Source organism: Opisthorchis viverrini (assembly GCF_000715545.1).
Source record: "Opisthorchis viverrini unplaced genomic scaffold opera_v5_22, whole genome shotgun sequence".
Classification (NCBI taxonomy): Eukaryota; Metazoa; Platyhelminthes; class Trematoda; order Opisthorchiida; family Opisthorchiidae; genus Opisthorchis; species Opisthorchis viverrini.
Genome location: NW_008751678.1, coordinates 1,571,150 through 1,623,035, shown reverse-complemented (window position 1 = coordinate 1,623,035; position 51,886 = coordinate 1,571,150). Strand labels below are relative to the sequence as shown.

Sequence of the window (51,886 nt, the reverse complement as noted above, 5' to 3'; positions counted from 1 at the left end):
CCCCCCCGGACTGACCTTGACCGGCCCCCCTTTGATTGTACTTTTGACTCCTTCCGGTTTCGGTTCCGGTTAATACACGTGCGTTGTTGCTACACTCCGGTCTTCTTCCTTGTTCCACCCGACCTGTGCGCATGTGTACTGTGTGGATTCATTAATACCAGCCCGTATATCTGCACATTTCAGAACTGACGTGTCCTCTCCTCTCGAACGTCGAATACCGCTGACTTCCTGACATCCCATGCTACAGCGTTACCCCACGTTGTGCACAGGGTAATCACGTGCGGCATTTTTGACTTCCTGACATCCCACGCTACAGCGTTACCCCACGTTGTGCACAGGGTAATCACGTGACTTGCGGCATTATCCCCATTCTGATTGGTTGAAACCTAGGTGGCGGGAACATTCAACAATGGCAAGATAGTGGAATCGTGGTTTATGATTGACCCTCTCAAACGAAGCGGAGAATTATGGCGCGGTTGTACCTCTTAAAAATTTACATCGTTAACAAATTTTCAAATATAATGAACGCAAAGAGTATGCTATTCATGGTAGTTTAAGATAGCCCGGTTGTAAAGAGTGTAATCTTATATTTTGATAATTTCCTTATCTATATCTCCAAAGGAAGATGATATTAGGAATTACTGGCGGTAACAAAAAGTAATTGGTCAGAACAGCCCAGATTTACCACATGACGCTGGCGCTATTGGCTGTTTGCACTCAGCATCGCTCACATAGTATGAAACCGTTATTCGTTTGAATGAAAAGAATAGCATATGTGTAATTGTATGTGCTCCTCTCAATGAATACCTTGAAAGCCATGTATCATTGTAATTGTGCCATCTTTGGGCACCGATGCCCACCGATGGTGCTATCGGTGGCGTGTTTACTGGGTGGTCACCTATTTTCTATTTCTGGTGGTCCTCCCCTTAACGTAAAGCATCGTTGTGGCATGAAGAAAGGTTTACCAATCATCTGACCACACAGAACAATGTGAGTGTATGGTGCGCCCCCGTTATAGAGTCTTCGGATTGAATAATATTTGCAATATTACTATTAATAATAATAATATTATTAATAATAATATTTGTAACTAGTAACACCGTAACATGAAACACCCATGAAGCGTAGTAAGTGTTTCAGGCACATTTTTGCTACCGGGCTATTGTACATGGTGCTAAAGGTATGCTGTTAGAGGCGACCCCATGTTGTCCTAGAAGGTGTCGGCACCACTCCGAGGCTATAGACGAAACCGGAAAATTTAGCCCCCATTTTCTCACCTACGTAAGCTGATCTTCAACTCAAGGCCTGGATGCCTTAGTTGCCGTGACGCTTGCGTTGTCGGGAAATATGAAAACAAGTTTGGGAAAACATAATTTTATTATGATTGATTGCCAGCGAATAACAGAATCAATAAAGTGTGTTCCACAGTTGTGCCTGGAAAGTAAATGGGAAAAGAATTAGTGCAAGGCAACGGAAAGGAAACGACCAGAGAGGAACGATGGGGCAAAAACACAGAACCAAAAACATATATCATAAGGAGTGGCTGTTATACAAAAGCCGCGCTGGACATCCGGTGCCTCGCTAGACACTCTGAACTTGCAGGCTTTTTTAAAGCCCTCGATTTTTGTTTGTCTTTCAGGCCGCCCGCTGCATTTGTAGTACACCCATTTGTTACGCAAAGCAGTGATAGTGCTTAGAATACTAGACGAACGCAAAAACACCACGTAGCTATCCATCATGCACTCGTATAGCGCACCCTAAAAGGCCGTCAAGGACAAAAAGAACAGCCAGTCCTAATAATGATGTTTATTCCCAACTGGTATGTGGCATACCCTCAGGCATGATCACAATGTTGTAGTCAGAATATAAGCATGGATATCAAGTTTTGCGGGTGCAGGAGATCACGCAAAAAAGCGGACAGTGCCGTTATCCGATGAAGATATTAGAATTTGGAGATGGTGTCAAAAAACGGGGGAGGGCAAAATAAGAAGCATACTGCTTGACGAATGACAATAAAAATGCAGACTGCGGGAGGTGAGGAACCAGAACAACGAATCTGGTGCAGCAGAAGAGTGAAGGTAATCCAGCCAGTCAGTTTAAGCTGGAGTATTAAACCATCACTGTGGCCTCGTGACCTTGGACTGCTGTGTTAATGGCCAAGTTCACGAAAGGCGGGAGGATGATGAAGTTGATGGATTACCAATGCGAATAATTGCGGTTCTTTGGATGAGTGAGTTAGTGGCAATGTAGCCACCCCGTCACACACATACTTGAATTTTTAGCTCACATTAGCTCACTGGATCACGAAACTTGTCTTTTTCTACTTTCGCAATCAACGTCACATTAAGGTGACTCATCGGACATCGATCGTCGGTACCGTTTAGTCGGCGTAGCAACTACTCATGAGCTGACGCGCCCACGTACACGCAAACGGACCTACATATAAAAAACCGAAGACAGACAGCACACAGACTCGTGCGCTCGCAGTTAGTATGGAGTCAGCTAAACACTTCAAGTCCCCGGACAGATAATGAAAATGTGTAGCAGCTATACCGCGGAGAAAACACATTCCCGCCGTCCGGACTTAGATCAAGGAACTCTCACAAACGATAAGGTCCTTTTTTGACTTGCTCCCATTTTGCATTGTGTTTATTTTCATACGTGTTGCAATCCTTCACTGTCGACCCTACTGAAAACTTTTATTAGTGCGCATGCATTCTGGTTTGTATTATGGCTAACACCATAAACAGCGGTGCACCAATAGCAGCACACAAGACGAACTGTAAAGAAAGTTACATATTTCGTGCGGAGCTGGACGGACTGAAAGTTCACCGAAATGGTTAAATCCAAATGAAAGATTCAGCAGATCTGGGGCCAGGTGAAGAGCTTGTTCGTTTTCGCGGGTGAGCGAGAGGGAACTGTCAAGTGCAAGAAAAGAATACTTGCGTGTGTGTTGTCGAAATGGGTAGGGTACTGCGGTGCCCTATCGGCTTGACGTACTTTGATTTTTGGATAGCTCCGTAGCGGACCTCATGTTTCAGGAGTTTCTTCAGGTTGGCCAAAGAAAATCTTCAGAGTTGGAACGATGTAGAATCGCAGACTAGATAACTCCGTAGATACGGATCACTGACCAGTTGGAGTGCATGACAGCCAAACACGGCATCCAAACCAAGTATTGTCGAAGATGAAAGCTTGGGACGACAAAAGAATGCTGTGGGTTCAGTGAAACTATCAGACAGAATAATGTGTAATAATGGAGACAAAGCACATTTCGTTTACCAAACTTAGGGTGTCGACAACTAGTGAATAAACAAATCGGGATGATGATAGAATTGTTCCAGCGGTCGGGCAGGAATTGCGTTCGCTATTACATGAAAACAAAGTACATGAACTCAAGATAAACCCATTTAAACACGCACGGAGGTGGTGTGGTTGGTGTAATCAAACGTATAGAGGCTAACTGGCGTAGACTTCCGAGATGGGCTCGTTCATATGCAAGTTATTACGTGGGTTGTACGGCACCAGGACCTACGGAAGGACCTGAATGCAGAGGAAATTGTCACCATTCCCCGGAGCACTGCTGCCAGCTTCAAATAACAAGTGATGCTTCTGGAGGGGGTTTAGAAACTCGTACATATATACATGATAGGTTTATTTTTCAACTTGCAGGAAACAGGCCGATTATGGCATAATTAGTTCTTTTCAGCCTGATCGCGGCAGGCAAACACAACGAGGAAAAAGGTAAAATCAGCGAGACATGTCTATTACGTGAAAAGTCACCAGTGTTGTGGGAACTGAAAAAACAGGACAACAGGTACGAGGTACGACTTGTCCAAATGTGAATCCGGCCGGTATTCTGGAAGTAGTAAGCAATTTATAACCGAATGTATATGAGCACTCAGAAAACAAGGAGTGAGAACGTGTGTCTTTTGCCCGGATGATGAATTGGACTTGGGGTGGCGCAACCCAACGAAGACCAAACGTGGCAACTTCTTGCATATTGGTGGTAGCCGTGAACCTCGTGAAGTACCTCCAAGCTACCCCATGCATATTTTTTAATCAAAAGAAAAGACAGCTGTTATTCGCTTGCGTTCTTTGATGTTGCCAGAGAAGTAACGAGCGATGAATTGGACAAGAAGCAAGTGCAGAGTGGAGAAGATATGGGAGAGGATCAGTGCTGTAGTATCGAGAAAGTTGGTTGTAGATCCGACCGGCTTAGAACTGGCTGCGTTGTTGTCCCAAATGGTTGGGAGCACAATTGAATACGATGTGACTGCATTATAGACCGGGTCACTTGGCACACTAAGCAAGCTTTTGCTTGAAATGGAGGTTCCTCGTCCGCTGTGCGCTCATGTACCTACGGCGATAAGTCTTTTGTAGCAGCGCCTTAGGGAAAGGTGATTGTCTCCCCGATTAAGTTACACGGTGTATTGTCAGATGCGTGTTGATGGGGCGAAGAGTGATACGTTTGATAGTCTCTACTGGCCGGCTTCAGATACTTGGGGAGTGAAACTTAGGAAAGCTTCTTTCGCAGCCGAGTTCGAGCAGCTTTGGACCTCATGGCTTAGGAGGTCCGGGTAGAGGGATGAATGGCTTGGAATAACAGCATATTCACTGTATCGTTTTCATCTCCTAATCTTCTTAGTAATGAGCAACGCAAAGATGGTTTCGACTTACGGAGCTTTTGAGCCATTCAGGCGGCGACGAACAGTTTACATGGTGTCAGGATCATTATCATCGACAGCATGACATCAGCGTTCAACACCGATCCTTCAATGCCGTACAACGATGATTTGTTCGAAAGATTTATTGCAAAGAAAAGAGTAAAGGTGGACGGGGAAGGGACTTAGCGGCAGCTTACTACAATCATTACAAAATTCCTATACCTTCAGACACTCAATCAGGCGATCTGTATAGAAAACGACAACAACAACGCCACAGGCATCGGTTGGCAGCCACGTCTCGCAGTTTCTCCAACCAGGCACAGTGAGGATTACGCGGTCCCATCCTGGAAGGACAGTGGCACTGAAAGCATCCAAGCGTTTCGTGATATCCTACATAGTCCTCTGCCAGGTCAAGGGTTGGCCACCTCTCTGTTTACGCAACTCAGAGTTGGGCACGGAAAGCAGCACACCCCTCGGCAACGATGGTTTGGCATACGCGCTGCATAATAATAATAATAATAATAATAATAATAATAATAATAATAATAATAATGCTTATTCCCAACTTGTGGGTGGCACACCGTTGGTATGATCATGCGGTTACAGTCAAAATAATGCATGACTGGGGAACTTGCGGGTAGTGGTGATTCCGCGAAACCGGGACAATGTCATGAATAGTGAGAAGTATTCGATGAAATAATAATAAAAGGTTTCTTTCGCGACTTGTAGGGAACAATGGGCATGAGGTCCGACTAACTCAAATACTCAGTCGGCTGACATGAACTAAAACAGAAAACCATTGCTGGTCACGAGTGGCCTTGGGGGTTGGGTAAATGGCCGGAGTCACAACGAGCAAAAGTGGAGGTGCGGGCGGGATAATTCGAATTGGGAAAACATAGCAGGCTTAGTCTCAAACGTATGGTGCAGTCTGAGAACAAGCAGACTCACTGGCTGCACTGACGTAGGGAGGTCAAGTGCAGGTGTTAGGATGGATGGGGACACAGAGGTGGTCGAATTCGAACGAGTAGTACATCAGGTTGGAGTGAATGTCATGGTGATAGTTGGAGTCAGTGAAACGAGCAGGCAAGAGGGCTCGGTCGGGAGGAGGGATGGAACAGTTGCGCTATCAAACTGAGTATGGCAGTGTCGTGCCATCATTGGCCCGACATGCTTCAGTTTTTGGACAGCCCCGTGATGGACTTCGCATTTGAGATAATTCGGCTGGGGTGTGTAGTTCATTGGGCAGCGGTATTCATTTCAGCCTGGTCAGGGGGACAAGGTGGAACGAGGCCGATATGTGATTGTAGGGCTTTTGTGGTCCGCTTGGCGATCCCGGAGTTGTAGATCACAGGCCAGGTGGAGTGGATATCAGCTAACTAGGTCGTCCAAAATGGGTACTTCCGAAGTTCAAAGCTTGGGGAAATGATGGGGTGGGAGGAGATTTGCAAAATATGGTGTCTTTGTGAGGATATAAAATGGGATATTACGCATTATTAAAAACAGGGGGAAAATTGACGCCTGCTGCAATTAGGGTGATGGCAAGTGATCATATGGAGCAGGAAATAGATGAATTTGTACTTGGGAGGCTAGCAACCCAGGGTTGAGTTTGCTAACATACGATATTACATTGCAAGGGGTCTAGTAAAAGCCGATAAATGCGCGTAGAGGTGTGGTATGGGAATCAGACGCATATAGGGAGTGGACTCCTAAAGTAGCTGGCTGACCTGGTGTCTAATACATGAGTTGGGTTATACCAGGAGAGAAAGTGTGTAAGAGAAATAGCCACTAGTCCCCGAAGCACTGCTATCAGCTCTAATCTGTAGGTGGTGCATAGCAGGTATCTACCACTAGTCAGTGTCTATCACTGGGAGCGGTGAGTAGATGTATTCTCTGTTTGGATGACGAAATGGGCTTTGGTGCGGTGTAGCATCTGTTGTGACGAAGGCAGATACAGCTATGCTCGTCGATGTAGGCCATGGGCACTTGCAGAGTATCTTTAGGCCACCCCAAGGGAACCTTTTTTATTGTTTTTTTCACAAATGAGAGGCCATTTTATTCGGCTGTGGCTTATGGCATTGCCGGATGCATAACTCAACCGAGGCGAGCTTAACACCAGCAACAAACAGAAGTCAACAGTACTTTTTGATTTCCTGAATTTAAAGGCCAGACTCAGAACCACCGGCGATGGGCGATGCACCCGTGCTACTGGAGGGGTGGCGGGTATGCGAACGCACCATGGTGCAACATAACAGGGCGACCCTCCCTGCAGGGCATACCCGTCCACCACGAGGTTTTCTTCCCTCGTGCATGCTACCAGATCTGCTAGGTGGAAGACCATCCAAGCAGTCATAAGTGCGGTTTGTGCAATAATAAATACTCCAGCTACCATTTTTGGTCGGGGAAAAGTAAGGCCAGTAAAGACAGCTCAGTCAATTCGAACAGGCGAACAGCATACAGACGCTGGTAGAGGCAAGTCGCGGAGGGATGTGAAATGGCAGTTGTCAATGAGGCGGTGGGACTGGAATTTTTATATTCGTGGCGATTGCACCATAGCTAAACGGCTTCGGAGCGTTGGTGTGGGCTGCCATGTCAAACAGAAGCGTTCCGCGATGTTGTGTTAGGGAGTGTCTCGTGGGGCTAATCGTCAAACGGATATATATATAAGCGCAGAATGCGCTGTGATTATGAGATGAAGAAAAAAAGCGACTTTGGTTTAGTCTTTATCAGTTAGAGTCAGGCTGTGAACACCAGTTACTAGACAAAGCTGATAGAGTAATCCGGGGTGGAGACTGGACCAGGCCGAGGCATAAGTTCACTGGGGAAATAGAAAACAACCAGACCATTAACACTGTCTAATTAGAGTTCGTGGATGAGTAAGTCACTCAGTGATTTGAGGAAGAAAAGAGCTAATTTTGGTTTGGTTTCTGCCAGTAGGGTTTTTCCGCAAACAATAGACGCTAAACAGACGAGAGAGTAATCCGGTGTAAAGACTACACTTGTACGAAATGTAAGTTGGCACGGGGAAATAGGAAAAAAGAAAAGAATACAGCCAGGCCAGTAACGCTGCATGTTTTGATCAAGTTGGCATTTATTTTCTTTATTAGCTTAAAGCGGGTCAAGAGGATAGGACGAGATGATAGCAGAATCCTCTACTTGACCATTAACTGTAACGTCGCTCAACTCAAATGCACACTGGGCCTGATTCGCAGAGGAGGTCAGAGGGCATTCGAGTATTGAGTAGGGCCGCAGCAGTTTCACAGGTAAGGAATTTGTCTACAGACTGAGAAAAAGTAGAGTGATGCGTGGTGCTTCGCAATTGCTCAGGGAGGCTGTTCCAGATGCGAGCGTAATAAACCAGAAAGAAGTGGTGGCGTGGCTTTTTACGAGCTCGGGGACACACTTAGAGGTTGCAGGAGTTACGGAGTCTATAGCGAGGTTGTGAGTTTATACTTGGTCTAGCCTCTGCTATAAAAAGCGTTCTTATGCAGCAGACGGTGTAAGAGAGCTAGATTCAATTTTAACCGTATAAGCCACAGTTGTTCGAGGCCTAGGATTTGACGGCGGGAGGGGTAAGAGAGGAGGTTTGACCGAGGAAAGAGCTTTTTCGTAAATGAGCGTTGGACACTTTCAGTTGCGAGTCTGGAACTTTGGGTGTAAAGGGAGGAGAATGCGTGACAGAATTCGACGATTGGTCGTACGCATAGCTTAAAGATTGCTACCATTGTTTCTGGAAGGTGGCAGGAGCGCAGTATTAAAGAGCTGAGCCTGCGTGCTCTTGCAACCTGGAACTGTACCTGGTGGGAAAAGCTAAAAGTACAGGAGTATCGGAGTCCGAGATCTTTCATCTCCATGGAATAGGCGATAGGATTTCCGTTAATTGTGAAAGCGTCAGCCGGGAGAGAGCAGCGGCAGGAAGTTATACAGGATTTTGCAGAGGAGAAGCTTAGGCCTGATTCGTATGACCAGCGAGTCAGTGCATCCAAGTCTTGCTTAATCTGGTGAAAAGCAGGGGCCTTTTCAGAGGAGGGGAATGTGTACGCGATTTTTATATCGTCCGCGAAGAGGAAAGCCCTACCATGGAATATGGCGCCGAAGATGTCATTGATGTACAGTAAGAAAAGGATGGGGCCTAGCACGCTTGGATAACTCCGCTAGTGATCATTAGTGGAAATGATTGTATGTCCCCAATTTGCGTTACTTGCCTCCTGTCTGATGAGTAGGAGGCGAGGCACTGAAATAAGGTTCCATTGATGCCCACGGTACTAAGTTTGTATAGCAGCGAGGCGTGGGGGACCTGGTTGACGGCTATTTGGATTTCCAGATAGAATGTTACAATGGAGTATCCAGCGTCGTAGGCTGCTTTGACGGTCTCAGAGAAGTGAAGCTTGCAGCCATTTACGGATCTTTGAGATAAGAATCCGTACTGTCGGTCATCTATGGCGTTTGTAGCTAGGAGAAACCCGATTACCGGGCCTTTGACCAGACGTTCAAGGGTTCTCAGTAGGACGGAGGTATGGTGGATTCCCTGTAGTTGGAAGGAGTTTGTCTACATCCGGATTTAAAGTGCGTGTGGATTATGGATTTCTTCCACCGGCAGGGGACGCTTCCATAGTTTAAAGAGTGGATGAAAAGATTTAATACAAGGATTCCGATATCTTGGCCGCCCTGTTTCAGGATACGGTATGGAAGGCCGTCGGCCCCTGGCACAACAAAGTCCTTAATCTTCAGAAGAAGGGAAGAAACATCAGCTAGGGAGATGGTTACGTTACTGATAGTGGGATGGTTGTCCTGGCCGTTCACACTTTGGAGGTGAACAGCTCTGGGTATGGATTTGGTGTTGGGAGTAAAGGGTGAGTAGCAGCTGGCGAAGTAAGCATTTAAATGGTCTGCTATGTTGACAGGATCAGTGATGGGACCACTGTCTGCATGCGCAGTGGAGATAATACGGAAAAGATCAGCAATAGAGGCGGGGGAGGGGGCAGGTGGTAAATAGATACAACCTACTAGTACAGGTCTGTTCTATGGATAACCAAATGGTCTCTGGAATCCCTTCCAGAGAAGATTCGCTAAATGGGGTTGCACAAAATTCTGACTTGGAATAGATGGCACAGCCACCGCCCTCTGAGTTTTTCCTATCGGAGCGGTAAGTATCATAGCCAGGGATTCAGATGGCCTAGGCAGGAGTTTCATCTGTGAGCCATGTTTCAGTCACACAGATAATACTCGGTCGTGCAATGGCTCCAATCGCTCGATGATTATGGATTTTGAGCAGTAATGAGCGGGCATTGAATAACATTATTGACAAGCTCATTGGCGAGCAGAGGTAGAAACTTTGTAACCTCACTTACGGTGGGGTTCTTCATTGGGAGGACTAGGTACCTGGTGGTTAGGTTATATGAAACGGGGTCCGGAGTCTGGGAGGGAGTAATCAGTACTGTTTGTAAATGGGTAAATCGTAGTTGGAATAGGTTTGAACCCACGGCAGGAGGTACTGGGTCATGCTCAGTATAGGGTACGGACTGATTTTGGGAGGAGGAGCTCCATGGACAAAGAGTAACAGGCTGGGTCGGGCGATCGTTTGTAATGACGTAATCGACGTAGTCAGGAAGTGGTACCGTGTGTGGTAGCTCGACAGAAACAGGGGGATTTAGGTCGTGCGGGAGGAAGGGCAGGAGAGGTGTATAAGAGACAGGAAATAAGAGGGTAAGACAGGGGCATCGAGAGGTCGGGTGGATCTATTTTGTAGAGCCTCCAGCATCGAATCGTAAGGGGCGGAGGAAACGGGTAACCAAACTGGGCTGATTGAGGGAGATGGAATAAGAGGTTCATGGTAAGAGATGCAAGGTGAGGAGAGGGGACATGGTGTGGTGAGGAAGTTAGTGGTATAATCAAACTCTCTGGGAGGGGTGAGCTCCGTTGGGAGTGAGCAGGACCCTCTGCGTTGGCTGCAGTTGAAAGTGGTTTGGAGTAGGAAGTCGAGATATAGCTAAAGGTCGTAGAGGTGGCTGCGGAGGGGGCGGAGGCTGTGGTGGAGTAGGTAGTTGCTGAAAAGGGATCCCAGGTTTCAAGAGGGGCGGAACTTGATAGGGTCTAGGATTACGTAACGGTAGTTGTGGTTTAGAGACCCTGCCAGGGAATCGAGTTGCACGGCTAGAGGGGAATTATGGGGGGGAATTACGGGTTTTGTCAGGTTTGTAGAAGGGCGAAGAGCAGAAGCTCGAGGAGTTGGTACAGGAGAAGTTGTTATGGTGCGAGGCCTGGATAGCAGGTGCTTGAGTCCAAGGAAGCGCTTTGGTAGGGAGACACGAAGTGTCATCAGGTCAGGAGGTCTAGAGTGAGAAGCTGTGCTATCATTCTTCACCACAGCCTCATGTGTGGGCTGATTAGTTACCATATCTCCTAAATCAGCAGCCGATCACGTTGGCGTGGTGGAGGTCGGGGATAACATTTGTGGATGCCCAGAGATAGGAGTGGAGGGCTCATGGTCATGAGCGTGGGGTACAGGACCTGGGTCCAACAGACAGCTTTGTGTGGCATTGTGGCACTTGTCAGCGCAAGTACTGGTGAGTGATGGTGCAACAGGTTCTGGTGACTTTTTGGTAAGCTGTCTTTGCATTCTTGTACGAGCAGCTTTAAGTTTTAAAGAGTCCGGGTTGTTAGCAGACGCGCAGCATTTTTTTCCCGGAATTGCATTATTATCGGGCAGCACGTGGATGGTTTCCACTTTCGGAGCCGCCTAGCTGTGCACATGGTATCCAGGATGCCACATGCTGTCAAGATGGCAGTTTTGGTGTGCTCAAGTGGAGTTCGATCAGGTGCGTTGAATACTATGACCTGGTGCCGACATTCGATGCGTTGACATATCTCCGACGCAATCGTGTCAGTGTAGCCGGCGGGATCATTGCAGCACTGAAACCCGACCACCACGTCAAGGTGGCAGCTTTAGGTCGGGAGTAAGATAGTATGAGGAGACAAATCTGATGGCAGTGCACGGCGATTCTTTCGGAGTGATGGGTAGTGTATGACGTGAAGTAAAGTTTTTTGTATGTTGACCAGGTGTGGTGTCCAGGACAGTAAAGAGATAACGAGTTTTCTCGAAAATAACCCTGGGATATTCACCTGTATAGGTCCTGTCAAACAGCTGGAAGCCGCATCATTGTCGCCCTACGTAACTTGAAGGCGCTGTAGGCCGTAACTGCGTGATACCCGATGAAGCGGCTGCGCTCAATGGCATGACGTTGAACAATTGGGTCAGATCAATCAGCCAAGATGCAGCAGCATGTATCTGTAGCATGCGTCCCAGGACACCTGCCATTTCGGCAGAAGACTGTCAGCTCATATTAAAAGCAATTCCAGAATAACCATACTAAGTTATGCTTCTCCTACATGACGATTTAGCCGTTATCACGCCAGTCCTAGAGGATATAGGGGTCTTATTCAGCCAGCTGGTGAACCATGGCAAAGATGCCTTCTCTGAGTGGATTACTGGCAAAGCCCCACCAAAACACGGCAACATGGGGCAGCACATCATGAATAGGAGGTATCTTCAGGCAAAGGTTTACTTATCAGTAACATCTCAATTAATGTACTAATGTCCCTCTGGAGCTGTAAAATTCTTTCGATATGGTTAGACATCACTCCAAAATAAAAAAGATCACTGTGGGTTGAAGGTTACCGCTGCGGTGGACGGAATTCTACCTAGGCCGCTTATTTTGAGTGATGTCAGGCCCCACACGCGCCATAGCGTACCATAAGGCTCACAAACAACAGCCCACTGTCCCTTCTTGATCCCTAAAAGAACTTCCATACCACTTTATCGTCATCATTCAAATTATTTGCCAGTGACCTCGGGGGTTGTTTATGCCTTCAGAAGAGCCAAGAACACGTTGCTTTACAGAATGAAATCCAAAGGACCCCTCAGGTGTCTACAGATTGAAATCCGCATTTCTATGTTGATAACTACCTCATCCTTCTCCTCAAAGGCTTAGCAAACGAGCCCGGCTACTCAGCTTCTACAACTTGCAAGATATTCCACGGAAAACAATGCGGGCATTTCATGCAACAGCCATTCCCCATGGTAACTTGAGGTTATCGAAATCCCTTGCGGAGACCTTGTCAAATCAGCAGCCACTTGGGTTCTTCAAAGAGATGACACTTAACCCGGAATAATATCCAGAGACCGAGCTCTGCATGCCGTGTCATACAGGCTGAAAGCCCCATGATTAAGGATGATAAGAAATTATTGGGGCGACCAAATCTGAGGGAAAGCTCACTGCCTGATGCTTTTGGACGTATATTTCATTTCCCAAGAATGTTAGCAGTAAACTTCTCGCACGCTTTCAAGAGCTTTATCAATACATAGCGCCTTTCTCACTACATTGGTTTGAATAAAATGTTACGATCAACTGCTGGAATTAGAATGCCGGCGCAGCCATGTATTCTGCATCCGGACCCTTTCTGTATAAGCCACTGAGAGACTCCAAACCCGGAATTTCTTTCCATCCCAACTCAATTAAACTTTCAGCAACGCGGTGAATTAGGTTTCACATCCGGCGTCGGATAACTTCACCGCACCCAATATCTGGGGCATGGAGAGCAGAAGCTGCAGTGGTCTGGCTACCCAACAAGTTAGTTTACTAGGAGTGTGTGGCAAAAAAATTAAAATAATAACGCCAGGTTGGGTATGCAATAATAAAGAGGTCACATGAAACAGACTAACTAACAATTGTTCTCTCTAAAATAGTTCGTCGATGGCCCAGGTCAGCGAATAAACAATAATCCAATCATGGTGGTCCAGGGGTCTTCTTCCGAACTATTCCTACATATAATAGATTACGATACAATTAGATACAATAGATTACGAAGATGGTCCGAAATGTTTTGATACCAGAGTTAGTACTCGCGAATGACCGCTGCGAGCGCGAGCGAAATCAGAAGAGAGAGCCGAAGCATGTGACTACGCTTGTACTCCGTGACATTGTACAAGTGCGCGTTTTTGCAGTTTTTCGTAATCAAACAAGAAACGATTATGCAATTGAAAAATTCGTAGTGTTATAATGGAAACGAAATAAAGGTACAAAACGCCACGAAACTTAGTGATCCCCCTACCACTCTGTAAGTTCCCCGAAGCCCACCCCAGAGCGGGGCTACAGAACAAACTGGTTCTATGGAGTCAAATTTTTGATTTCAAGGTTGGAAACCATGACTCTTGTTTTCTGCTAATTTGAAAGGAACTGTTTGACAATAATTATTTTTTTCATTGAATCTTCAAAAAAATGCACTCATGAAATATGGCACAAACAACCGAACCCAGTGATTTCACGCATTCTATCGAATCCGAAAGACCAAACTTGGTGGTTGCCGAGGAACGGATCAAGAAGGCAGAGGATCTTTTGTGCGAGAAATTAAATTTGAGCAAGCTAAGATTGGTTGAAATACCGGTATCAGTTTTGGATCTAACTCACATCAGAGTAATTGAATTCTTCATTTAGTCACTCTTCTAGAAGCTGTATCTTGCTCAGAATATGCTGTTTCAAATACCGGACTGTATTTTTACACATTTGTCTCGCCTAACTTGGCTAGATCTCCGTGCAAATCTTCTGTCTTGCCTACCAAAGTCGATAAAATGTTTGAGTTCTTTACGAGTTCTCCTAATAGATGATAACAGGATCAGAGTGCTGCCTTTTGAGTTGGGTAAATTTCTGTTCATAGACTTTGAAATTGCTTGCAGGTCTATTGAAAAGGTTAAAATCCCTACACATAAGGAATAACCCAATTGAATTTCCACCGAAGCAAATAGTTGAAAGCGGGGCGAAAACTCTGATGCGTTTTTTGCTGGACTGCTACCTATCAAGAGAATTTCCGTGCACGCAGAAAGGTAGGATATGGTGAGGTGAATGATTATATATATAAACCTAAACACTTCTTGTTCCAGCAGTGACCCCTCTAAAACACCACTTGTGTGCGTGACCAAGGCTGAATAGTCCTTGTGAACTCCGACTTTCGAAGATGATACCCTCGGCCCGGGGTTTCCAATTCTTGTCTACACACCAAGACGGCGGTTTGATAGAAACTACACCCTAGACACCCAGTCGAAGCTCTCACTGAAGTCCACAAATTAAACATCCGCTTGATCACTAGTGTCAACAGCCTCAGCATATATTTACTTACCCAGTTTCAGACTTCCCACAAATAACCTTCGATTTCAGCACAGGTTGAGATGCCGTCAAGAGTTTATCCTCTCAAATCTGAAGCATTATGAAATCCGTTCCTGATCTAGCCATTGATTTAAACGCAACGTCCTAGAAGAAAGCACGAGGGTTGGGATACTGCCAGGTTGCCCAAGCCTATACATGGAAAGTCGAGAGGCAAAGATAGAGTTCGAAACACGCAAATCACGTGAAGGTAACCACTCTGCACTTGCCTGGATTTCGTTTATCCCTTCGGTGAATATCAGCTTTACACTTACAAACTTTCACCCCATTAGTTTGTAAAATTAGGCTGAAGACACTGTCGGCAATATAGTTCCGGATACGGAAGATTATTCTGACATATATTTTGAAAAGTGAGTTAAGTTCAAGACGTTACAGTTGTTCAAGGCCAAACAAAACATTTCGTAAGGATGACGTCGATCATGTATAGGCATAGATTTGAAGCTTCTATTTACGAAAAATACTGTTGCTCACAGCTTGTATATTAAGATAACATCTATTCACTAGTTGTAAAACCGCGGGGAGTGGTTGGCTCCAGTGTCAAAAGTAAGTACAAGGTTTATGTAGGGCTGATAGATTATTTTGCTATTTGCTCCCCCTATAGATGCCTATCCACCTATTTCTTCTTCGTGCTAGCGTCCGCTTTTCTTCGTTTTTTTTCACAACAAGACTTTCAAATAACTCACGGTTGTACGGGACCAAACCTTCAGTGTTGAACAATGCTGTCATGCTCTTGATGATGACGATGATGATGATGCAAGCGTTTCCACAACTATTATAGGTATCCCGCGTTTGTGTGTTCTGGAAAGTTTTGAAGAATCCTGAGGGACTTCATATCTTAAGCTTATCAGCACAATCTTATCCGACCAGCTTTTTCATACGATAATGACTCATGTTTACAGTGATCTGCAGATTGTGACTCACCCTCCTGGACTTATGAAGCTTCAGACAAATAAACTATCTCAGCCACCCGTCAAGGTCTTCATCTGTTTTGCTCCATGTGCATACCTCTTTCGGTTTAGAAAATGTCCCTTAACTTCACATACCGCAGGGCACCAAGAGTAACCATACCCTAAATCTCACTTAGTACCTTGTATTTGGACTTGCTTTATTAAGATGCCTCCATGCTTTCTGATGGATTAAAGAAACGATTGTGTTTATTCTCAAATTAGTCCGATATGTACTCGAGAAGAATGTTGGTAGATTCATGGTGTCATCTGATCAGAATTGTGCCAAATGGCTCATATCCTCCGATATTCAGCCGAAGTACTTCCCTGACTTATCACTGATTTTGGGTTGATGACAAGTGTTCCTGTGTATGCTTTCGCAGAGACTTAACAGCTTACCAAGATTCCGCTAGCTGAAGCGGTAGATGATTAGATCACTGCACTTTTTATTTCGACATAGGGAATCCAGGGAGCCAAGAAGGAGTGCAGGATTTCCAAAATTTTCTGGACTGAATCCGATTCTCACTTGGTTACCACCATTTTCACTTATTTAATTTATTTGTACAAAGGTGCCCAGAAAAGATATTTTCAAGGAAAGTCTGTAGACATTCAGACACAAACTTGATCCACTATTAAATCGGTTATGATGTGTCCCCTCAGAAAGTTTATAGATGGTCTTACCGTAAAATGAGTGGTGTTAGAGAAAAATTCGCAAGCACTTGTGATGTATTATTGTAATTCCATTTGAAAACAAGTTTGTTTGACACATTTTGCAAAACCTTATCCACGTAGATAGATTAAGCACAGTCTTTGGGACAATACATTTTTACATACCAGGACTAAATTCTCTCAGCTACCAGCAGGCCGGTGATGCTGGAACTGCTTTGATGAAATGAGTGTTATTTGGAGGCTTAGCCACAAATCAACGCACACAAAGAAGATATATGAAACGTGTATAACTTCAGAAATCATTACAGACAATTCTCGGAGCCATAAGTTTCTTGCAAAATGTCTGTACATTAGCTGGTTTCCATTCCAAGAGTAACGGGCCTACTTGAAACGAGGATCATAGTAGTGATACAATGGGTTGTTCGTCGTGCCTTGCGTCTGATATGCAAGCTGGTAAGACACGTTTGTTCACAGATTTCAGAATGTGCTGAAAACCGTGTGTTTAGATTTGGGAGCCGTCAGAGACATAAAACTATCCAGGATTTTGTTTTATCAGGATCAAAGATGCTCAGTTGCTCTGGTGAGCACTGGTAATTTAAAAGTAAGTGTAATTCGTGGTTAGCTTTGATAGAGCTGATGCCTTCTGAAAGGCAGAGTAAAAAGGACACTTGACCAGCAAAAGCCTCACTGTTATCTTATACACCATAATCATCATCACTGTAACCAGCATGGTCACCTTGGTGTTCACGATGATCTTTTACTGCGCATGTTCATAGGGTTCTACCAAAAGCTTCATATTAGATAGCAGATAGCGACCACTTAGGAAGTTATGTCCTGGACTTCAAATGTAATAATATTTTAGACACTTACGCATCTCGAAGATTTCTAGTAAAAACGAGACAGTAAATAAGCTGACAACAGATTCTGATCTAACCCTCAATTATCACCACTTCAGGGGTACAAAGGTTGAACTACTGTTGCTCCTCCAAGTATGGTAACCATAACGAAGTAAGATATCATGAGGAGTTGAGCCATTCTTAAGTCAACAAGTGGGTAGCCCATCTTAAAACAAACTGAAAAGCCTAACAGTCATAATTTCGCACACCCGTCTAGGACAAACTTCGCACAGAGGAATCGCTGATGAACAAGATCGGCCGAACTCAAACTTCAATTTCTACGAAACAGTCTTGGATTCCACCAATGGAGACAGTGCCGCTTCAAAGAACCTGGATGATTCTGTAGACAAAATTGATGGAGTGAAACAATTTGCTTTGAACGCAGACAATGAAGTCGGTTCCAAGGATAAGCAGAACGTGGAGGATGGTTCTAAAAATATGGTTTTACGTGAAGGCGACGAAAGGAACGAAGAATCATTTGGGTCGACTGGATGTGGTGATGCTAACTGTCTGGCCAAACTTATGACCGACCTGAACTTGGAAGGCCAAAAAAACGTGACAACAGAAGATGATTCGGATCCACCCCCAAATCCTTTGGAATCAAAGTCACACGTGTATCGAAAAGTAGAAAGCGCGTATTTTCGCAGTAGAAGAACAAGAAAACCGATTGGGTGAGCATTAGAATGAAAGGTGTGGGAGACCAATTAGATATTTGTTTGGCCTAGGTGACCTGGAACGTGCAAATTAATCTGATAGAATGTTTTTCTATTAAAAACTGCAAACAAAACAATCTGACAAACCTCTGAAAAAGCATAGTTACAAGGTATATGCAACTTATGTCATTTAATATTTTTACCAATCTCTTCTTTTACCATGCATTCTTCCTATCACTAATAACTTTGCTTCTAACGGACTAGTAATGGAATTTAAAGGTTTGCGCCAAAGTGCTTATGGCATCAGCAAATTGTTACATCTCACAGGCATGATTAAACGCCTGGGCAATAAATTATAGCTTTATAGTGCCTGCTCATAAAATGCTGTTTGCGCGTGCATTCAGTAAAGCTTGTTGAACACTTACTTTTTATTAAGAGCGGTAAGCGAAAAAAATTCACGCATCCGTTCGACTTGGTCAGCTCCCGTAAATGTGAAAGCACGAAGCATCAAATTAACAGTCACTCAATTTTTCTGAAGATTTATTGATCTGGTTGTGGAGAATTTGATCACTTCGTATTTTCTTGCTCGATTCTTCAGCTTAAAATCTTACCGGCAGTAAAGTGGCCCCACAACAGATAAGTGTTCGCTGAACTTTTTAACAATATTTTGGCCTGTGACAGCTTATCCATGAAGATTTTTGTTTCACGCACCAAGTGTTTTTGTCTGCAGACCTAAGGTGAGACCAAAGCAGACCTAAGCAAACATTTTGCTTACTGAAAAGCATGCATTTCCTTTGCCGTAATCTCAATTGGACTGTCCGACTTAGATCAACCCATCATGTTTTGAGTTCCCTTAGAGCTAATATTTGTAAAATGATGCATTTTACTTTTCGAATTCATTCGTTTTCGCGCGGCTGCTTAACGTAAGGCCCTCATTTAATACTACCATCGTGGTAGGTACTTTGTGTTGGAACCGTCATATATTTGCACAAAAAAAGCATTCAGGACGAAATCTCCAGACCTTTTCACTGTTGTTGGACTCTATACGCTTTGAAATCAAGATTCAATGTAAATGTGTAATTAATCTTGTTAGGTTACAATTAGTAGAACAGAAATTTTTGCAGAAACTGCTACAAATCTATTGGATCCCGTTCACTCTCGACCTGTACCGGGTTAGCACACCCAGGCAAAGGCAGGCCTGACCAATAGTAGCGAGCAAAACAGATCTAGCATTACCAGTAACTTCAATTTTTTACAGATCAGTCAAATCTTGAGGTTACGTTAACTTTTTTACCACTTAAATTGGGAATAAGACCCTCGTTATTCAAAAGTAAACTGGCTCACACATGGGAGTAGCGTTTAACTCACAGTTTGGTGCATTTTACTGGATGAAGGGCCTTTTGGACAACAAATGCTGCGGTTTTGGAACGATACTGTTCTAATGGCAGATGTATTCACCGGTCGATTTGATGTGTTCCAGTCTCACGGCCATAATCCAGAGCAGCACACTATGTTCCATAATATCTGTGTTCTTCTTAACTCCATAACAAGTTGCCCTGCAATTTAATGCCGTCTGTATTCAGAATTGCCGTTTGATATTGCTTTTGTGTACCACAACTATGGAACACAGGTAGTACAACTTCAAATAGAAAAACTCTTTGGACATCTTCGATACTTATTTTTGTATGTAGTAGAAGTTTTAAAAATGTTTATTTCGAAACCTACCATAACTAGTGCACTAGTAACATTGGTAGTTTAACGCGGACGTAAAAAAATTAGGATGCTTGCAGTTATACATAACCGTCGTATATGTTCCGGTTCTATTTTCTACTCATTTCGTTCTCAGTGTGATGCAATGTTCAGTCCTTCAGGTTATTTGGAGGTACAGAAATACACTATTCTTTTAAATTTTCCCGAACAAAAATGGAAACTATTTTCGGCTTCCCTAGAAGTCAGTTATACTTGTTCAGACTATTACGAGGAGTATGACACATTCACATCACTAACCCGTTACTAGTGGCCACACAACATAGGGTTATCTGATGTGCATGTTAGATTTTACTGAAAGGTACGATTTCTTCATACTTGTTAGAAATGATAACACCCTCCTCAGCTATTTTCGCCGGCTAGTTAGGTCTTTTTGAAGCATTTGGCACATGTTTCCATTTATTCTTTCTACTCGTTTTGAGCACGGATTTTGCTTTGAATTATACGAGCACTATATCCCGTGGCCTACGCACTCCATAATCAACTGACATGAAGAGGCGTAATGATGTAAATCGCTAAGCAGTTAAGGGTTGCCAGATACTAAGAATGGTAGCATACCAAAGTCACTATTAACACAACCATGAATAAATGGTACACCGTTTGTGCTAACTGAAGCTGGCACGGTTCTCGGGAAATAATTGTTGCCTTCATTGTACGTCTGCGTACGCTCCTGGACGCTCTGGTTGGAGTTTGTTGAGCGACCAACCTGGTCTATATAGTTTAAGGTAATGACTGTTTAAAATTTAACATGTTTCTATTTGGGGAAAACCGACATGCGAAGTAAAAATGATGTTGGAATTTGCGATTTTTCAAAGGAAGGATATCGCCTAAAAGCTGGAGCCTATGCCCTGATTATAAGCTAAGAACAGACAGACAACCTTACTGATCTGTTGTGATCAACCTGTAATCAACTGTTTTATATAATGTGATGAGAAATTAAAACTACTTCATACTGGGTAGTAGTTTGGGTTATGATGTCACTTATTGTCGTTTGCGCAAAATATTACAATAATGTTATACATTTCCAGGAAAAATGCATTCGCTGTCTATCCTTCGCAGTCGGCCAGACACGAAGCATTGCTCCCGGATGAACCATCCATGCCGTCACTCAAGCAAATTCGGACACGCCACATGGATGAAAAGAAAAGGAAATTTCGTCAAAAGATTCTGGCAACGCGCCAAACCGCAGTTCAAAAATTAAAGTTTGTTTTCAGCACATTGACGGCCGAGTTGATATTCACTGATTTCTCTCTAATAGGCTCAGTTTTTTGGAAGTGATACCTTCACACTATCAACAAATCACGCAGGAAATGAGCCACAAAGACTGAAGGATGTCTAACGATCTGGGTTTAAAAGTGCACTTGGACCCATGAAAAGAGGATTTTGATGGTCTGTTAATAACTTCGCCCCTATAGGCAAGACTCATTCAAGTACACTTCCATTTGTCTTATCCTGGAATCATCTTTAGTAAGATAAATCTGTCCATGATCCACAGAGTTCTACAGAATATTTCAAACCAATGCGGAGCGTAGTGAAATAAGATGTTATCATCCAGTTTTTCACGTGCTATGGACAGATGTTATGAACAGTTTTTGCAGTCCACTGAACATAAGCCATATAAAGCCTTCCTTAGGTTCTGCAGCATGTTGTTGGATTGTTGTGATCCAGAGATAAACTGCCGATCCGATGTGACTAGCCTGTGCTTTGGCTCTGTATACTAGTGACACCGCGTGCTCGTTCAGGCTTGGATATGGTTCGGTTTGTCGTTGCGTTGCCTAAGAAACGTCGTTTAGCAGGTGCAGTTTGTGCGGAGATTATGTTCCTGTGGGGGTTGAAAAGTCACATTAAGGTGTTATTGGTTCAAGAAAACATCTCAGTATAACAATCACAGTTCATCTTACAGACGGCCTCGGAAGCGTTATCTTCTCCGTCTTAAGCGATTAAAATCCAAAGTAGACTTCAAAACCTTGTCTACCCCAAAAATTTCATTACTGGGTAGTAGGATTTTGGAAATTACACATACGTTTAGTAGAATAGAAAATTTTGTTGCCAATTTTGAGGCGACCTACCGCATTTCTTCGTCCAAAAAATTGCAGAAGCTGAGAGTTTTTCTGTCACAATCATTGTCAACTAAAATCCCAGGTTGGTGTTTTTCACCGTTGTCTATCGTTGTTGAGAAAAAACGAGGAACTCCGTCGGAGAGTGCAAGCGCGAGATTAAAAGGAAAACGTTTAAACGGAAAAATTAAGGAAAGAGAATCAGATTGGCAGCAAGGGAAGTGAGCAATTGTAAACAACGGTATTCCCTTTTGAAACTGTTTACTATAATCTATGTCTTGGCAGAAAGCTGCACAAACATCTGAGTCCACATCACATCAAGTATTGCGTTCACACATATCTCTTTTGTTGGTGTGCAAAGTTCGTGACGAAAATACCATGAAAACCAGTTATTTGAGGGTATTTTATGTTTAGGGAACTGAGACTGGTAGTGCCATTTCACTGCAATGACATCTAAGGATCTTGGTAGGTGAAGAACGTCCTTATCCAAGAAAAAATGCAAATCTCTTGTCATGGGCATATGTCAACTCAGTAGTGAGATTGGTTATTCATAGCGGAATCCTAAAGATGAAAGGTCTTCCAATACCAACCTTCTTCCTTTTCAGAGACGCAGAAAGGATTCGATCCTGGAGACAAGAGTATCTAGACAAACAAAGACAAAAGATTTGGGAGTATTTACAGAAGAATGAACAAGAAATTAAGAACGGTATGTTGTCACATTAGGTTGACCTGATTTATTGCTGATTCATTTTTTTGCTATCACCCAGCCCTACTGGTCCATGTACTCGATATACTAGGATCCTAATAAAAACCCTATTGTTCAGTAAAAATCAGTCAAAAAGTTTCCGACATAAAATGAATAGGTTCCAAAAATTGCTTTGGATTTTAAATAAGCTAAAGTCCTGCTATTGCAATATGTTACGTATTCCGTGTTGGTTGCAGCGTCAGTAGCAGAGCGAAAAATCATGAGTGAACTAAAGGGCACTGTCTCTAGGAAGTAACTCGCACTGACTACTAAATGTTCTGATGACGGGTACAGTTAACACCTCAGGTTTCCATTTTGAAGTCGTGCCAGGTTTAGAGCAAACTATAGGAAATTCACAAGATTTTTTAGGAAATTCTTTCAAACACCAATCAGATTGGTTTCTTATATTGCAGGTTTCACCTTGGGGCAAGCTCAGATGACTCGGCCGGTCGTAATTTTCAACTTGGTCAACGAATACTTGATCCTAGGATCATAAATACAGAGTGTTTGCTGTTTATGCGACCCTAGTTTACGTAATGCAATAGAACGAGTTATCGGAGGGTAGAAGTCACCTTAATCAAAACCCCAAAAGCTCTGTCTACCATAATGGGCCGACGAAGACAAATTGTAACCTTTGCTGAGGACAACAGCGAGGGAATAAGCGAAATCAGACCACATACACAAGGGTGGAAAACTTTCCTCATAGTTCAAACATACTGGCCTCCAACGAACCTCAGCATCGCGTAGCACCCCAGAAGTAATTTTAACGTTTTAACAAGACCTCACTACACTGGTCCTCTTTCCACTTAGCGTCCCGTACGGTGCTCAAGTCAAACCAAGAAGCCTCCGGAAAATGAGATGCTTAAAGCAAAATGATTTTTCTCATTGGCAGACGTTGCATATGTGTTCACCGCTTTAAGGGGTGGTTCGGAACACTACACGAAGTTCATCAGCTGGATTAACAGAACCTCAAAAGTGCTTTGAAACCCATCAGTGTCCAAACCGTCTTAAAAGAAGGGGATGACTGCAGCTGAATAGCAGTGGTAAAAGTTCTCTGAGTAATATCACGCAGGTTTCACACGCATAATCTACCCACCTTGGATTCAAAATTCCAAGTAATATTTCTGAGCATACATAACTCTCTTTTCCTTTCCAAATTTGGGTGACTCAGTTTTTTCTGGCTTTCACGTTCATCTTTTAAACATCCAAAATTTACATTTTGACGTCTGATGTTTTGCTTTTAAGACGGCCTTTCGAGTGCACGTTCTTTGGTTAATACTAGCAAGATTTGATATTTTCACCAAATAATAATGTAAATTGATGGTATACTGAACGCAGCAGATTTCCGAAACAACGAAAATGATGCCAAAAGTCGAAAATGCCGTCCATAATCGAACACAGATATGGTATTTGACAGACACTATGCATTGTTTGGCCCTAGTTGCATAGTAAAGACGTGGAAAACCAGAGGTGGAGCAAGGTCATAAGCCATTTCCTAAAATTGATTTTAGGCCTGCAAAATTTATTGGCAATGTAGCGTGGTCCATGGTCCAACTGAAACGCAGCAACTAACCGTATTTTATATCTTCCGTCACACCGTAAAACTTTTTTATGCGGGTAAATTTCAAGTGCCATTATTTGTATTATAGGTGTGCGGAAAGCAGCTTATGAGGTAGACAAAAAAGAACATTGTCTGATTAAACCTAAATACGTATACGGTTTGTGTGTATAAATTAGAGTAAAAAAGTTACCAGATATGAGTTCTGCCAAAAACGTCTGAAGTTGTAAAAAAATGTTACCAACACCCTTACTAATATACTTTCGAGTGATAGCAGTTTATACAACGAATGCGAATGTTCAATACACAGATTTGAAGCAAGTGAGATGCTTTTGCTATGGCCATTATCTACTTTTCACAAAAAAGGGTTCCTTTAAGGTAAAAAATGCCTGATGCGGACACGGAGATTCACTTATGGAGAACTGACAGAGTAAGTTCAAGTCTACAAGTGTTTCATACAGACCAAAGATTCGTATAATTTAGACAGTTAGGTTATTATCTGAAATGAAGCTACTAAAACTGACTGGACAGTAATTTGAAACTTGCTATAGTCAAAGCTAACAAGAAGACGAGGATTTGATGGAGCTTGTTCAGTCACTGAGGACGAGTTGAAAAGATGGAAGTCGGGAAGCTTCAAGACGTCCTCTTCAAAAGTTTTCTTCGGGATCCTGTCCTGCACCTGACACGTAACAACGCCCAAAATCTGAGAAGCACTGTTCAGTTGTCCCATTCTTGTTCGGAGGTACCAGTAACATGTATCCAACAAACGTCCTAGGTGGCAGTTAATCACACAACTGGACATCCACTAATAGTCGGAGGGTTTAGTCTTTGATTACTAGTTGGTAATTCGCTAGCTTTAAAACTCTATGGAGGTTCGTTAAGATGGACACAGTTGTTGAATCATAGAAAGGAGAAAACATCTATATGGTGCTTCATGGCTTATCGACAGATCGGCTACATAACTGAAGCACAGTTAAAAATGTCCTCTTTCTACCCACCAGAGTTTAAATAAGATTTGCCCACAAAAAGTGAGACCATGACGATAGCAGTGCTGAATAAACCCATGTAAATACGGGGGTTGCTAGAGGTCATAATTAGGGCATTATTTAGAGTGATTATATTGTGTGTCTAAATCTGGCTCTCTACGCTTATTCATCACCGGTTCCCTAACTGCCAACATATGAAATGATTGATTATGCGCCAAAAATGTGAATGACTGCAGTCAGCAAGTTCTCGCTGTTTTACCATTTCACGTAGTAAATAATTTACACCATCAAAGTAGGAAAAGACATAATAGGAGAGCCTAAATCTCTTTGCTTTGCCTGTCTTAGTCATCTAAACGAACCAGGAAAGCAGCGTCACAGGGGCACAACAGACGTGGTTTTAGGCTACAGTGAATGAGCAGCAAGTTTCAGTATAAGAACCGGGGCTATAGGCATCGTTCACAAGGGGGTTTACTGAGGTAAGGATGGGATGGACACAAATTTGGTTTCCCATACATCCAGCCGTAAATCCACGCAAGCAGACTTAACCCACTCATAAGATGAACAGTTCAGGACACCATCAAAGTAGGAAAAGACATAATAGGAGAGCCTAAATCTCTTTGCTTTGCCTGTCTTAGTCATCTAAACGAACCAGGAAAGCAGCGTCACAGGGGCACAACAGACGTGGTTTTAGGCTACAGTGAATGAGCAGCAAGTTTCAGTATAAGAACCGGGGCTATAGGCATCGTTCACAAGGGGGTTTACTGAGGTAAGGATGGGATGGACACAAATTTGGATCAGTTTTCATTACACTACTGTTCAAACTAAACCAAAATAGAAGACAGTCTTGCAAATTGTTCATGAGAAACCTCTCAATAGCATTCAAGGCTGTTTCTTCAACTCTTCTAAAAAAGAACAGTGAGAACGATGAAAAAATAACTTAACTTGCTAAATCTTTGGTTGCCTTCTGTTTGCACTTGTTTTAGTGAATTTCAATTAGGGGATCCCTCCGAAGAACTAAAAGACGGTTCTCTACAAGAAAATTATGATCACATCGCTGAAGAAATGCCGACTATGGTCTCGGAAATTCTATAAAACTCAAACTACAGCCATTTTTTGCCACGAGTGAAAAAACGGGGATAGTCCTTCAGAGTCATGAATTGTCAAAACAACATCTGGTTATTAAACTTTGCTGAAGCACCGGCGATTTCGCAGCCTTAATCCTATTTGTATGCAAAACTGGAACCCTTGCTTTCCTTGTCAAGTCTGGTGCTGTCCAATGCCTGAAGCCTCATAATCTGTGCTGAAAATACCCCCAGGACTAATGCAAAAACGAATTTCCGGTCTACCAGGATTTATCTAAAAACCTGCTCGTTATCCCGCACTAATCCTGAAAGAGTTGCTCTTCTGCCGTTATCACAAGCATAGCTTAACGGGAAGTTCATATGGGTAACAGGAAGATCAAGCGACTGAAGTAGGCATTTCTGAACCGTCATGCGTGTGCCGTTTTTCATTTCTTGGCTCCCTGTGGAATCCTTCAGTTTTTAGCGTCTGTTTAGCCCACATGATATCACTTGAATGGTAGGCGCTGCTGTCTTATTTATGCACTGAAATGAACAACGTTTTGGTTCTCACCTCGGTTTGGACAGTGCAATTTATCATAATTACGTATGCTTACGATTTGTTGCAGGGTTATTAGTCTCACAAATCATTTGAAAATCGCATGCCTTTTAGAGTTGCTTAATTAAATTCAAAACAGGATAATAGACCGAAACAGGAAAGAAAGGTGAATCTTTCGTTTACCTGCGACGAAACTCGGTGATCTTTGAACCACAAAACATTTATGTGACCAGGATCAAACCTGAGGACTAAAACACCGTTGACATAGCCAATTAGCTTTCAAAACTTTCAAATATTTCAGTCTAGTGTGAGGAGGATAGCAAAGACTCTATCTTAACAGGCGAAAAGCCGTGACACCAGTAGAGGGATTACTGAATACTCGCAATTTGAGAAGCCATTTTGCTACTAACCAAGGGCACCCTCAAGGCACCTACGCAGGATTCTGATCACTCATATTCCTCATGATGTTTTCTGGTTGACATATTGCAACCAAATGCAGCAGTACATTACGCACCCGATGTTGTTTGCACTCTTCAAAAGTGCAAAACGTTTTGGATCTGTACACACATTTGACGAAAACGCTTAGACAATCTAGAACAGTAATTATTATTTTGGGGTTTACGTGCAGATTCTCCTTTTTAGGTTGATTAGAATAACGTGAGAACAGGCTCAATATGATCAAGATTGTAACCGTACAAAGACAACTGAATTTTGTGCATACCCATTTCCTCAACCGACCCAGTATAAATGCCCAGAACTAGAAAAACTACATTGGTGTTTAAAACTATTCTTTCTGCATACTGAATCTTGACCAGTAAACCATATTCTCAGTTTCAAAACTTAGCTTCCCCTCCTGGTTTCAGAATCGTCCATTCGTATGTTAAGCGCTCCGTTTGATGTTGGTGAGGCGGATTTAAAAGTGATTGGTTCGAATGATCTGCATACAATTCGTCAGAAAACCATTCGACCCTCCCCAAAGCCGGAACCACTTGACCCTCATGTAACGTTACAATTAGAAATGGCCAGGCAAGTTTGGCTGCGTTTGTTTGATAATTTTATGCATCTGACAAGAGGTATGGAAAAGTCAGTAACCTCATATGTGCGTACCGTTTTCACCACCAGTATGTACATATTCTTACCACACTCTTGGCTCGACGAGCATTGCGTTCGTTCAAAACCTGACGTTAATAGCATGTCGATACTCGGCGATACGTACGCTCGTACCGGTTGATTTTTCCTAGAAAACATGCTCAGATTGCCTACACCGTGACTGAAAAATATCATCGTTTTCCAAAGCTTGATGAAGATACAGCGCAATCTGTTACAAAGGTATTTGGATCCTACTGTCAAGTTCCCATGAAAGTTTAGTACCTGAGTCCCTTTCGGAAGTCAAGCTAAGGGCCTGTACCTGACTTTAACGCTGCTGATTTGCCAACCACCTATGGAAGCTATTTGGTACTTCCATCAAGTAATCCTTCTAAACAGCTGTTCTGCTGAAGTTTGTTGTATATTTCTACTACACTTCCTCAGTTTTTATCTTTCAAAGAAAAGGGGCAAAACTGGATACGCTTTTTGCCTCAATGAGATTAATTTGCAAAAATTTGTTCACTGCGCAGCCCAAGCCTCCCTTTTTACTGCTCGTTATACTGACCTGTGTGTTGGACGATAGACGTGCACCTTTAAGAGGTGGAGGCTCCGATGTTCCCCTTCACCACGGTAGAAACGTTAGCATATATATGTATGAATAAAACTGTCCAACGGCCAATATATATATATATATCATGTAAACAGAAGCTGCACTGAGTGGGTACATACGCCGAAAACGTTGTCAGTCAGCACACATTTTTCATTTTCTTACTGGCTTACAATAGTTAAAATAGTTACCTCGGGGTTCCCACAATACGGTGTACCTTCGTCATTTTTCCCTTTTTACCGGAAAACATATTGAATTGTTTTAGGCAAACAATCAGTTGCTCATCCAAGGCACAAAGTAATATCGTTCGGATTCGAAAGAATATTCGCTTTAGTATACCAGAGAGAATTTGTTGGAATCAGGATAGAACAACTTCATCTGTTGAATGCCTAATGCAACTCATTCTTCCTAGCACATTAAACAACCCACCTATGACTATCCTGAAGCCTACGTGGTTTTCCGCCAATTAACTGTTTATGCTTTCCATTTTCAACATTCTTTGGCTGGAGCACGAAGGTCAAAGTAAGCATATTTTTTGAGCCATTATTTTGGAAATCCGAAAGTCACTTCCATCAGAGATGCGTATCGTTTCTTAGTTATTGCGGTGCCTTACCACGCGTAATGGCCAAACAGCCATTTGTCTTTGTTCAGCGGCAATGGCGTGAACTAGCCAAACTTTGAGAGGATTCCCCGGCACGTATGTGAGCGTTGTGTTCCTTGGCCAGGAGTAGCTGATCAGCGGTGTGATTAATTGGGACTTATATGTGATGCAGTGCCAGCCATCCTTCAGTCAAGCAAAATATAGCACGTGATCACGTGCTGGATGCCTCCTCGACCCGGTGATTTATTGCTTGAAAGGCTGGTGTGGATTGTGAAATTTCTCCATTTCTGAACAGATGATTTCCTACCTCCGACATCACATACCCCAAACTCTCATATTTAAAGCACATGTGTTGAACGCTGATGTTGTGAAAATGGTGTCTGAAGGGAGCAAAGCAAGCTGTAGTAGCTTCTAACAAAAGTTCCGCATGTCATGATGAACTGGTTACTAGCTGCTCAAATTGTGATTCGGAAGGAGTTCACAAGTACGTGTAGGATGCCTAGGGCGAATGGTAAACTAATTCACCTATATTTATCCATTCAGTGTGGAGCGGGACAAAAGACTTGCAAAGCAAGTGAAAGAACACACAGAAACTGTTGCGGAACGGTTTATTGCTCCCTTCCCAAAATCCAAAGAGGCTGTACACAACGAGTTACTGGGAGCCAAGCGAGATCTGGACCGAGTAAGTCGGTGGAACGTTTGTCTGAAAGGTTAGGACGTCATTACAACCTGGGCCATCCATAATTGCCTCGGCTACATAGTCCTATTTATGTTTAATAATATCTTTTTACTAAATTAGAAACTGAAGAATAGAATACTCCGACTATGCTGGGCAAATTTAATACTAAAACAACAATGACATCGGCAGTATAAATACTGCTTTCCTTTAATGTGGTTATGCATCGTTTTATTTTGAGACAAATTCTATTAGCTGAAACTTTACACCTGACTGCGATAAACAAACGGGACTAGCGATTAGCTGGTCAACCACGAGCGATTATTTTACCACACTGGACTCAGAAACAATGACAGGAACAATAAATAGTGATAAACGATTGAGGGAGCAGCTGAACTCACTACCACCTCGTTGATGCAAAATAAGTGAGCGACGGATAAAAATTATATATTTTTTGAATGATGGAAGGATGTGATTTCTGGGACTTGAATAAAATTGTTTTGGTACACCAAAAAAATTGAATATGGCGGTTCTTTGCAGATAATCACATCCCGGTCAAGCAGATTCGCATTCATATAGGAAATTTAAGGGACATATACGTACTACAATAAAAAACCATGAATAGTAAACCTCGTTTGACTTACCTGTTTGTAAAATAAAAAGGCTTCAATCAGCTGTAGCTGACATACAACTCGAACACACACTTGGTATATTGAGATATAAAGGCCAGTTAAGCTGGTTTGCCTAAACTATACTTGTATGTTCCAAAGGAATGAATGAATGTGGCTTTACATGTGCGGCCTTAGTTTGTGTGTAGGCACGGCATCCGAAGAATTTATTACAACCAGGAGAATCACAATGGAAAGTGAGGAGCACAGAACAGGAACAACGAAACCGGGAACTATTTGTCATGGTTTAAAACTGAAGTATGAACTTACAGATAACTGAAATAGAGCTTTCAATAAGATAGCAAATTTTTGGACTAATCGGCTAAGATGTGTTACAGAAACCACCTGTCCTCAAGCCGAAGATCTGAATAAGCTACGCGAATGAAACTTTAGCTAGCGTAAGACTAACTGCAATAGCGAATGTGCATGAACAGCTCAGCGTGACAACTGACTAAAACTGAATAAACAACTCGCCTGTGACAGATAAACTGATCATACTCCATAGGCTGTGCTGGTCACGTGCTCCAAATTCAACTCGACTGACTTAATCGAATGGCTCTTCTTGCACAATAATGCAAAGGGTGGAAACTAGCCGGGAGGCAAAACAATGACTTGACACTACTGGCAAACTCGGCTGCGCTGAACATTGCCGTCAACCTGGATGAGAACGTCGAGATGGGACATATCAATGGTTAGATATGGTCATAAATGTCCCAGTCGCGTAGACAATAACGCCAGCGCATCCAAACTATTGCCCACAACGCATAGTTCCCATCCCAATCTCCCCAACAAAAAGTCCACTGACAACTCTGTATTTATGTATCAGCTATACCAGCTACTACCACCAACGCACAGCTATCTACTTATCTCCCCAAATCATTAGTGAAAGGGACTGCTGCAGATAAAATCGCTGTAGGGCTAGTACAGCTGATGATGAAAACATGAAATATACATTTCAAATTGGAGAGAATCAAATAGCATGTTCGACGCACCGGCGTGCGGAACTACGGACAGAAACATTAAAAAGCTTCTATATTGGAATAAGACTTACATCAAAACTAGGTTATCACAACAACCATTATCAGCTCTGCTCCTCTCATAGGAGGAGCAGAGACACATTGCTGTACAATGAAATCTACTTCAGGTTACATTTCCAAACAGCAAATATCTGAGAAAATTCTATTGGGCGCTCTGAAAAAGATGCCTGGATAGCAACCAGAACAGCTAGGCTAAATAACCAAGCGGATATTCCAACCGTACATAATGAGCGCATCGGAATTCACAACCGCAAAAAACCAGAAAGGTTAGCTCTGAGGACAGTCCTTAATTGGGAAGTTGGTTGGTCAGCGGCTAAAAGGAGTACACAGTGCAACCACCAATAAGCATTCGATGGGGGCGCGTAGGCTCTGTATCACTCAGTGTTTGCACATCACCTACACATATTCGCCCGTAACACACTCTACCTGACAACGCACTAGTGATTCAGTCTCAACGGGTAATACAGCACTCGCAGCTGAACTGTCCTGCTTCGCGGACACATCTTCCACTCTCAATCATTTAACCGATGCATATAATGCAGGAGCGTATAAGCCACTCCTGAGAGGTCCTGAGTTGTGGGCTACATCGGATGGGCACTTGTTAAGGTTGCTTGCGGTGGTAAACCGTCGGTTTGTGAAACGTGGTAGTAATCGGAATGCTTCTGATGCAAATTTCGGCATTGCTTAGTCGTTTACACTGGAACTACTTTGCACGGCATACAGAAGAAAAGAGCCCTTTTCGGCTACTATATCCAGTGGCTTTATTGAAGACTTTCGTCGATAAACGGGTCTAGATGACCAGCAAACTGTCCAATTCTTCTCAATGTATCCTGTTCTTGTTGTAGTTTCTTTATAAGCTGATCCGTTATTAAAACAACCAACCAGAAAATGTACACTGTATTGATTTAATTCGTTGTTAACTCACACTTTTAAATGTAGGAAAGTGGTTTATTTTCGCTACTCGGAAGTCTCTTTAGATAGGTCATCGTCAAAGATGCTAATTTGCACTTCAGCAAAATATCAACAATACATATTGAACAAGGGGGACCCATAGAGAAGAAAATCTGGGTGTTTATACAAAAATGACCAGGGCGGATAATTAACGTCTTCGATGAGGCATGATGACTGATCTAAAAGAGGCTTTCACAAGATCACCGAAATTTTCTGTTTTTCCCTTTAAAAATTCAGCAGAGAATGCATGACAGATAACTAAATTTTGATGCCTAATCTTTGTTCATATGGTGCCGTTGGTTTTCGTAAACGCTATATATATTTTGAAATCTAACCGCAGTTCGTATGGTCTTTCATTCTTCCATTCAATTTCAGGCAATCAGATTACATCAACGTGTGCGACAGCGTCTGGAAACCCTTCATCATTTTCATGGATCAAATAGACGTGATTTATGGTGACAGAAAAAGACACATTGTGTACCTACATTCTTTTGAGTTTAGTTCATGTACAAATCCGAAGTGCACCTATTTTCCTTCACATGGCTCACAATACATAGCACAACTTCACTAAACTAAATCAAAAGTTTTCGGCGTTTTAACATGTTCTGTAATATTCTCAGGATTGTTTGTCAGTGCCATAGACACACTGATTATAAGCATTCATAAGCGTCACCGAAAAGACCGATTGAAAGTCACATTAAAGTAACCGGGGATTAAGTGAAAGTGAGCAACAAAAATGTCGGCATATTTGCGGTAGCAATCCCTACAGTCACTGCATACCACCGCGCTTTTGGAAAAAAGCCAAAAATCGTATTATCCACCAAAAGTAATTTTTAGATAGCCGGATAAACTGCGGTATTTTCTTTTAAAATCTGTGACAGCTGTTCGTTTTACCTAACTAAGTACCTTGCCCGTAAATCTGCTTTGGAAAGTTGGTTCCTTTTACTCCAAGACCTAGATTTAACGTCAGGCTATTCTGTGATGTCTATTGGATTCCTCGAAATTACTCAGTCGAAAAAGCACCCAGAGTGTTTGAGAACAAAACCTTTCTGTATGTTATTACTAAATTCTATTACACAATGTGTCCTTTGCACTTATCGTGCAATGAAATCGTAAATACTGCCTAGCCTAACAAGTACTCTCGGAACGTCTTAAACCCGACCAAAGTTTTTCTGGCATATGTAAAGTAAGCTCAGTCGTACTAAAATCCTCATCACTAAGGACGTTTTCAGAGGACCAATTCTAACGTGAAAATGTGTTGCTTCCCACAAATGGAGCGCTGTTGTATTTGAAAAAAGGATTAGTGATTAATTTTATCATGATTAGCGTAATTCACTTGAATGAAACAATCAAATTTCTGCGAAATTTGCGTTAGCATCGCGAGCTTTCTCAAAGTTGTGTAATATAGAAATATAGAAACCTTGTGAGTTATTGTGGCGGCAGCTCCTCGAAAACAATGACAAAATTAGAGTACAATGTATCGTTTGAGGATAGTATATGCTGGTATGTTTGCCACGGTAAGCCCGTGCAACTGATCATATATCATTATTAGATACAACCGTTTACGTCTAAGTGGAATGCTCCCAATGAAGACACTTTTCATAAAGACCACAGTAAACCTTAGAATGGATTTCAAAAGACCGCTTTTGTAATCATTTCGTGCTTTTTTATGGGCACTCAACCGCTAAGTATTCGCCTTCAGACCCCGGATTATTTCAGTATGAGCAGTTATTAGAAAAAGTATCTAGCGGTTGAACATAAGGAAATGCAGTTCACAGATCTCGTTGTAATAATGTATAAATGCTTTTTCAAAAAACCTCTGGTGATGTTTTCGGGAACGAAGCTCATCTTTGTAGTCTTAGTTTGACGTCGTATAAACTAAGATGTTCTTATTTCGGATATAGACTTTTTCGGGAAAAAAGGATATGGAGATCACTTAAGTGAGGCTCTGAGCTGAAACTCGATCTGTCTATAGTGCTAATAAATATAATTTTTCGCTGATTAGTAACAGTGTGTACGAAATTCTAGCTCGATTAGGAGGGATTTTACAAAGTGACTCTGCCAAAAACTATAAAGGGCAACTTTTAGATTGTTAAGATACTCTTTTTTGAAGTTAACCTAAAGCGTCTATCTTCAGAGAACTAAAACATTTGACAGAAAATTACACGCTGATGGGTGATGCAATATACTTTGAAATAGAGTCGGCAAAATAAAGTGCACGAGACAATTGTCAAGTCAACTTCCTTCGACAAACAAAACCAGAGAATAGAAAAACATTTGCTATGTCCTGTTGATACTATCGAATGTCGATGGATATCATACATCAGCAGTGGCGGATTTTTTATATTTCCGGCTCAACATCAAAAATTCATGCGGTGAAAAAGCTGTTTTGATCAGCAAAGGCAAGAAATGGGTTGATAGGCGATAAACTTCACGGTAAAAGTTAAGGTGTGCTGTTTTAATAAAACTGGCTGCGCTTGCCTTAACAGTCAACAGCAGAGTATAGTCGTTTTATCTGAGTTTATCGCTAATCCAAGGATTTAAAGTAATTCACAAACTCATTCTAGGTACTAGCCTAACTGGCCACTTTGTCATTTCTTCTTACTTTTAGTATTGCTTTCAAAAAACCCTCGATTTCGGTGTGTCATCCTATATGAGCAAAAAACAAACGGATTAAGTGAACGCATCTATCTAGTGAACGCATGCGAACACAATCTGAGCCAAAAAGTATTTCCAGTATACGGTCAAGTAAAGAGACAGTTTTTTTTACATTGGAGGGAGTTGCTAGTCTCATTGATTTGCCTGACCGTTAGCTGGAAATTATGACTCATCTGGAATTTTGTTTCACAGTGGATGACGATATATGGGTGAACCACACAATCGTTCTAGGCGCTGCCATTTGTGGGTACAATTACAGCTCCACGTGCGGAACGTATCAAAATGTCGCCTTTTATACAACCTTGCAACCTCGTTATCAAATGCTCCGTTATAAATGAATCATAAAGTTTTATATATCGTACTTCTCTCCTACCCTGTAGCTGTATAGTTTTTGTGCAAAACTTCTTCCGATGTGGGTTGGTCAAATCGCCGACCGTTCGAGACCGAACGGTTGGGTGCTCATACAAATAGCCAGATGGCCGCCGGTTCGAAGCTGTACCTGAGTTTTGTGAGATGCGTGCTGCTAATGATGAAAGAGTTGCACAGACGCTTTTGTCTGTTCAGCATAGACCGGCTTCAAAATCAGGGAAAAATCTTGGCCGAAGATGTTTTTACTAACCTCGATGTTATCTGCGTTGCACATATTCGGTGCAATTTGCAGATAGTTCAATCGGTTCGTTTTCCGGGTCTTTGGTTCGGCATTTGAAAGTTGATCATTCGGCTTAAAGTAAGCCATGAGAATGACATATTTAAACAACTTACCACTACTAGTGGTGTTTCAGGCGTTGTACAATCAAAGCCTACGCTGAATACCGTCAAATACGGTGTGCGTGTTTTATATAACAGCGTTTCCTTAGGATAAGGCAACCTGACTGTATCTCACTCCTTGAAATTTATCTCCACTGCTTGTCACTGTTAAACAAAACAGCTGCTTCAGTATGTTCTTTTGTGGACAACTGTCTACAAGGCGGAAAGAGTACAAAGGCATTCATGCCAAAGTATCTTCTTTTAAATATTTTGATGGGTCTCTTCAGATTTTTTCGCCACACTGCGCTATCATCGCGTGGCAAATTCATAAACGTTGATTTGTACACTAATAAATTTTGCTTGCACCATTCAAGTAAATGCCCGACGATTGCTTGGCAATTTTAGTGCACGAAAATTTACTGTCGTTTGTTGTTCAGAAATTAGAAGTTCTGAGGGACAAATTGTTGGTGAAGCATATGGTTGACTCGGTAAGCAAATTGTCTTCGTTCTGCAAAATGAAAGTGTGATTAACAAGAGTAGTTCTGAAAACTTCACAGCTTTAGGAAGATCAGAAATAAATTATTAAAAACCATATGAGTATGCATTCAAATGTTTGGCATTACTGGTGGCATCCTCATAGTTTTAGCGAGTACACAGAAGGATGAAAAGTAGATTTTGTGTGAATGTAACTAACTTAAAGACCAAGAAATAGAGGGCGTTGTCGCCTTCGGCTTCAGAATAAAATGAATGGAAAGGCCAAAATAGTTTACCAACTCATTAGAGAGCTGTCTGGTTCAAACATAAATTTTCACCCAAATATAGACGATAAAATTGAGTACGTTGACCAAGTTCAACTAAATTGTCACTTCATAGGGAAGGAAGAACACAAGCTTCAATCTTTCAGTGAAACGTTCGGTTAAATCTGAATTCTAAAAATGTAAACTGCAAAAACTCCACAAGATAATGTTAAACTGCGGATTTTAAATCCAGTGAGCAAATGTTATCACGGATGAAATTTGGTCTCCACAAATACACATGTGGCTGAAAAACTGATTAAATCAAAAGAGCACTGGGGCTTGGAACTGAAATATACATCCTTCATTGCACAATAATGTAGTCTGGATAGCATAAATGGTGAAGCACGGGCTCTAAATTCTCTACAATCCATCCCAAATTTGCAAGCCATCAGGAAATACACGTATAAATATTGAGTCTGAATGCAACATTTTCTTATGAATTCCAGGCAAGCCATAGAACCCTGGGGTTGTTATAAATACAAACCTTGGAAGATGAAATAGGATTTCGGGAGGCAGGACTTCAATTTTCCAGCGGTTGACACCGTCAATTATACTTATCTGGTATTAGACCTTTTGACGTGTCACTCAAGGTTCATATCATTTTTCTAAGTTACTCGTCGTTGATCATTAGCAGTGTTACCATTTCATTTCCAGGTTATGCTAGCAATGTGTCGCTGCTTAGACGTAGATCTTTTTAGATGACTGGATGTTCCTTAGTGAGAGAAATTTTACGCATAAAATTAGTGTGATTCCATTGATAGCAGCCACTGCTGGTATTGGAATTAAATCAACAGCCCACTCAAACGAGCTACAATATTACATATAACTTATTTGCTAATTTGTCATTACCAAAACGTGCACTACAGAATTTTGATTCTATTACCATCTCGTCCAGAAAACAATTGGAACAATTACGTATGTAGTGCTCTGGATGGGCTCGGCATTTTGTTGTTTGAACGCCTTCTCGACAGTCTGGATCATAGCTATGTAACTACCAACGCTCACCATCTAAAATATCTTATGAAATATGCAGGCTTTGATTCTAAAATCAAACGGTACATAATGCCCAAGCATTATTTGCTCTCAAGAGATAAGTTTCTGAATAATCTTACTTTGCTCAAATATGGTAGATTATGTCAGCGCAGATGAGACTGTTTTACTGTAGGGTGATTTGTTAGTCCCGCTGAAAATAAGACTGCGAGGAAGCATGACCAAGCTCATTTCCGAGGAAGAGTGTCCGCATCTTTCTGGAGGAACATACTAACTTGCAAATCAGTTGGTTTTCACGAGAGACGGAACTGATTCTCCTATTCATGGAATTCTACAACTGAACGTGCTGCAGACAGACCGCCACATGTTTCAGTTGGTACGATATTCGAGATATCGCAGCATATTTTCATGAAGGAAACTACTCACAAGTTTGCTGAAAACTCTTCGACAGCCCACGACCTATTTTGCCCTTCTCGGCGCTCATCAGGTAGACAGTCCCCGAGTTTCCATCAAGATTATTTTCAACTTGAGAGTAGCTTAGACGAGAGATTCAGTTGAGTCTCTCGTGAGAACCAAATTGATTTGCAAATGAGTGCATTTCTCGAAAAACGGTCCAATTAGGGTTCAAGTAGGACATGAGGTTGATGGAAACTTGGGGACTGCACCTAGTTGATGAACCCCAAAAAGGGCAAAACTGGTCATGGGCTGTCGAAGAGTTTTCAGTATTCTTGTGAGTAGTTTCCTTCATGAGAGTATCCGACTCTGTTTTGTTATGACAACAACAACACAATTCCAAAGATTCTTGTGTTTTCCTCAAAAACCCAGCAAAAAACTCGACCACCACTTCAAAGTGAAGTGGAGTTTTTGTCTCTCGCCTCTAACATTACCAACTGTTAGCGTAAGATTGAAATAAAAATCTGTTTGGATATCGAGGTCAGGCTCATCACTAAACTTTTTTTCGACGTTCGCTTGCACATATACTAAAGTTTAGTTACGGTTTTTATTCTTCCAATGAGGACTGTTTATCGTTTTGTTTTATAGGAACTCATTAGCATTCTGCTGGTTATTACTCAAGCAAATACAAAACACAGGCCTGAGCTTCTAAACGCAGTCACGATCAGAAGTATGAACTGATCGTAGGCGGATGGACTGGGGGGAAAGTGTTTGAAAGTGTAGTCAAAAGCTACGCAAAATAAGCTCCAATCTCCATCCTCGGCCTTGACAGTATTTCCACTTCACTCGCAGAAAATAAGTTGAAAGTACGCTTAAGTTCTACATAAAATTGCAGGGACAGTTCTTGGTTGTCTTAGCCTGTATAAATAATCTTTGGCTAAAGATCCTCACAACAATTTCTTTGAGCATAATAGGGCATGCTAGAAGGGTCACCGATATTGAAACCCTTCACCTGTATCAAATGGTGGTTGGTGTGGCGAGTGGCACTCGGTTCGTTTGTTCCATCCTGTCACCGGTATACAGATAATGCTTGGTTCTTTGGGATGAACATTGTTTACGGTAACGATGCCGGTGAAACATTCACGAATAGATGAGGTCGAGAGGCTGACTGGTGCTTTGTTTCTTGTTGGGTACAGCTGCAGTTGACATCCGTCCTCAGCTGCGTTACAATGCGGGTCCGTTTTCAGGAGGTGGAAGCGCCTTGGATTTGAAAAGACTGCCTGAACATGCTAAAAGTGCACGATATCTAAGATCATCCAACCGAAAAAAGGGACTTCCAGCAGCTTAAACAACGTAAGTGAGCTATCCCCCCAAACCACAAAACAGCAGCTATTGGTGTGGCCAAAATTAAGCGTCAAAAACTGTTACAAACTCTCCCGTTGGCTGGCGGATATGATCACTTTAGATTCGGAATTTCAACTACCGGAAGGATACTTTTAAAATATTTCAAGAAGTTCAACTGTGAACAATTCGGCGATTTTTTTCTTCAAGATTAACGTTTTAGAAGGACGTTCAATTTAACCGATTAACTTCGGTGAATATTGTCAGTATTTTTCATTCTAGTGCCACACAAATGAACGCTGGTTAAAGCTTTCACTATCCCTAGCTTTCATATCTACTATCAAGGAGATCATAATTTGTACGAATACCAGCATAATTATATATCGAGCCGGTCCCTTTAGGAGATGCGGCCACCGGGTCACAATAGCCCGGGTGGTTATACTCCAAAGTTTTTCAAAATCCCACTAATGCTTTGCCTAATGTGTTATCCACAAAATCACTGATAGTTGCATCGATAGCTTAAACGACAAAATCCGCCGTCCAATGGGCCTTCGGCGCAACGGGTCAACATCACGAGCAGCCATAATGAACTTTTGGATACTTGCCTTGTTCACATCAGGTTTGCAGTCAGAATAGTGCACAGACTAGAGGCCCGAAGCCGCTGGCGCTTTGTGAAACAACGTTGATAAAATTGCCTGAAAAACATCACATGCAACACACTTGTTTACTAAATTAGTCCCCTAAAATTCAAATCAACCCCTTCACTCACAGCAAATGCAGGTCGTATTTAACGTTTTATGACCGAATCTACAATTTGTGGCTGAAAGGCTAACACCGTGAAATTCTGAAGTTCTAGTAATTTGGATGTTATGGGTTAAGACGACCTGGAGTCTTAAAATAAGCAGAATTTCAGCTACTTTTGCGAATCACCGTTCGCTCTCCAGTTGGTTAACGGGGAAGTAATCACATAAACGCTGGCAACATATTTGTATATAGTTGTTTATGGTTGTTCAGTTGTACAAATAATCGGCAGTATTAGAAGCGTCACCACGCAGTGTGTCAATACAACATTGAATGTAATAGGCCGTGAGGTAACAATTAAAAGTCAGCCAGATACCTAGAAACGTAGGAAAAACACACCCACTATTCAGCGGATATCAACATACTCATTCCTAAACCCCGAAGGCGTGCGGAGACAGTTAGTGATATATTTGACAACTAAAACCTGGTCAATGTTGTGAGGTGATAATCCCGAAAATATGCTACATTGAGCTACAATTGCTGTTAAAACTTATCATACGTGAATCTTTGCTCTTTTTCACTTTTTAATGAGACATTTCAGAGATATCACAAAGGAGGAAGCTTGGCCAGAGCCACCTCGTTCAAAAACTGGTAATTTTGCGACAACTTATCAAAATAATCAAAGCCCTCCGAGCATATCATGACAAAGCTGATGTTTAATTATGCAAGCGGTTTTTGCAAATTAGATCTCGTCACAAACGGCGAGGTGCGAGTGAGCGAGAAGTCCGTAGTTTACCTAGTTTCATGAGGTCAAATCAATGTCATAGAAGCCGCCGAAACTCATCCAGGTTTTTAAATCAAACCAATCTTTCTTAAAAACAAGCAACATGATTGTGGAAAACTTTGCTCCCTAGTCACTCAGGTATTAGTCAAGGAAATCCTAAAACCTGTCTTATTTTGCTATATTCCGTTCAGTGCCGGAATCCGCGTCGTCCGGATAGATTACGTTGGGCGCAGCTTAGTGTGGACTTGCCACCGTGAATTCAGACTAGATATATCCAACCCGTAAGTAATCACTCTTTTGGCAGGGATTGCAATTTTTTGCATAAAAACATTCGTGTGAAGTGTACTTTTGTGAGAGTCATTTGTGGAGAAAACAACTACGGTGAACATTAAAAAAATACTACATATTGATGGTGGTTCAATCGAGAGATAATCTCTGCACGAGGGAACAAAGTGCTTTTGATGCATTGTTCCTATAACGAAAATACAGATTCATAGTGAGACATACCCTCAATCTCAAGGTTGCGTAAGCACCAGAATAACAAAAACAAGACATCCGTTCGTGTATCAGATTGAAGGTATTTTCTGACCGAAACGTTCAGAGGTTTGGCTGTTTGGATTACAATCCAACTGCCAAGCTCGGCGAACAGACCAACAACCAAGCAGGACACCCGAGCTGCCCATATTCCACAAAAGTGTCAAAGTTTAGAGGTTTCCACGAATTGCTGTGGTCACCGCTCAGACAGTGTTCCGTCATCTTAAAATGTAGTTCCTTTAGAATTGTCTGTACTGCTTGGGCCTTTGGTACCTTTTAAGAACAAAATGTAAAAGCTAAGCAAAATATTGGAAATAAATTGTTCCAGTGATGTTCTACGAGAATTTGCCTTCGGTTTCATACTAACTGTTGGGTTGGAAAAAAATAAAGCCACAACCATTTTCAGTCTTTGTCGCACTATTAAAACTCCCGCAGCATTCGTTATTCGGCGAAAACAAATAATGCAGTACCCTTCCAATCAGCTGAAAGAATATTTTCAAAAGTTAAGCAGGCTAGGTTTGTGACAACATCAGAAAATTAATACAATACATACATCATTTGTGGAGGTAGTTATTTGACTACAGATCGTTGGTGATGAATTAAAGTACGTGGTCGACTTCATAGAAGCAATATCTGACATCATGTACTGAAATAATACGTGATGCTGGACTGCTGCCTCACAAACAATCTGAATTTAGATAAATGAGGCTTTGTCTGACTAAAAAACGAAAATCGTCCAGAATGTGAATGCTGTTACCATTGAACCGCTTGTGACAAAATTCCGTTGTCAGGATTAAAAATGCCAGGATTTGAGACGTACACGTAGAATGTTAACCTTCTACAGCTGGGATTCTAAGAAATATTTTCTAGTTCGCAGTTGATGTTATTAAAACAAAGTTTAAGCTTCACATTCGTAACGATCTGTTGTGCGGTGTTTCTTAGATTGAGGTGACGGAAATTTCATTTAACCTAACTTTAACGCACTGTGTTGTTTACCTATTTGCTGAAGTTGGTTTTAGAGGTTACGGACGCAGTGCAGTATTAAAAACTATCTTGTGAGAGAGACGTTTTGCAGTTTGCTTTGAAAATTTGAACTAACAGTAAAGTCACTCTGACTAAAGCCGGAAAGACTTCCGCCATGAATCTATTCAAACTCATTCTAGACCAACGGTTTCGGAAGCATGGAAGCATCTGTACAAGGCTTACATGTTTGCGTTGAGGAACTCTAGACTCTTTTTTCATTCGTAAGCCACTTGGGGCTATCTTTTACGTCCATTGCTTAAAGAAACAACTGCACCAGGTTACACCGACTCAGAGCACGAGATGATTTCCGACGGTTGAGAATGGTTTATTTTTTCAGCTTTGTATTTTAGAGCAAATCTTGAGAACGAAACAGGATACGTCTAAAAGTGAAAATATATCACTCGGAGACTTTGGTACTTTTTATATTTTTGTTTAATGTGAATATCGGAGTATCAGAAAGCACCGGAGCTTACTTCAGTTCTATGCACTCATCCATCTGGGATTAGGTGTCGCTGCTCATCTGCGTCAATAAATGACGGACTCAGTTTCGCAGACTCACTAGCTGCTTCTTTTAGTTGTGAGCGAACAAACTGGAATATACGTCATCCAAACAAAGTACACTTACAGCTTTGACTAAGGGTACCTTTTTAAAATTCTGTTTAAGACAAATTGGAAGAAATGAGGTGAAAACTGCAAAATAACCTGAGGGCTAATCTAATACTCTGAAGCAAGTAAGAGGTGTTCATTTTGTTGCAGTATTTGTAAATGTGGTTCTTGATTTGTTCGCAGAGCTTGAAAATCCGACTGAAAGATTTCACACCAATCGAGCTGACATCATCGGTGCCTAGTGGATCGTAACGATGTCTCGGTGGTAGTGCGTTGAGTAGTGTTGCGCGTATGTTAATACGTGCTCTTAGCCTGACCTGACGTTTGATCACGATTAGCTGTCCGATCAGGCGGTTCCATTGTTTGCTGCGTTATCCATGTGTCCCGTTTGAGCGACGACCACGTGACCATTGAACTTGAGTTCCCCTGCTTTTTTACTCTGATCGGTGCTGGAATGACCTCTCTGCGTAATTCATCTGGGTTCTGGCTACCAACCTTTTTATGACCTGGCTTCAATGAATTCCCTGTTTTTTTACTTTTGAATCCAACATTCTGCTCTTTCTGAATATCCCTGTCGTTATACTGGTCCTGTGAACATAGTGGTGCAAAAGTCAGACTCGTTTTAATGCATGGGTTGATAGAATCAGCCGTTAAGTTCGACGCTTCCGGAAGTTCTTTTCGGTTGCACTTGTCTACGCATGTAAAAAGTTTAGCGTTTTCCAGATAAAAATAGTAGTCTTTTCGTTCTTCGTGTATGGATAGCAAGAATACAGGATGCGTTTGTTCACATCCACGATGCTCCTTCAATGTTATGTAAGATTTCCTCTAGTTTGTTCGGCGTAGAACTTGCTGCAGATGTTGCAGTTATTTTGGCTTAAAACATTGTCTCTTTTGGTTTTTTCTTTGTTGTCTTTGAGGCTTGAGATCAGCTTTCTCCAGGTGGCGTTCAGTTTATGGGTTATCGGGATTCATTTTCGAGCTAAAAATCTGGTTATGAGTTCAGCTATACCCTTGATGTTTGGTAGAACAACCCGTCTGGTTCCTTGTTCTTCCAGTTGCTATTGCTGCGATATCACTTCCCCTCAAGCTTCTCAGGATAAATTTCCCTGGATAGCCACCATCCTGGAATGCCCCGAATATATGGTTTCCTTTCTTCTTCCGAGGTTCTGTGCTACTGCAGTGTGTCTCCGCCATTCTGAACAGGGTTTAAACGCAGCTATCCCTGTGGTTCCGCATGTGTCTTTTTCCAGTATATGCAAGTTTCTAGAGTCCCATGTGTTGGTGTACTTGTTTTTGGATTCACTGATAAGGCTGGTTCTCATTTTTAAGTTACAGGATGCCTATGTATACATACGTTTCATCTAAATACTGTATAGGCGTTTTGTGTAGGAACAGTGCAGCATAATGTTACCTGGCCCTGAATTCTGGACAGGGTAACAAGAACTCTCGTTTTTACTATTCTGGGCGCTGAAAAATCTAACCAGTTGACTCAACTCAACTACAGTGTATGACATATCAAGGAGAACATGTTTGCCTATTTAGAACTTTTTTCCTCAAACGATAAATGAAATTAACGTAGACTAATGCCAATACAAAACAATATCGACCACGTTTCGTGACCGTATTATTGGTTCAGACTTTTGTATGGGAGATAGCGATACGAATGTACTTGGCGGTGACGTTAATGTGATTTGAAAAACCACACCCTTACATCCTCATTAAAAGCCACAAATGCACAATGTATCAAGATGAGAGGCACTAGCAAATTTCTCGGATGTCATGGGAAATTTGGTCTCGGTTATCGATAAGCTTATCCAAAAATTTCGTAACCTGCCTGTGTGTGCAAAACTAAGACACCGGACTCTCCGCATACTTGACGGTAATCTATGTTGGTATGTCTACGCAAACTACAACTCTTCATGAGCATACATTGATCATATCTGGTGACAAGTGGTTCAAAAATGATCGAGAGACGCTTGATAATGTACATTAGCTGACATGATGGATGAGGATATTGCAGTGTCGGTACTGACTGGAAAATTGCATACAAAGGGCAATTTTGCGTAAACGCCAAAGTTTAAGGGGCATAAAACTTGCCCAGTAGGTTGCTGGAAGGGAAGCCACCAACTGCTCACACGTTCTATCAAAGATCTACTTCTACTTTCTTGTGTACGTTCCTAAACACCTGTACAAACATAGGCTTTATTTCGGACATAATAAGCTGGTTTTTGAGATAACCTACGCGTAGTACTTTCATTACAAACCATGGACTAACAGTAACACTGGCGAGAATTTTCTGTTTGACCGAAAATCGAAATCCAATGGCAATATATTACTGGGTGTGGCGTTTTACATATGCCGTTTCACTACTTCCTGGGTGTTCTCTTATAAATTTTGCCCACATGAGAGGCTTGTGTGAACAGCGAACATGTTCCACCACATTTTTCTCGTCAAGTTCTATCTTACACTAAAGAACCACTCCAATTTGTATCGAGCTATTTCTCGCTTGACACCAGCAAGCCGGTCAGAGTTTACAAACCGGCTGAACATAAGATGTTTTAGGAGAGCTCATCCAGTAGTATATCCTTATCTGATTTGCTATTGTACACAACAAATGACTTGAAAAGGCCTAACGCGATGCACCACTTAATATGAGCCTCCCTTGTGTTTAAATATGTGTGGAATGCGGAGACGTTCTCAAACAGGTATGGAATAAATACGTTTGGATCCTCACTCAACGGCCCACCTAACCGTCAATCTGGAACTTGACAATGGAAGCACCAGTTAAACCCCTCATCCCTAGCACAAAGATAAGAGACCAGAAAAATGCTTTATGGATGCCATGATTGTCCAAAAGCTTGCGAGAATTCCCGAACTAATAGTTTGTACGTCTTAAAACCCTAAGTTTTTGGTCAGGGGTGACCACAGGGTTGCAGTCTACAATCCGAAAAACCATCATCCAGCAGCCGAATCCTTGTTTATAACAGGAATTCCGCGAAATTCCATCAGAATTTCTAAATGCCGCATGGTTTGTCGAAGAATACACACACTATATGAAAAACAGTCGAGTCTCTGCAACGGCACTTGTTGAAGCTGGATGGCAAGGTTGTAGTGATTTAAATTCTGATGGAATTTAGAGCTTGCACGTATGGTTAGTGATGGCACTTTCAGACGGTTAAAATGAGCGCTGTGTGCATCAGAAGAGGTTGTACCATCAGCTAACCGGAATATCTTTCTTTGGACGTTGTGAAGCGTACAGATGCCGCAGACTAATGGTTTCTTATTCCAAACAATTTTTAGAAAAGTTCGCCTGTGCCAAACAGAAAGGGACATTAAACTGAAATTTTAGTGTTTTCTGTAACTTTCGGAGATATTTAAACTTTCGGGATAGTTAAACGTTACACAACATCCTCAATTATTGGTAATCGGTGAACCCGCCGGGAATCAGTAGAAGATCTGTGGTCTTTGAGATTTGCTTGCTGTTTTCAGTCACTTGGAAAAATTTCGGACCAATTGAGAAGTCATCTTTTCAGAAAAGCCTGATAAACAATCGGTAGTTTTTAAATGGTCAACGTTTTGCTTTTGATGCAAACGCTTCATAAGGCTAAGTGAGTAGGTTTTCAAGTTGATCAGTTGGTCACTTAGACGTCCACATATTAGCGAACCGAATCAGTGTTGTGCCAATTAACGGCTTTTTTCTGTTGCCGAAATTTTGCGTTGGTGGTATGGGAGAGTTTATAATTGGTTCCAATTGGGTTTAGTTCCTTAATCTTCCACTTCAAGCTGCTTCAACTGCTGACTCACCACGGGTGCCATTGGTAGATTTCGTTGTTTTTTTGGGCTTGATACTGCTACGATAATTTAGTTGGGGGAAGGAAAGCGGTGGAATTAAGATCTGATTACTCCTCTCTCTGATAACCGCAAACAAACATGCTACCTAAACTGATCCAAGACCGCTCTCCACACGCTTAATATTTCCACGTCATCTATTCTGTTAACACTGGGATGCTTGGCGATTTCCACTGCCTCGGCTATCAGGCCCTGTGGCGTGAACCGCAGTCCTCGCTTCAAAACCTCAACATTTTCTAAATATATTTTCTGTGTCGTGTGCAATGCATGTTCCCCCGTTGTCGAGTCTTTTAGTAACGCTCCATATTCGTCTGCGTTTCTCGGCGGCCTGTTTACTTTCCTCCAATGCTCTCCGAGTCTGGTGTGAATTTCCGTGGCCGTCCGTCCTAGATAGACCTTACTGCAGTCGTGACACTTAATTAAGCAGACACAGTCTTTGGTTTTGTTCTCTGGTGAGGTGATCCTTTAATTGCACCAGTGCAGAGCGCAGGGTTTTCTCTCTGGAAAGCCACTCTTGTGTTAGCCGTGTTTAGAATCCCTCGTTCCTTATAAAAACCAAGCTGATTTTCATTTAAGTGTATTCGTCGAAATTGGTCCACTTCGGATTCAAGTAGAACGTAACGTTGAAAGAAACTCGGAGACTCCGACCACATGATGAAACCCAAGAAGGAGGAAACCGGTCGTGGTGCGCCGATGGGTTTTCATCAACCTTGTGAGTTGTTTTCTTCATGAGAACCCTACTCCATTTTAAGGCCAAATCCAAGCGTATGCGCAGGACCACGTCCATATTTATTTTTTAAAAACTAGACGGAGTAAACAAATTTTCTCAAATGACTGAGACCGCGAGGCGATCCACTTTGGCCTTCTTTGAACAGCGGCCAAAACAGCGGTGATATTAACAGAGATTCAGCAAAACAGCTTAGCCTTCCAGTAATCTTGTAAAGATGATCAAACTCGCTGGAGCTTGAGCTGAAATACCAGAAGCTCATTTTGGAAGAGAGGGTGGTTATGTAAGTTTTAAGTGAACAAAAACAATAAAGTGCGCCGAACTTATTAAAGGACCAATTCAGCTGAGTGCACAAGCGGTGTCAGATATGATACTAATACTGACGCAATATCTCAGCGTTCGAATAAGCTTGTCAAGAGTGGGTTTACTGAATTTATTCATGATAATTCCCCCTTCATTAGCTTACTTCGATCAGGTACATTTGATCTCCACTTGTGTTAGTCATGTGTACCCGCAAAGACCACCCCATCTGACACTGACGCGCGTGTCCTTGCCCTGTCTGCTGAGCTCCCCTGACGTGTTATTTCGTGAATTTCGCCAATCAGAACTATGACGACAGCAACCCACGCTAGCAGTCCGAAATTTAGCGAACCATGACACTGCATTGTGTGCAAACAAACATGCTACCTAAACTGATCCAAGACCGCTCTCCACACGCTTAATATTTCCACGTCATCTATTCTGTTAACACTGGGATGCTTGGCGATTTCCACTGCCTCGGCTATCAGGCCCTGTGGCGTGAACCGCAGTCCTCGCTTCAAAACCTCAACATTTTCTAAATATATTTTCTGTGTCGTGTGCAATGCATGTTCCCCCGTTGTCGAGTCTTTTAGTAACGCTCCATATTCGTCTGCGTTTCTCGGCGGCCTGTTTACTTTCCTCCAATGCTCTCCGAGTCTGGTGTGAATTTCCGTGGCCGTCCGTCCTAGATAGACCTTACTGCAGTCGTGACACTTAATTAAGCAGACACAGTCTTTGGTTTTGTTCTCTGGTGAGGTGATCCTTTAATTGCACCAGTGCAGAGCGCAGGGTTTTCTCTCTGGAAAGCCACTCTTGTGTTAGCCGTGTTTAGAATCCCTCGTTCCTTATAAAAACCAAGCTGATTTTCATTTAAGTGTATTCGTCGAAATTGGTCCACTTCGGATTCAAGTAGAACGTAACGTTGAAAGAAACTCGGAGACTCCGACCACATGATGAAACCCAAGAAGGAGGAAACCGGTCGTGGTGCGCCGATGGGTTTTCATCAACCTTGTGAGTTGTTTTCTTCATGAGAACCCTACTCCATTTTAAGGCCAAATCCAAGCGTATGCGCAGGACCACGTCCATATTTATTTTTTAAAAACTAGACGGAGTAAACAAATTTTCTCAAATGACTGAGACCGCGAGGCGATCCACTTTGGCCTTCTTTGAACAGCGGCCAAAACAGCGGTGATATTAACAGAGATTCAGCAAAACAGCTTAGCCTTCCAGTAATCTTGTAAAGATGATCAAACTCGCTGGAGCTTGAGCTGAAATACCAGAAGCTCATTTTGGAAGAGAGGGTGGTTATGTAAGTTTTAAGTGAACAAAAACAATAAAGTGCGCCGAACTTATTAAAGGACCAATTCAGCTGAGTGCACAAGCGGTGTCAGATATGATACTAATACTGACGCAATATCTCAGCGTTCGAATAAGCTTGTCAAGAGTGGGTTTACTGAATTTATTCATGATAATTCCCCCTTCATTAGCTTACTTCGATCAGGTACATTTGATCTCCACTTGTGTTAGTCATGTGTACCCGCAAAGACCACCCCATCTGACACTGACGCGCGTGTTCTTGCCCTGTCTGCTGAGCTCCCCTGACGTGTTATTTCGTGAATTTCGCCAATCAGAACTATGACGACAGCAACCCACGCTAGCAGTCCGAAATTTAGCGAACCGTGACACTGCATTGTGTCAGTGATAGACTTGCGCCACGGAAGTGGACAGCTGAGGTTTTTTTTATGATTGTGCTCAGTTTTGGGCAAATACTACAAAGGAACTTCGAACCCAATTTTTCATTTTGAAATTCGGCATCGTCGAACCTATGCATCACTACAGGTTCTGTGTTGGAAAACTCGAGAGGGCTCTGCCTTTTCAATCTGTTCTTGCGTCAATTTATCTTTGTTTTGGACAAACTCGAATTGTGAATTAGATGCCAAAGCGCTTTCGCCAACTAAAAAATTAACCAGTTCTGAAGCCTAAAATTCCTACTATGTGTTTCTTCTTTCGACGAAGCGCTTTGTTAAATAACATCAACTTTGACTCTTGCTAGTCTGACTTCGAAATCAGGTTTGTTTGCCTTATATGGTTAAGTTTCTTGCAGATCTATCTGCAATATATCCAAGTTGACCCCCTGGTGTTTACCCGTTTGATCATATCGAACACACCCAAGTTAACTTCATTAATGAGGATACAGATAGCGCATTGTTTTGGTTACCAATCTTTACCGTTAGCTGGAGCAAGCCTTCCGGTCCTCAGCATTTCCTCCCATGTAAGCCATCAGTGCATTATTGCTGGATTAGACCCATAATGTAGTATCCTTTTTTCAATTTACTCCAGCCCATATGACGGGAAAAATTCTCACTCCCTGTTCTTGGGTAGGCACCTGTGGATTATACACACATCAATCACGGATTTGTGTGGATTTTTAACGGTGGCGTGGAACCTGAAGTAGGTTTCAAGTTTGTTGGCAGTTGCTAAGACGCTAGGCGGGAATACGCAGACTTGAATCTCGCTCAGTACATCTGTTATTGCCTGGTGGCAATCAAATAGAAAACGGCGCCATGGCAACGGTTAATAGTCGTCCTGATGCCCAATACGGGGTCAAGTCACAAAGATACTAGTGTGATCTGTTTTGAGTCACACCGCTACATACGCATCCCCTAGAGTTTTACTAATCTAGAGAAATTAGAAGGGTGTGTTATATGTCCACTGGAAGGTGGTAGCGGTGAATCATCTTTCACCTTACTGACTCCCCACAAATACTGCTTCGATTTAATGCTCGCGTGAATTGAAATATAAAATGCACATTCGGATCTTTGTCATAACGTGCATTGGACACGAAAACCTCAAAATTGTGCACATGCATTAAAGCAACGACGGTATTTTCTGTGTACAAAAAGTACCAAAATCTGTATTTAGAGCTATCATGAAGTAGCAGTTGAGTTAATTTGTATTCTCCGAAGCAACTACACAGGTCCTATTAAACTCACAAATCATGATGTTAGTTGCATTTGTGAAGTGAATTTTCGCCAATAGGGGAAGCTATCGGACCCTATCCTAAAATTCTGCAATCACAGAACACACACTACACTTGAGACACCAAAACGGTTTGAATGTTTCAGATGGGAACGTTACAGGTACTGGTGATCTAGGCGGTGGACATCGCTAAGCATTCTAGAGGAAAGAGTTATACTCTGTGGAGCACGTGGATCAGCCGAGTTGACAAGGGGTGAAGTGTGGTTAATAATGAGGATCAGCGGATTATGTCCGGATTTCATGGCACGAGCTGACTAAAAACTACGAAATCTCTCCCGTCCAAAGACTTCATTGCACACAAATAATAGAAGCACTCTAAATAAGAAGACCAAGGCTTTCAAACTAACAACATTTTTTGTGAACTCCAACACGACCGCCCCATGGCTCATTAAATGATAAGAGTCCTTAGACTACATTCAACACCGGTCAAGTCTAGTTCTACTCCACCCTAAAACCCCATCAACTAACATCGCCTGACGGGATTATCATTGTAAAAGCAAAACGTTGCCCAGCAATAAATCCAATCATTGATTACCAAATATTTCTGAAACCACCTGCTCTCCTGGTTTGAGGTAGAAACTTACAGTTTGTAGTTAAATTATTGATTCAGCTTTTTCTTGCCTGGAGAATCCCAAATTTTCATTGGTACTGGAAGGGGGTTGGAGCCAACTTATACTGGATCCTTGATCGTTCTCTGAGTCTTATTTACCGCCATTTATGAGGCAGCTTTTACATTTGTGTAGCAGTCAGCAGTAAGGCATGAACGTGGATTGTACCGTGAAGGAGAAGGCGTAACTATTCTTAGATGAATTGACCAAAGTCATCTCGTTCTTTGGTATGCACTTTGCACCCACAAAGTGTAGGTCATGTTTGTGGACGTGCAGTCACTGAACACGCCCCTTACAATCCAGAGAGAGACAACACTGGAAGTTGTGGGGCGTTTTACGTACCTTGGAAGTTG

General features: G+C 42.2%; 1 protein-coding gene across 1 annotated transcript; it reads left to right on the top strand.

Annotated features, from left to right (window-relative positions):
* Positions 1-13,871: 13,871 nt before the first annotated feature.
* Positions 13,872-32,944, top strand: T265_01973 (hypothetical protein; the record flags this gene model as incomplete). The annotated part of the gene is made up of 7 exons (XM_009166111.1): positions 13,872-14,541; positions 17,605-18,058; positions 20,836-21,009; positions 22,470-22,570; positions 27,634-27,853; positions 29,608-29,746; positions 32,772-32,944. 7 exons carry the CDS (start codon positions 14,487-14,489, stop codon positions 32,853-32,855), a joined length of 1,227 nt encoding a protein of 408 aa, XP_009164375.1.
* Positions 32,945-51,886: the final 18,942 nt, after the last annotated feature.